Here is a 71,397-nt window from a genome sequence, read left to right on the forward strand (position 1 = left end):
ACTCACCATATTCAGACAGTTACTATACTGTTTAATGTTCTAATAATTTAGCATAATTTAGGGCTTTTCAATTGAGCAATGTACTTAACAAGATTGTTACTTTCATTGAATTTCAAATTAAAATATTCACAAGATCCACAAAAGTATCTCAGCCGTGATGTTATAAAACCTACTGTAAAGGGGAATAGTCTATATATATCCCGTATTAAAACCCTCAGCATGCCAGGAAGATTTCCCGGATAAGGCCACAGAGCAGAATGTCTCCGGGTTACTTTAGTCATGCTGGCAAAGAAAAAACTATTGTGAGAGTTGCACAGAGTCACTTTTGGAGAACGGCAGCAGTAAATTATACAAATTAGGCTTAAACTCTTCAGATGTTCCTCATCAGACCCTGAACAGAGTTCAGCTAAACACAGTGACTGTTAGTGAGTAGCCTGCTGCTGTATATAGAAATACAAGTGTGCTCATGGAATACAAAGTCTTACAAGTTGTAAGGCTTCACTGTTGGGATCTGAATTGAGGCAGAGCGCTGCAGTTGTTGTGAACTCTTCATGAAGTCTCGGCATGTTGGGACTGCGGTTATAAGCTTCAAACCTTTTTAAGGTAACGCTCAGCCCAGACAGCTCATATAAGAAGAGTGTAAAGTTGGCTAAGCTTTCATCCCAAAGGATAGTGAGACGCAACCACGGTCTGTCAGGAAACTCGACTTGAGTTGTCAGGGTTCCCGCTATTATGGCAAGGGTCAGTTCAAGCAGCAGCACATCAAAAACATGTCTGCCCACCTGTGTTGTGTCTGCACAGAGCCTAATAAAGCCACGCTGGGTAAGCCAGGAAAATGAGGCTATTTTCATCCTGTATATTGCTTCTTTTTTTTTTTTTTCCCCCCAACTAAAACAAGGCAAAACATCTGTGGTTCAGAAAGACTGTTCAGTCAGGCCCTGTTTTGGTGCTAATTAGCCCAATTAGCCTTCCCCATCTCACACAGTTTTAAACAAAGACGAGCAGCAGCTCTGCTCAGCTTAACTAGCCCTGCAGTTTGATGTGCGGTGTTGTGTTGGAAAGCCGCAGAAGCCTGTAGTTACAGACACGACACGGGCTACTTTAAACAGTTTCAGGGCATCCTTCCTTCAGAGGATAAGACTACACCATGGCACGCCTTTTGAAATATCCTGTGCATGTCCCTTCAGCAAAATCTCAGCCGAGAAACATGGATCTGTCCATTGAGTCGGGCGGGCTGCGGTGTGAAGGTGAAAATTCCCACAGCCATAATTTCATGATTAGCAATGCTGACGGGCACATTCCATATTGCTCGCCTGTACTGTGTGATAACAGATTTCATGAGGAGGTGCAAATGAACCAGTTAGATACAGCTGAACAGTGAACTACAAGCAAATTAGTTATTCTAAACATAAGAGGAATAATTAATCATTCCTCAACAACAGACTCCTTACTGAAGCAGTTTATGCTCGCGGATCAACTCACATCTTTCTCAAGCCTTCTCTTCAATATTACAAATTATACAAATAGCCATTTACAAATGTTAGAATTATCGGGTAAGATAGTGTTATCTGCCAGTTGTCGCACCATTATTACTACTTTCTAATGGTGGCGGGGAATAACAAGCAACCACAACATTTGAATTTTTCAAATATTTCTTCCTGAGGGCAGAGCAGCAGTAATAATTCAACAGTTTTTGCAACAGAAAACAAGATTTCTGTAGTGGTTCCACTTAATCCCCATGTTTTGTGCCCCATGAGGAAATGATACATTCTGATGTTTTGATTTTCTTCCTATGGACTTGTAGAAGCAGTCTGAGACAAAACCAGAAATCTAAAAATGTATTTACAAATCTCTACACCAGCTGCAGAGATCAAGGAGGAACATAAAATCCAGAAACGAATAAGATGTAGTTTCTTTTTTGATCCATTTACTAGAAAATGTACTGCTTAATAGTTCAGGGTTGTTAAACATGCAGCCTGCGGGCCCTTCTGTATCTAGTTTGCATGTTATCTCTGTGCTTACAAGGCTTTTCTGCTGGTACACGTTTCATTTTGTATGAAGAAAAAGGTTATTTTGCAACTAGTCAAGACTAATAGAAATTAAGCGGGTGTGTATGCGCCAACTGAGCTATAACGAGTTTGACATACCTGGTGTGAACATTTAGAAAATATGTTTGCTTATTAAAAGGTCAAATCAATAAAATATGCATTTCAAAGTTGTGCTTTCAGCTCCCTGGTTCATTCTTGGATATTGCATACAAAGTGCACGAGTAAGAGTCTTTCTTGACCTTATAGGAAATCAATTTCTTTAAAAGAAATATCTTCCTAAGAACCAATTAAAAATGTCAATCATTTGTAAATTCCTCATACTGAACATACGGTATCTTTTAAATTTCTTGTGTGTATTTTAAGCACTGTATTATAATTAGTTCCGCCTATATTTGCATTTTTCAAATACTTTGTAGAATTGTATACAGAGACCAAATATTATACCTTGATAATGACTTGTATTTGTACAGTATGAAAAATTCAAGTAATGTCACCTTTATACTCTGGTTGGCAGTAGTGAGTCTCTGCTCCTCAGAGTCTCACCTGTTTGTGGTGAACTTCAGCGCTGAACAAAGCTGCTGCTTCTGCTCCTGTTTAGTAGGCAAGAAGAGTGACAAAGGGGCTGCCTCAGCAAGACGCACATTTGCAGAAAAAACGATGATGTTATCGCCAAACCTCTCGACATGATAACTCCGTGACGTCACTCAGCAACAACAATTGCAGGCCACATGCTCCAGGTTGAGCTGCAAAAGCCACCGATTGCTGGTCGGTTTAATAAAGCGTTGGACTTCTTGAATATGAGGATGAGCAGGAGAATTTTCTGTGTCGTCGTCTTCTACGGGTTTGTCCTCTCTGTGTCTTCGTCTCGGTTTTTGGTGTATTTCTGTGGCAGAGTTACAGCACCATCTAAAAGCCTGGCATATGTACTACATTGCTTTGAGCCGTGTTCATAGTGACGTGTGGACAAAAAATTTTTTTAAGAACGATCGGAAGAAACGTAAGGACAGAGCCTGAGAGTTTGACAAAAAATTTGCATTAGCGACTGAAAGAGTGACGTCCTTCTCTGGAACATTTACTTGTTCGATAATGGTGGTGAAATGTTCTGTCAAACACATCCATCGCCTATACCACTTCATACTGTTCAGGTAACACACACTAAAAAGGTCGGCAATTCACCACAGGGAGACAAACCCACCCACCCGCAGTCACTTCTATTGACAAATTAAGATCAACAAATATTTTGGAGTACCACACATACACTGGGAGAATGCGCAAACACCACACCTGATTCACCCATATTTAAACCCATGACCTTCTCGCTAGGAGGGGAGAGCACGAACCACTGCTTCATCTGTCACACATTGCCTTGCATTATTGTCCTAAAAGAGACCACTCCCATCAGGATAAGAGTGATTCTGAAAAAGTGGACTGCCAATAAAATGACATCCTACAGTTTAACAAAGCTGCTGGATAGCTCTCGAGGTCAGGATTTGAATTGGTCACTACTTTATATTTTAAATTGTGTGAAGTGATTGCATTCTGAGGCTGTGAAGAGCAGAATTGTAATAACCTTGAAACACAGAGCTTGATTGTTGCTATTGAAAAACAGAATAGAACATAGATCCCAATACCATCCTAAGTTCTTCTTCATTCAACCCCATATTTTTGTAGTTAAAAAAAAACCCAGTTGTCTCGTCTTGGATTTCATGTCCATCCATCAGATACTTACTATATGTAAGTCTTGAGCAAACAAGCTCAGTTCTTCAGTGAATCTATCAGGCAAAAATCCTTACGTTTGCTGCTTGTGTGTTTTAACATACATTTTCTCTAGGATTTTGTGCAGCGAGTCAGCTTGATGACTGATGGAAATTTCACCTAGAGATTGATCAACTGTACCAATCTGCTATGACATTACCAAAACATATTGGCGCTGATCCTGTGGGCGCTCCGGTGCTCGAACACCCACTGCATAGGTTGAGCACCCACTGGGGGGATAGCCAAACAAAAAAAGAGAAGAAAAAAAAAAACAGCATTTTTAAAATGGACTTAACATATTTTAATTAATTTTGAAAGAGCTGTTACATTGGCCGGGAATCAAACCATAGGAATTATACCACTGGACCATCAGTACGTACATACACTATGTGACCTGGAGCTGGCTTTTGTGACCGCATAGGCTATATATAATGGATAATTAGAAAACAAAGAAAATCAGATGTTCACAAGCAGTGAGCGACCCGATATAGTCCGAATTATGTGATTTTGATATGATGGTAGGCTTTTCATATTATTTGGGCACCCACGGGCCAAAATATAAATCAGCGCCTATGCCAAAACCTGCTCAATACTGTGCCAGTCCATCTTTTGTTCCCCTCTTCTGGCACTTTCTTTTTTTTTTTTTATCAGAACTAGGATCAACTTCTGCAGTAGTTTCAGATAAAGTAGCTCATCTGTTTGATCGGCCCACACAGACCAGTCTTTACCCCCTCGGGAGTCGGACACACAAGGCCCTGTCATTGGTTCACTGCCTTTCCTTTTTTGGACCACTTTTGATAGAAACTGACCACTGCAGACCACACACTCCTCACAAGAGCTGCAGTTTTGAACAAAAGGTATGACTAGACAGAACAATCTGATCCTTTCCAAACTTGCTCGAATAGTTTCTCTTGACAATTGTTCTGTTCACCCACTAACAGGTTCCATTAAAGAGTTTGTAATGTTATGACTGAATTGTTGTCCAATCAGAAATAGTTCAGAGCTGAGATAGTTGTTAAAATGTTAACGGGGGAAGGAAAAACAGGATAACGACGTCTTAGAATGTAAAAGAAAGTATTCAGACTACAAGACAGAGGAAATGAATCTGTTCATAAAGACAACAGATCTATGTGTATCAAGTGATGACACATCCTCTTCTCAGCACTCACACACACCACGACAGTGTCCGTCAGCCAATTCTTTTTCCAGCATGCGCCTTCGGTGGTTCGGTTCAATTTAACTGTTCTCAGCAGCCATGTTTTTGGCCGCAGCGTCCAGCGGTGGACGCTGCAGCTGCTTTCAGACAAAAAGAAACAATGAAATCCAGCAGCACACTACCTGCCCAGCATCAAACAGGCATTGTGATTACCTTGTGCACACTGCACAGCATTCAGTCGCCAAAGAGCATGTGGATATTGGCCAGGTGGTTAGAAACACTTTTTAAGTACAGACAAAGTGCCAGATGTGTGCACTCTGAAACTGCTGCACTTCACCAGGTGGACAGGAAAAAGAGTTTGCCGGATGTATTAACGGGGAACTTCAGTCATAATATCAAAAAGTGAAAAAGGTGTGCTGTTATTTCTGCTGCCTCTGGGTGGAATACATTTTAATGACTGCAGATTTCAATGAATACTTCATGATACCTACAGGACGATGTCATCCACTTTAAAATTACCCAAAACTCTATTTTCTGTTTCAACATTTCAGACTTTGTCTTTACATTTAAACCTCAGCAGAAGAAGCTTATATATGTGAGGTGATATGAATGGCATTTAAATAGTTTGATAAGATATGATCAGCGGGATAAAGCGATCTACAAGATGGATGACCTCATATATTTGTATTCTTCATTCATAACAGTAAGAGTTGCTGACACTGAGGAAAGCCATGGTGTACATTGGAGAGGTCATTCATCCATTAATCACAGAGGCAACTAAGAGAGACATCATCCCCAACAAGCACATTCAAAACATGTGCGCGATGCACAGCACTGGGGAATGAAGGAAGAGAATGGACCTGGAGAGAATCCAACCGGGCCAGGGAGAACATGCAAACTCAAGCAAACAATGGTCATTCCACCATGAGTCAAAAGTTCAAACTGCTCTACCAAATTAGAGTATAATCCTGCTTAATGCAACAAAAAATGTGATTCATATTTTTTCAAGGTTCTGATGTTCACCATGTTTTGTTTTGTTTTTTTACAAAATCTGAGCACGTTTCCTGTTACATGTAAATCACTGATGCTGTGGACGAGCAGCCATTTGTTGTTTCATGTTCCTGCAGACCTTGAATGACTCTCACATGAACATAAAACAGATTACGTGATGGCGTTTACACGCCATGTATTGGTTGATGTGGTTCCAAGCACCTTTATTACTATTAACTGCCACCAATCTGACACGGAAACTCAAGTAGTTGCTGTGAAATTAATGTCCTCATGCCGTCTCTCACATGGCTTAGAAATGCAGAGCAAATCTCTCAGAGGAATGGTACAGAAATCGAACCATGGCGACCCTCTGCCAGTGATCAAAGCAGACCCAACTCCACCCCAACCTCGACCCAAGAGACAAAACCAGCAAGCAAGGAAAAGAGAGGCAGAGACGGAAGGAGAGAGAGAATCCACAGAAACCATATCACGTCTCGGCAAGAGCTACCTGCTTTACATATGAAACACACCTTTCTCCATTTAATTCCCATGAAATCGCAAAGGAAGCGGTTATTCCAAAGGAGAGACGCGGGGGAAGTGAGGTGGAACGGCTAGAGGGGCCATTACAGAGAATCCCTCATTACAACCTGGTCACAGATTCAGAGTATTACCCCTGTGAAAACACACTCTCACCCCTGGGTGGATGAGTCAAAGAGAGCAGATTGTCTCATCTTATTTCTTCTTTGTGCCTTGTCCCTCAACAGCTACGGTAGGGTTAAACGTATCAACATGCGAAGCTTTTGCTTGTTTTACAATGAACAGACAGGCTGGTTTAGATCTCACGGGCTGTAGGAGTGTTTAAGGAATTGCCTGTTGTATGTTCTTCCCTCTCTTTGATGGGAATATAGAGATGGATCCTCAGAGCAATCACCGGCCTGTGATCAGTCATTCAATTAATCAACTCACCTGCTTTCAGAGCTAGCTCTTGTGTAGCAACAGCGCCTTGACCACTAAAGAGTACTGTGTAGATATTAGGTCTGATGAAGAAAAGGGAAAGGCAATCTGAAGGTGTCTTTTAGCATCAGAGAGCAGATTTGGCAAGACATCAGAGGGGAGAAATATCCTGACTCATCCATCAGATTTGTGTGGATCCATTAGTTTCTCCATTCATTAGGCGATGCAGTTTGAAGAAGAGGCTGTTTTGCAAGAATATAGATATGCAAAAATAATAGATTACACAGAATATACTGGCATCACAACAAGCACGGAAAGAGCACACTCGGTAGTGGCATATTTAACTGTTTAGCAGCCGTACAGCATGACTCTGTTGATGATTTTCATATAAATTCTGTATCGACGTCATAGTCGCTTTTCCGCAAGCACAAAGACGGACTTCTGTGAAATATCTTCACTATCGGTGGGATTGTACTTGAATTGTCGAAAAAAAAGTGCGCTAACGATAAAATGTAATGACTTTGGGGAGTCTGCTTAGTGCCAGCATGAGACATTTATGGCTTCGAGTACAATTTCTCTGCAGATATTGGATGGATTTCCAAGGGGTTTCTTAATCCTACCGATTCACCTCAGAGTAATCTGTAATAGGAATTACTTGGGTGATTGATGAGTCATACATGACAAACAAACAAAAAAAACAACAACATTTGATTGGTTTCAGATTTACTTTGGTGCACCTTGCATAATAACAGCCTAATATAGCGAGCTGTCATGAAGCACTCTCTCGTAGTACAAACCAAATTAGGAGTCCCTAGAAGTAATGTCATAATCCCCACAGTCCCGATCTCACTATCATGGAGTCTGTTTGGGAGGGCACAAAGAGACAGAATGACCTGAGGTAGCCCACATCCACCGAACCCCTGTGTTTAGCTTTAAACGGTGTTTTATATAACCTCCCAACAAGATTCCTTCAGAAAGTTTACAGGGAAGATGTGATGGTGCTTTGAGTGAAACAGGTTGTCACACTAAATATGCATTTTCTCTTCTGTAAATTCACTTTGCGTCGTCTTGGTTGATGGAAATTACCGATTCGCACCTGTATTTTTTGAAAGCATTCATCCTCTCCTGCGTGGGTTTCGTGTCGATACTCTGATTCCTCCCACAGTGCAAACGCATGCATTTGAAGTTAATTGGTGACAAAACGCTGAAAAGGAAGAAAGCGCGTTAACAGTATCTCAATTAGCAAATGAATAAAGTGAATAAACAAAGGGATATTTGCTGTGTCCACCTTTTTCCTCCAGAGCACAACCAACACTTTTTGTTGGACTAATTCACCATTTTTCAAACTTCTCACAAATCCAACCTGGTAGATCCTTTTTATCACACCACATTATCTTAAACAAGGATAATATTTAAATCAGAGCTGTGTGGGGTCTACATCTTTTTAAAAATGCACTTGATTGGCTGAATGTTTCTGATTGTGGTCCTCTGCTGCAAAATATTTCAAAGGCCTCAAAGCCTCCCCTCTGATTTTATTGAATGATGACTAATACCCTTTTTTTTTTTTCTTTTATTTCATAAATGCTGAAAACGTTTTTCACAGTACTGTGCTGGCCAATTTCAAGAAATGAAGTGAAAATTCAAATCTTCAAAATGTGTGGATTCCTATATTTTAATCTAAGGCCAAAATGATCACTTTTAAAATTTCAAGTGTGAACTTTTAAGTTCATTTTATGAGTGTAGAAGTAACTTAACGAGAAAATTAACATTTCGATGATTTTATCAATTTTGGAGATATGCCTGTTAAATAATCTACAGGACCCTCGTCTTTCAAAGTGACACACACGTCTTACATGGAATCTGTTCGGTCTTTATTCCATTTTTGAAAGATTAAATCTTTACGTTATGTGTCACTTCAACAGGCCAACACGAGGCTACAGTAAAAACTGTTTAGAAAAAACACACAACCTAACTATACTCTAGAGTCCGTTAAAAATGTGTAAACTATGGCACCATGATCAAACCCCAAAGTCCCCGTGACAGATGAATTCCTAAACTTACTCATGCGGTCAGGCTGAAGTATTGATTGTATTTCAAATTGAAAGAATTTGCTTTGATTAATGTTGAATCAATATTTAATATTTAACTGTTACTGACACCTTATCAATCAGTACTAATTTAACCATCTACACGTGAATTATAGGCATATATTATAGTGACTTGGTTCAGAATGAATAATTGTGTCCAGGAAAAATTTGCAAAAAATGAAAAAAGGCCAAGCGGTTGTGGTCATTAATAGTTCTCTCACACATTACTGAGGCACCTGTTTAATTAATTAATACAAAGTGAAAATTAAACTCGAACCATCCATTACATACATACATACAGGAAACTAGAGCAGAATAAACTGTTTGACTGATAAAATTTTGTAGATTTAAAGTGTCACTGCTGATCGTTCAGGCTTTTCAAGGATGTGAGGTTTACTGGCAAAAAGCAGCGTTACAACATGAAAAATAACACTAAACAAAAACCGCTTTACTTTTTAGTAGAGTATTTAGTTCGATTCATGTCTGCAAAAGCCAAGAAATAACAAGCCCAACAACTGACCATGGAGGAGTCCAAGTTGCTTTGGAGGTGAAACAGTTTGTCTCCGTGTCTCTGGAGCCACGTTCTCACACCTTTGGACAAATGTCAGTGGGACAACTTTCAGTCGAACTTAAGTTAAGAAGATAAATATATGTTTATTTATGGAACAAAGGTTGATTAGTTTTAGCTATAACAGACATGAATCCATCATTATGTCCCCCACAACTTCCTCCAGCTCTTCTGGGGGGCTTGAAGTTCATATTCATTTTTGCCTAGCTGGTGCTTCTCCTTCATGCACATTAGAAACATAATCAGTTATGAGATGAATGCTGTGTAAAAAGAGCTTGCATTGTGTTTGACTGAGGAGCTGCAGGTTTCCTTGTCAGACCAGTTGAAGCTCCAGGCCAGAGTCAAAGCCCTTACAATCTGTCTATTCAGTAAGTTCAAACAATCCAAACAAGATGAGAAATGCTTGTCATGATGTGTAAGAAATACCCTGATATATATATATGTAAGTTAAAAAAGATGATGATGATATGAATTAACCATTCCACTCCCCACCCCCAAGCTACTTTCACCATAAAAACCATTTATATGCATATTGCAATTCACTGGAGAAGTCTAGTGCTATAATCTGGTACTCTACGGAGCTTGATTTAATTTTCCAACACAAGCAGCTCCGTTTTGCGTATTTATCTTGTATGTTGAGGTTATTAGGAACGTAATTGACAACAAAGTGAAGCGCACTCCCCAGAACTGGATCCTGCTCTGTCTGCTCAAGCAGAAAATAACTATATTTACATTTGAACTGAGTTTGGACGACCTAAGAACAAGCAGAGAAACAAACAAAGAGATTTGGTTCTTCACAACTGGTGAGTGAAATCTAACAGAAGCTCCTTGTTGTGAGGCTTTCAGCCGATGGTAAGACATGAGAAGTAGGAAAAGATCATTACAGCTAAATCAATGTGGCCTCCTACAAAAACAAACCAAGGTAACTGGAGTAGCTATGCACAGGGAGAACATGCACACTCCACAAAGAACAGCCCAGCCAGTATTTGAACCCGTGACCTTCTCAGTGTGAGGCCAGAGCACCACTCACCGTGCAAGCCCCAAATCGATCTGAAGAGCCCTTTAAAATATATCAGATGAACTAAGAAGCACCATAATTCATGAAACTTTCCTGCAGAATGAGTTAAAAGCTCCAACTTTAACGTTTAAAGGACATTCCAGCTGCATAATAACAATACCTTTCTATCTCACTCTTTACTTTTTAAAAAGCTTATTTTAAATAAACAATGCAATGAGAACTTTTTCGGAAAAAATCTCCACTCAATTTTTGACAACTTAAATTAGAACTATAATTTTATTGGACCAGAACATTTGAAAATAAAATAGCAATGCAAATCTGCATAATTTCCTGTAAATGTAATTTAAGTCTTGGACTTGGGACAGCAAAACAAAAGGCAAATAATTTTAAAAGCTAACTCCATCCACTGCCTCACACCTTCTTTATTTCTGTCTTTAAGACTTTAAATGACTTTTTTTTTTTTTTTTAAACACTGTTAAACAAGACGTTAAATAGTTTCAGAGTCCAAACAGGACACCACCGTTAAAAACAAATTTGACTCAATTCTACAGACTCCAATAAACCCAAACACAGCAGTTAGTGTTTACAAAAATAAACGAACGAAACTCATAACTTACTCAAACAAGAGCAAAACAAAACGGCTGATTCTTCTTTTCCTGTCGCCACTGACGTGGATTGTACCATCAGTTTGAAACGGGGACGGCTGGACTGTTCCATTCCATGTTTTCTGTATCCAAACGCTTCCAAAGTTTTGAAGAGATTTCTTCTACTCTTTTTCATCCTCTAAAGGTCCCAACAGCCGTGAACAATATATTTTATTGTCACAATGAAGAAACTTCGTTCATAATCTCATGTATAAAATGTAATTTTGAAGGGGACACATTCCTCTGCATCACACCACTTCATTTAGCACAGACTGGGACAATCTGTGACCCACCTGGACTCAGAAACCCCTCATGTCAAAAGGTTGCATACACAGTACATAGCAATCAGAATGGGATGCAGAATAAATATATAAATATATGTGTGTTTGCTACAAAACCTTTGCATCTTCAATATCTTTGCATCTCTAGAGTCCAGGTGGAGGGATAATAGTTTATTCTGTGTGTGGAGCATCAACTGTGTATATTTGGGTAACTGTTACTAGAATCAAAAACCGGTGCGTTTAATTATTCAGCTCCTGGTTTCAATACTGTTTCATCATGGAGATTAACTATCAAACCATCCGGGTGTTAATACTGTTTCATGGGTATTTGAGAAGCATATGTGTAAACATCTTTATTTGTTTTACTGCATGCATTAATACCTGATAAGACGTGTTTATTATGAAAAATGTAATCAATCAAAAACTTTTGAATCATTTTGTTAATCCATTCACTGTGACGTATCACAAATGAAACAAAGAGAGAGCACATGGGAAATCTATTAAGACTTTAATTTATTTAAATTTTTTTTATGCTTTTCATAACATTTTCGACAGGGGTTGGTGTCTCTGTCGTGAATAAGTTATACAATAAATAAAAGCAAACACAATATTATTTCTTTGCATAGTTTTCAAAATGTATAGCAGCAAGTAGCCGACTGCATCAGAGTCCCATAAAACACACCTGATGTTTCACCTGATGTTTCAAACGCCGTTTGAGAGAGAAACTCTTAAACTTGGTTTAATCAAATCCGTGGAACTGTCTCCAGGGTGTCTCGGGAAACTCTGAACCCGTGTTCGGAAATCAAATAAAAAACAAGGAAAACACCGGTGTCAGCCCTAAAGCAGTGGAAGTCACAGGAGGTAGCATCTTACTCTCCTGCCTATCAATTTCCTCTTTTTTTTTTCTCTTGCAGCAGGCAATGTTTATTGATCGCCATGATTATCATAGCCATCCATCCACATTTAGCTGCATTTTTTATGGTCTCTGTAGCGAAAGCTGTTCAAGAATTGCCTCAACACCAGGCTGTGGTATTGTGCTGAAGGCTTGCCGATGCACAGGTAATCTCATTCCAATAATTCACCGAGGCCATTGTCGATTCATAATCAGAACAAGTACCAGGCAGGCATCGAGGCGACAACGTCTGCATGGAAACAACACAACATGAACATAATATGACCTCAGAACTGAGAAGTTTCTGTGCCCTTCACACAATCTTATTGCACTTTTGCTTTCACTTTGATTTTCATACAATAGTGAGAGGAGACAAATGTTTGAATGGAGTTATAATACAGAAAGAAAAGAAAAAAAAAAAACATCAAAAATTAATGAGCCAATCCCAGCTCTCCAAAATAACTGATGGGATATGTGGCCAATTAAGGGCAAAGTGTAATTTTATGTAGATGGTTTATTCTAACTGGATTACATTTATCTGGTCCAGCAGAGAAGAACAGCAGCTAACTCCTGTCATTTCTTTTTTCTTATATCATACCGTTATTATATTAAGTGAGTTTAAGAAACTGAGACATAATTCACTAGAAATAAATAATGTACCCATTTCTAGTAAACATATAAATACGATAACTGTCACCATCACACACTGTTAAAGGTACCGCGTGTGATCAGTTTGCCAGGTGAACATGTTTCATGCTTCACATATGTATTTTTGAGTTCTTCTGCAGGGCACTTTCAGCACTTTCAGCACTTTCAGCACACTGCCAAAACGTGTGGAATAAAATGTACAATAATTGAACAGGTGTGGCCTTAGCATGGTGTTGACTTATAAATTGTGCTAAATCTGGCTTTGCGAGGAGCTTGTAAGCACGGAGCGGCGGGCCAGACACCGTTGGGGGTTAATCAGGGAACAAAATGACCACCTGTTTTCGCAAAGCAATGAGGAAACTCTCACTCAGCTGATTGGTGCATTTGTGCCGTACTATTTTTGGGGTGGTTGCCTGATTGCTCTCTTGGAGAATGGTGACTTGAACAAGGTAATGTGGTTGTTCTGATGATTACACTGGATAACTACAGCAGAGTTGCTGTCCGTTGGCAGGGAGACTGAAATTAAAAACCGTGGACACAGGAATCCAACGGCTTTTTTCCTCCGTCTTTGCATTTGTATCCTCTCACAGATCACTTATACAACACAAAACACACACACACATACCCATACGAGGCAAACACTTAATTTTAAGCGAACAAAGAACAAGTGCATTAAGCATTATTGCTGGTAAATATACATGGAAGCATTTGTATGTTGACACACACAAACAAAAGCAGCCCTGTGTGTGCAGTCACACATGGTGAAAACACTCCTCCTTAACAGACATTCTCCCAGAACCGTACATTCACACAAGAGGACACACACACACACTTCTTGTGTGTTGGCTTCTGCCAGCTTTCACTGGAGCCACACACAAGCTGTGCGCTGTCTGGCTTTTACACACTCTGAATGAGCTTTATGAATGGCTAGGGCTCAATGGCTGAGTCAACACCAGGGGCCACACTCAACCCAACGACGACGACGGGTTTCTGGAGATAAGTCAGAAACAACATTCTCCCAGCGCAGCCAGGGAGCATGTTTAAATTAATACGCCAACAGGTTTTCTTTTGTTTTGCACTGCAAACATTGTGCTGCGAAGTGTGTCAGTCCACCGTTGTGTTGTTTTGTGTGCCGTTTCTGGCTCGGCCCAAGTGCTTTTAAACAAGACTCTGCACTGTATCTGTGTGTATAGAGTGCACGTGTGTGTGCATGTGTTCATGCTCACATTGTCCCGTCAAAGCTATGTTTGATGTGATTGCTGCAATGAATCCAGCTCTCGACATTGCGTGGAGCCGGGGACTCTGACAGCCTGTCAGTGACAGATGGATGGACGGAGGATGCACTACCTTGTGTCCTCTCTGGGATGCAGACAGTTTGCCCCATTCATGAACATCAACGAAAATGTACCTACTGTACATACAAACAGGTTACAATAAGAAGCACGCTCGCTCCTTACAAGTCTTCACCACTGCTCAATCATTAGATCCAGCACTCGATTGACATTCAGATCTGAATCCAGACTGAAGTCGGACTCAACAAAGGGAGCCGTCGGTGGGGTGAGAGGGCGAAGGCCAGAGGTCAGTGTTTCAAGCCAGTCGGCAGCATCGAACGGTGTCGGAGCCCGTCGTTTCCGTGACTTCCTAGCGGATGGCAGGGGAGATGTGCAAATAGACGGAGGTGGCGGAGGAGCAGGAACCATCTGATTGGGGTTTGTGACGGCAGGGGATGGAGGGAGCTCCAGCAAAAGAGAGGAGCATAGGGGTGAGGGTAAGAAGTTGTCGTCTTTGTTGTGCTGTATGGAAGCTTGGGGCGGATCAATTTGAAGGGGTGGGGAAGGAGGAGAAGAGGGGTCAGAGGTTGAGTGGGCCGGGGATTTATGATCAGAGGCGTTGGCGGAGCCTGGAAGAGAAGCAGTAAAGGGATTAGCCTCTGGATGAAATATGAATGCCTTTTAAGTTTTCATTAATTGTGAGAGACTGACCGGCACAAGTGAGGGGCTCATCTAGGATATCGTCAATGGACTGCCGGGGATCCATCTGTGGCCCAAGAAGGGTACAAATTGAGCTTTTTTCACTGTGCAGAAAATATTAGCTGAACAGTTTTCTTCTCGACAGTCTCTAACCTGGGCTTTCTGGATGGCCTCCTGCAGTTCTTCCTCCAAGCTGCGAACGCCAGGTAAGGCCTGACCAGGACTTGCTGTAATCTGCACTGGAAGCTCAAAGTCTTGGCCGATCACATCACATGGCTGACAGCAAAACACCTGATTACAAAAGATTCAGTTTATTGTTTACCTCTGGGGGAAAAAAATTATTTGTATACATTCATCCAAGACGTGTTCATTTATTTGTATGTTCACCTGCGTAAACAACACCTCTGTCTGTGTCTCTGTTTCCGGCTTCCCTTTAGAGCATCCCGGATCCTGTTGCAGGAATGGATGAAGGGATCCTCCACAAGACTGGTGATGGATAGTTTCATAAAAGAACTTTAACTAATCTACTTCCAAAAACCTTGAAATTCAGATATCAAGCACTCTCGGACCAAAGATTCCAGTCTGTCTGTCTGTAGTTACCTCATTGCCAGTGTGTGTGGCGCGGTCCCTGGGTCTGCTCCTTATTCTTTCCCTCATCTCCAGCTCCACGCTCAGCTCTTGCTGCTGTTGATGCTGCTGCTCACTCTCAGATCTCCAAGGAGTCCCACACTGCAGGGGCGAGGAGGATGACATGGGTAGACCGGGACTTGGAGTTCCTGAGGCGGTGCTGGGAGGAGCCAAGAAGATGGCGTTCGTAAGACTACACTGTTCACCTGCCAGGCTGACTGGTGCGGTGAAACTGCTTGGGACAGCGTTCAGAAGTCTACTTGGAGCGTCACTGAGAATCCCATTAGGAATCCCTTCGTCTTGGATGTAAAGTTGCTGGTTTGGGCTGCTGCTCGGCGAGTCTAGTCCAGAGGTGGAGCTTGAGCTTGGGCTCTGGGTAGATGGCAGCTGCAGACAGGGGGCGAGGGGCTCCAGGCCAGTAGCCAGCTGACAGAGGGGGGCAGGGGTGATGCAGGCCTGAGGAATCTGAAAAGGACGAAGACGCTGCAACAGTGCCGGTTTGGTGCCAGAGACGGGGAGGCCTCGCTTGCGCAGCTGTTGCCGCAACTCTGACACCTGGGAAAAGGAAGAGATATCGTAGTAAGTTTCACACCATTTTTTAGCCAGTTCTGCAATATAAGAACCCTCTTTCCTCTGACAGATAAGGTTCACTTACTGTTAAGTCAACAAGATTTGCAGGGAGAGGCTCAGACTTGGCTGCAGAGTTTGGATCTATTGGAGTGTGGTCTGTTGTGGCAGGAACAGGTTGTAAATTGAGTGGCATGGCTCCAGGCAACTTTACAAGATCACTGTGATCCCCGCTGAAGAATGGACAGAAGCACGACTCAGACACATCATACGAGGTCTAATTTCCACACTGTATTGATACTGCATCTGTTTACTTCACTGGAGGAACAAACGAAAGCTGGCCTGGGGGCCTGGCAGACTACAGCCCTCCCAACATTCTCATATCCCTGAATCTAGCCATGTGTTAAGGAATTCTATGTCAAGCAAAATTCATTTTAGGCAATAGCAGCAATTTATTCATAAATTTGCAGGTTGAAAATTGAACTGTGATTGTGAAGCTGCACAACTTACTTGTGCAGTTTAATGTGTTGTACATCAGTGGCTCAAGTTAGAACCAAATAGGACAATGACTAGTTATAGAAGTTCTTTAATGAAGCAAGGGCCCATCCCCACCAGGTCCCCAGGAACCCCAGACCTGGGCCGAGTACACCCCACCAGCTCTGTAACAGTGCCAAAGGGCTTTGTTAGTCTACCTGGGCACAACAGTAAGCTGTTGCTGTGGTTGTAGCCGTTGCTGTTGTTGCTGCTGTTGTTGCTGCTGTTGTTGCTGTTGGCTCTGGAGAATTTGAAGCTGTAGGATGACCTGCTGCTGTTTCAGGAGTTGGGAATAGGCTGGATCTGCAGGCTGGGTTGAGGTTGGGCTCTTCTGTTTGGCTCCTCCCCCTCAAAATTGAGGAATGAATATAAAGTCAAGTACCATTCAATGAAATTATTTGAACAAAAGTAGAAAAATGTATCTTGATGGCGGTACCTTCATTTCCAGACCCTGTTCTCTGGTCTGGAGGAATGTATTGATGATACTTGAGTTTCCTCATTTTGGGTTTGGTGTCCCTCGGTTTCCGTGGGCGGGGAGAGGGGGTAGTGTTGAGGGAGGGGGGCAGAGGTGAGGAGCCGACTGGAATAGGAGGCAGAGCTGTCTGTAAAGACACACATGGCGCCCACACTTGTTGTTCCCGTGTCGTGGTTCAAGAGAGCGATTTTAAGAACAGTATGCAGAGGAAATGTCAAATCTTTTCACATTGCCCGACAGAATTTTCCACATGTCAAGGTCAAACTATTACACAAAACATATAAATGCCTGACAAATCTTCAGATGACAGCCTGTGCTGGTTCTGACATATGACCACGTTGCCAGTGCAGGAATGCGTTAACCTACAGGGCAATTTCCACACTCCCCCACAAGAGCAAATTGACAGTAATGAATGCGTAGCAGCTTAGAGCCAAACATTGTTTTTGAAAAACAGAGGAGTGGCCATCCTGTTAGGTTAAAGACCTCTACATTGCTCTTTTATCTCTTATGCTCCACTGCATACCTGCTCCAAATACAGCCACATCAGGCAAATAGACATGCTGATGCTCTGGAGGAAAATGTGATACTACCTCATTTATTTCCTGACATATTTAAATAATGCATATAGTAGGAAAATATAAAAGAACCTCATGAAATTTAAAGAAGCAAAAAAAAAAAGAAAAGCCACCCTGAAGGAAGATTTTGCATTAGCCCTAGTTTACCTTTGGCAGCTGGGTTGTGGTCTGAGGAGCCACATACATCCCATTTGCTCTCCCAGGTGTCACCACTGAGTTTGATTCACCCACTGTTACACTCATTGGTTGTCTGATGCCCTCAGTTGCTGGGAGCAAAACCAAACCAGACTGGAAGAACAAATATAAGATTATCAGAAATGACATATGTAGCTACAACTCATCCAATGATTAATCTTTAATATGTTTATGAGCAGTTTTAAGATAGCAATTATTTGTGATGTTTTCCATAACTTTAACCATTTGAATTTAAAATCAAAACTTCATTGTCCGTGCCATTTTCTCACCTGAGCATGACTTGGACTGTGGTTCAGAGGTGGGCCCATAGCAGAACAGTCACTCAGTAATTTGTCCCCTGAGAGCCCAGGCAATGAGGGAAAGGGGGGCAATTGGTAAGCACCACACTGCTCAGTGGGTGACGATGAGGAGGAGGAAGAGGGGATGTCATCTTCGAAGACATCAGCAGGCAAAGGGAAGGAGACAGGACCTGAGGAAATGAAAAGTGAAAGGAGTTAAGGTCAAGTGATGACCAAAGAAGACCGTGCCAGAAGATTAAAAACAAACAAAAAAAAACAAACAGTGTGACTGCATCTGTGTGTGCTGATGCATGCAGATCCGTGTTGACTCACGGTTCTCCAGGGGCAACGTGTGCTTGTGCGTTTGCTCCGAAGGTCCAGGCGGACGCTGGATCCTCTCGGCGAGGTCCGGCGCCTGGTGGGCCCTCTTCTGCCTCTGCGCCCCGCTCGCAGTCCTCTCTATGGGTGAGAGACGGAGCAAGAGGACGGTTCAGATGAAGTGAAAGACGAGGGGACAGATGGGAGTACGACACAGAGAGAGAGGGAGAGAGAGAGGAGTGGAGAAAGAGAAGCAACAGGATTTCAGAACATATGTGATGTGAGTGTGAACAACAGTTTTGCCGCAGGCGATCAATCCCAATTCAAACCAGCAGAGGCATCAAAAACCAGTACACAGTCCTGCCCATGGGGAGTTGTATTCCCATTAATATAAACACACACAATCACACAACACTTCTGAAATGGCAGGAAAGGGCCATTAAGGAAATCAGACATTTTAATAAGCGTGACTGTACAATAATAGCACTTCCAAATTAAGGAAATGGCTAAAAGGTGTAGAAAGTCGTAGGGGGATGGGGAGAGAGAGAGAGAGAGAGAGAGAGAGAGAGAGAGAGAGAGAGAGAGAGAGAGAGAGAGAGAGAGAGAGAGAGAGAGAGAGAGAGAGAGAGAGAGAGAGAGAGAGAGAGAGAGAGAGAGAGAGAGAGAGAGAGAGAGAGAGAGAGAGAGAGAGAGAGATGACTCTGATCTCTGGATTAGTAGGTTTATCATGTGCTGTCAATCACTGATATGTTTGCCGGCTGTCTATGATGCAGTGTTATAGTGTGTAACAAGGTCACATTTCTGTTTAACTGGCAGCTGGTGAAACACAGAGCCTTTTGCAAAATGTACACTCTTCATTTCCTCACACAGCCGCACTACAACAGGGAGCAGAGAGCAGCTTAGTTATGATAAGAGAGAGAGAGAGAGAGAGAGAGAGAGAGAGAGAGAGAGTGAAGGGGAAATATGTTACTATGCACTATGATGGGATCATACAGGGTGAAAGCAAGAAGGAGACAGCAACATTATTGTCAGCATGCTATCACCTTGTGCAGTTTCAGTGTTCAGACCACCAGGGGGCAACTTCTGAGTGGCACCATCCTTAGTTAAACGCTGCATCAGGAAACAGCAGGTCAAACCAACACCCACAGTCCAAAGATAACAATACAGTACATCCAGTGAGACAGAGAGGGAGAAAACTCATGTGTCAATGTAGCTCAATGAAATACAGCCTGAGTCCTTTTCAAAATTTTAAGCTGATTTAATGTAAATCTTATGACCTTGGAAACACATCTTTGTAAAAAGAAATTGCAAAAATTGTGCTTTCCATTTAATTACAAATTTCAATATACTGCATTGAGCAAAATAATTTATTCAAAATACTAAATTGGACTCATCCAGGTGAAAATGTGCATCAAAATCAATGTTATGTGTAAACACACACACACACACACACAAACACACACACACACACATACAATTACCCAGTTGTTATTACCTCTAAGTGACATCAGTTGTGTAAAACTGCAGCCCATCATTGCCCGGTGAAAAGAAACTCTACGTACACCTGACAGTAATTTGATCAAGAACTCGAGCACTAGATTTATTACAGCCTTTTGTTTCCCTTTTGAGGATGTTTCTATATGGTGTCACTATCATACTGAAATATTTTGTGACAACTGAACTTGTCAAAATAGTGTCGTAATTGTTTTGTACCACTGAAGCTGCTCAGTAAATTACCTCAATAACTACACTGGAGAATCAGCTGACGAAGAGAACAATGTAAAGGACGGGACATGAGGATGTCATATGTACCCTGACAAAAGGAACTAACTTATCTAAAACAAAAAAAACACAATCGGAACAATTTGAATTTGTAGTCCCACTTAGTGGTTTCAATATTAAAGTCAGACATCAGTGGCAACCTTCATTTTTATTACATTTGGGTGCCCATATAGTTTAACTCTTGAGCTCACTGGATCGATGATGTTGTGATGTTTCACTCACCTGAGTTTCACTCTGGTCTTTCTCTGCTTTTTGAGGGGAGCAGGTGGATTTCAACCCTGTGGATCAGACAAAATGATCATGCATCATGTAGAAAATGGAGGAAAAAAAAGTTTGTTGTTAGTGGGATTCAGGGACTCATGGCCCAGTAGACAGTAAAGTCTGGAGAATGGGTGCATCAGCAGAGCACTCTCTGCTTTCACCTCATCCTTTCCCGTTAGAGTCGAGCATCTATTGAGTTGGCAGGCATCAAAATGTGCTCTGCCTCTTGTGAAACCGACTTCAGTGTCAGTCAACCAGGAGAAAAGTGAGGCGGAGGTGCACCGCCTGTTTGACTGCAGCATAGGCTCCTTAGATATCGCAAGGTAAAGGAACATCTAAAAAACTGTTGTAAAGATGATTCTTTTTTATAGTGACAGTTAAATCCAATCTCCTTTGTTGCAACATCAATCAATCACACACACACACACACACACACACACACACACACACACACACACACACACACACACACACACACACACACACACACACACACACACACACACACACACACCTTCATGTTGCCTTCATGTAAGCGTTATTGAGCCGATGGTGGTAAATTATGTTCAAATAAGCAATAATACAAAACCGTCTGTAGGTCAACTTATTCAATATCTTTGAGTTAATAACACATGACATCACATATACACCTACAGTCCAGATAACTGCTGAATGTGCAGCGATGTGCTGACTGATTAGATTAATGCAGAGCCTATTTATTTACCAATGCAATCCTCTTGGGATATAACTTTGTTAGCATTGAAATTATTCTATGAAATGCATAATACGATATGACAGTATTACCCTACAACCACAGTCAACAGGTTTGGAGCAAATGTGTTGATAATCAAATGCGACATTCCACTATTTTTACAGAAGTGAACTTAAAGAAAATGCTGGTCAATCGTGTAAAAACTGCACAAAGAAGAAGCAATCGATGGGCCATCATCGTTTAGTGAAGTGAGGTGACTTCGACATCATTAATTTGAAAAGCAACCTGCAGTCGTGGCGTCGACGGAATAGATCACAGTGTTAACGATACACGTGGACTAACCTGAATCTGCATTGATTTCACTCAGCCTTCTGTTCTGAATCCTCAACTGCAGGACTGAAAGACACAGACAGAGGTTGAGCCACGTTAATGAATAAATGATGAAATATTACACTGACGTAACCGCAAATTAGTTTGATCTCACCAAAGTGAAATTAATGTGTGACGGCAGGAATCGGGCCGACGTAGTGAGGTAAGAGTTAAGCAATGCCACACAGCTCGTTCCCTGTTAAACGATACGGCCTTGAAGCTTATATTACCCCATGACTTTGCAGTGCTGGTAGATTGTGTGTCTCCTTGAATGTCTCCAAACATCTACACACCAAGCGTATGCACATACACACTTGAGTTCAGTATACACAGAAACAGGTGAAGCAGGGCAGGGCCATGCACACCTAGTGTTTCCTCCCATGATACATTTCGGCGTGCACTGAGACCTGAGAGACCTGACAGGGGGGAGGGAGGGAGGGAGGAGGGAGCTGGATGCGGAGTTGAGGGCAGTAACTATTTATCTCTCAGTATGTCTATTTCTGTTTGCCCCTTCCCCCTCTTCAGCTGTCCCGCTCTCTCCACAAGCCTCTCATATCCCCTCCTCCTCACGTCATATTCATTTGTGCTGCTAACTATATTCTTCCTGCATCACTGACCCTCTCTCAACTCAAAACAAAAGTTTAACATCATGGAATTGAGGATTAAAAGCAGGTTTACAAGTTGTGTTCTGTGGCTCTCCAGAAAGTAGAGCCGTATTTGTCACACCAACATTTAGTTTTGTCATCCAATAAACATATTGTGAGGCTTCAAGCAAAGCCCCTGGAGTTGCTGTTCAGTCAGAATTCAAAAGCTTTCACCTAAAACATGCTGTCTTTTTATTTAGTATATCAAACATATACAATTTCTTTAAACCTGCACGTAAAAGATCCAATCAGTTTTCAGAGATCACAAACCTAAAAGACACTTTTATGTTGATATTTTCATGAGCATAATTATGTTTCCCTCAACGGTTTTGTAAAGTGGAGAATTCAAGTGGGAAGTGAAGTCAAATGTAATACCTGAAACGTGTCACTCGTGAAACCATGTGAAACAATTCAAAACACATCATCTGCGGCAGACAAAAAGCCCCACAGTTTGATGGACTGGCAGACAGAAATATTCCTTTGGCTCAGCAATGCACATACATGATTTGAAACAGAGCAGCTGCCTGAACAATCACGTTTTCCAGCAGGTGGGCCTACACCTAGGGGACTGTCTCTGTGTCATTTTCTCGCCTTTCTATTTAGCCAGCCGTTTACGACAGCTGCCTGGGAACTCACCAGCAGCCGCTACAACTTGTAGGGAAACCAAGCAGTGACACGCAGCCATGAGAAGGCTGTTTCATGCTGTCACACAGTGCTGGGCGCCTCCTGAGAGCTGAATTCACACCATTAACTTGCATTAATACAACACGGTGCCATATAACCAGAGATGGAAGTTTAAAAAAAAACAAATCACAAATATGCACATTATTCGATTAAAGTTGTATTTTTGTGTACTTATTTTGTACATGTACATACTCATTAAGTATGTACATGTATGTTACTCATGCTTCAAAACCATTTACGTTTGAGATCATCACAAGTCGTGACTGAGAACGCCTACAGCTTTAATAAATATCAAAACCTTCTGATTTGCATTTTCACAGCCAATAAGTTGATTGTTTTATAAAATGAAATTTGTTCTTCATATTTGTGTGTGTTCACAAACTAAACTGTCATGCAGTGATTCTATTATATTTTATTGTCCCTCAGAGCAAGGCATTTTTAACCTACATATTGTATACTGGTGAGTTGAGTGAAATACCTATTGATGGTGCAACTAAACACATTTTAAACGTTTGATTAAACCTACACGCTTATGTACTTATACAAAATTTAAGTGGTGTTATAGTTGTATTTAAGTAGAACATTTCAATGTTCTCTCCACCCCTGCATATAACCACTCTGATTAAACTGATGACTGCAACGGTGATATTTGTGTTTTACCGTGATTCTAATTTTAATTGGTCTGGCAGCTTCCTTCATATGACTCCTAATAATCTGTTATTTATCTATGATGCTTTTCAGCCATTAACCATAATGTGAAACTATATTATCTCTAATTAAATTTTGATAAATGTCCATTTTTCTGTGAAAGGAGGTCTTCAGCTCTCTGTCAAACCCTGGGATTTGCACAAAAAAAAAGTTTATGTCCAACACTTCGTCTTTACAAATTCACCGACATTATTACATCTTCATCAAACTCTAAGGACAATTGTTCTTGTCTGTTTTAACAGGCTCCAGACAGTCAACCCTAAAAAAGCAGTGCAACTCTTCTTTGTAAAATATTGTAAATCCAAAAAAAAAGAAGGCGTAATAGCTCTGGGCCATTTAAGTTATAACTCATTTAAACATGAATATTTAATACTTTAGAGATATGAAACCATCTTTTTTAATAAAGAGATCTTTCCCGGGAAGCTCCTCTGTTTGACTAACAAAGTCATGCCTTGGTGAAAGTGTGACACAGTGACGTGCTGGGATCTTTATCTTCAGGGTTAGCTGTCTTCACACCTGTATCTGTGGATAGCAATCACTAAATCCATGCTTCGTGATCAATACCTTCACTCGATCACACGTTGGACAATGTGACTGACCAGCCAATAACATTGCCCGAACACTTCACCTCAACATATCAATGGTAATATTGCCAATTGTGTCGGAGATGTAAAGCCACCATTGTGGGGGGAAATCAGTCCTTTTCTCCTTTAATTGGCGCGAGTCGATGCCTCCGGCATCCTCACCTGAGCGGAACTTGTTCCGGATGAGAAGCGACCTCTCAGAGGCCAGCAGTGTCATGGTGGGGTGAGGATGTTCGCGGGGCGTGCAGGAAGCGGAGCAGAGAGAAAGAGGAAATTCCTGGTGTCAGTCCACCAGGAGGAATGGACCTCTCTCTGTCTGTCCCTCACCGCTGGGACTGCAGAAGGAGCAAAGGAGGGGGGGGGGGGGGGGGGGGGGGGGGGGGGGGGAGATATAGACGCTTGTTAATCAACTGATAGACACAAACCAATATTGATAGAGGCACCCAAAGCACAGAGGAGATAGATTGAGGGGAAATAGATGTGGCTACTCAGACCCACAGCCAGACTCGACCGAAATGCCAGCAGCTCTGGCAACAACAGGCCTCCCTACAGACCGGCTGTCATAATCACACAGCAAGTCACAGAGGCCCACCCACAGAGACAGAGCTAACGACACAAAGAATTAAACAGACCAGGAGGCTTTTACAGAGTCGGAGCAAGGAGCCAGAAGAAGGGAAAGAGATTCGGGGCCTGTCAGTGACTGACGGCGGCAGAAACCCCTCCAGATACTCGAGACGCCAACACTAGAGGACACTGATTGTGACGGACAAACATGAACTTCCAACACCTACGGCACTGCAGCGCACATTTGTAAAGTGACAGCCACATCAAAAATGTGTCAGGCAGTAAAAGAAGACAAGTTGACTCCCAAACAGAGGGAGCTGCAAATCTACATAAGCTTCATTAGTGCACACACACAACCTATTAACAGTATTGATTTGAACTGACCAGCCACAGGAAGACCCACTGGGAGCCTGTTTGAAGGGAATGAAGAAACACACACAAACAAAATCACATACACACACACACGCATTGGAAAAGCTGACGTTATGCATATTAAATCACCTCTGTGTTCCCTTTATTCCCAATGTGATAAATACACACACTTTACTTATTTACAACGGAAGGAGTCCAAAATAAGGCCACTCACTCATTAATGCAATCAAACAGACAGCAACTGATTGAGACTTCACGTCTAGCACAGACAGAGTTCCACAGTAGGGCACTGAGGCACAAGGAGGCACTGAAAACACAGAGAGAATAGGAGCGAGAGAATGAAAGAGAATACTTACAGGAAGAGAGAGATTGGAGTCCCTCGGGGGAAATTGGAGTGGATTTAAGATTAAATTGAGAGAGGTGCGAGATGGAGGAAGAGAGGGAAAAAGAGAACTTCGTAGTGCGTTTAATGACGATTTCTTTCTTTTATGTTCTTTTCATATCCTTTTTTTTCCCCCTTTTTGCACACTTCTCAGATTCTCAGCTTGTTCCTAAAGGTGAAACGCAAGGAGGAAGTGGATCAGTAGTTCCTTCGTCCCCTTGCAATAGAAACTCACCCTCTCTACCTCTGCCTCACTCTCTCTGCCCCTCTCCCCGTTAGACCCAAAGCATCCTGGACGCTTGGTGCCAACTGTGAGCGACTGTCAAACCCCACCCCTCCCCCATCGCGGCCTACCCCTCCACCTCCCCTCCCTTATAGCCATTCACCCCTCCCGATATCTGCCAACTGATCGATTGAGGCGCAGATTCCAGCACAATAAGTACTTTTGGCATTTGTTTGCGCACGACTGTACGTGAAGCCGGTGCGGTTCCTTAATGGTAGGAGCTGAACTGTCACGTAACGTGATGGATAGAAAAGAGAACGCTGGATAACGAGATGGTTTATTACAAGGCAGTAAGAAAAGCCTGGGAGTGTTTTGGACTCACATCAAATCATGTACTGCAGCAGGACTGCAGGCTCATATGCTCCTGTCAAGACACCTTTGGGTCACCCTCTTAAAGTGATTTAGTAGTAGTGTGTGTGTGTGTGTGTGTGTGTGTGTGTGTGTGTGTGTGTGTGTGTGTGTGTGTGTGTGTGTGTGTGTGTGTGTGTGTGTGTGTGTGTGTGTGTGTGTGTGTGTGTGTATAAGAGGCACCGCAGAGAGTCACAGGTCAGTAAGTCAGTGTCCGTCAGCATATACTTTACAGTGTGTATCAGCACGGGTGCCAAGCAAAATCACCTGAGATTCCCCTCACTGTTCATGCTCTGAAACAAACCGGGCGGACATGTTGAGGACTGTTTGTCCCACACATGTACACGACATGTATGTATGTGTGTGTATACGTAGCCCCGGGCCACAGAGGAGGGGTAAAAGTAGGGGGAAGTGAGGTTGTTGCTGGAGCACCTGTTCTGCGAATTTGACGGACAGGACGCGTGTGCTGGTTCAGCAGGTCATGAAGAGGAAGGGAGTCAAAGGGTGGGAGGGAGGGAGGGAGGGAGGAAGGGAGGAAGGGAGGAAGGGTGAGGCAGAGAAGACAGCAAAAAAAAATTGGTGAGGAGGAGAGAGTGGAGCTAAACTTGAGGGGGGAGGGTGGGAGGGTGGGCCCATCGATGAAGACGGGAAAAGAGCTGATAGGAAACAGAGGGAAAAGGAGATTGCTGCCATTTTATCAGATGTTGAAGGGAAAAGACTGTGACGTGGAGATCCACTAATCAGAGAACAGCGAGCGGAGATAGAACTGCATGGGCCAATTACTGATACCATGGAATAAAATGGAGCAACTAATGGAGCACAAAATGAATGGGAACCTTAATTTAATAGTTGGGTTACAGACGGGCCCGCTCTTTCAGGTGCCATTTGCACACTATGTCTGTGTTTGCCGCCATTATAAAATCTCACCTTTGACAGCTTTCCCTCACATAACCCGTAAATGCATTTCAGACACAGCTTCACACACACATATAAACACTGACCACACTGACAGCACGGCACATTATTGTAGGAAAGGTGATGTAATTGCCTTTTCCTCTTGTACCCCGCCATAGCTGAACCCTGGCTCTGCAGCCGGGACTCCCTTTCTGATTAACACCTGTTACCCTCCTTCTTCTACCCTCACACAAACACACACACACACACACACACACACACACACACACACACACACACACACACACACACACACACACACACACACCCTATAGTGTTAATCCTGCACTGTGTCTGGTGAGTGGGGAGGGTTGCACGCTGTTAACCTTTCCCTTCTGAATATCATATTTCTCAGTGTACGTCAGGGCTTACTCATCTTGTCATATTGCAAATGTGCTAAATGGACACTTTGTCCATCATTCGGCTTGAAAACATAAATATATCTAGAACCCCTTTTTGCATGGGTGGTTTCATGTTCATGTCAAAAATGGCCCCCCATATGAAGAACTCAATGTCAATTCACCACTCATAAGACTCACAATCTGATATAAGTATCCCTCCACCATTTGAGTGGAGAGCTGAGAGACAGCTGGGAAAATGATCCCAATGCATGCATAGTAAGTGTAAGTGTGCCCTCACATGGCCAAACTGTGCAACGACAGCTTCATGAAATAAAGCAAATTCACGGTTAGTACAGCTTTCCATCATTCTGCCTCCTCTCAGCGGCAGTAATGGGACGTCTGTGATGTAACAGAGCAGATATACAACAAACATATCAAAGTGCTAAATGTATCAAAGAGAATAAAAAGCTGAAACATAGCAGTCTAGCACACTTCATTACGTCTGCTGCCTCTCCCTGGTCGTTCATCACTGGATCTATTCTCATCCCCGGCTCCTCTCCTCCTCTACCTTTATCACTTCAATCACTTGGCGATGTGCCTTGTGCCACTCAGAAGGCCCGCTGCCCGTTCCACTCCATGCCACACAAACACAGCCACACACACACACTCTCTCTCTCTCTCTCTCTCTCTCTCTCTCTCTCTCTCTCTCTCTCTCTCTCTCTCTCTCTCTCTCTCTCTCACACACACACACACACACCCACACACACAAGCAAATATTAAACACACACCCCACAGATCTGTCCTCTCTCTCTGTCTGTCATCCGTCTGTCTGTCAGTCTCTGCACTTTGAAGCTCTGTGCAGCCTGGAGAGTCTCACACACCCATAGTACTATACACACACACATACATACCCGGCTCCAGCTGGACTGCTGATCATACACACTTGGCCGATTGAATATTCATCATCATCATCATGCATTGAGGACCTTGAAGGCTCAGTGATACGGCAGCCCAGTGGTGTCAATTACAGCCAGAATCTGTTTTGTGGCAGTTTGTTCTTCTTCCTTGTGACAGAAAAGCACAGATTTAATGATGGAGTCCTCGGAATGACCTCAACAATGTATGCATGTGATTCTGCAACAAGTAATGTGATCAAGAGGTCATCTAACTCATAATCTTACACTGTGTGCCAGAACACGATGCAGCATTGGTGTTGAAAGTTGAAAGGCCTTGTAATGCGATGGATGAAATCTTCAGTGGCATTTTATAACTTCATAGAACTGTACAGTATATGTGAATGGATCTTGTTACTTCCATGTGTGGCCTTGTATTTCTCTCTTTCTGAGGCCTCTGCACCGGACAACTCTACACTTGAGAGGCCTGACCTACCTTGAGGCGTTGGAAACGCAACCCCACAGTAGTTTGGGTGTTTTTAAAGGTGAGCATGTGCTTTTACAGCTCAAGTTACATTCGGATTAAGTTTGTCATTTTGTCAATGGAAAGACCGTACAGCTGAAAGCTGATCAAAGTCTTTGTGCACGTGCGTGCGTGTAGAACATAGTAATCTCACAGCACTTCAAACTTCAGGCTGGAATCATCTAACAGATAATATTAAGAAGAACATAATGTACAGTGACCAAAAACTAAAAACCAGAGCTCAAAGTAAACCTCTGGGACCAGGACTGGACAAAGCTGGCTTAATCCATTTTTTTAAATGAAAAATCATTGTTTGCAACATTTTAAATTTTAAAGTAATTGAGAAGTATTATTGAACACCATATATTTTATGACTTGTTTGGTTTAGTTCTTTATCCTTTGACCTTCATAACTCGAAAGTTAAAGAAAAGTAGTACTTGATCACTTGTGTCTAAAAAGTAGGGGAGTTAGTTACTATTTACAGAAAATACAAGGTAACCTGTTATTTGGAAAACTACCCTGTGCAGTACTTTTTAGTTTCTTCTCAGTGCAAATGGCTGTGTGAATGCCGGAGGTGGCTGCAGTTCGCTTGGTAGAGTGGTCTGTCATGTCTCAAGTGGAAGGTTGCAGGTTTGATTCAAAAAGGCTGAAGGGTGGAAAAACTGGAGAGGTACTCGTGGCCTTAAATAAATGTTATTTTAACCCGTTAGGAGTTGCCTGCTGCAGTCTGCATGTACATATTTTATTCCAGATGCTCCTTCTAGTTGTTAATAGTTCAGAACCTCAGCTTTGAAAAAAGTCATTCATGAAAGTATGATGACGGGAGAAAGCAGCAACCAGTTGAGATGAACAAAGAATATCAATACGCTCTTGTAACTTTTATTTTTGGCCTTGAATCACAGGTACTGTAGATGAAGGCTAATGCGGCGTGTTCCATGTTCAGGGTTAACAAAAGCTCCTCCTTCGGTAAACACGAGTTCAACGAACTACCTTCAGTTAAGGCCAAAGATTTGGCTCAACGGTCAGCGCAGAGTTAAAGACAGAGAGAAGTCGCAGCTCTCCAAATGGTTTCACGTAAATCAGAAGTAACAAGTAACAGAAACGTCAGTAATTGAAACTATTTCATAGAAGTAATCAGTTACAAGCAGGTTATACTCATACATCATTCTTAACAGTGATTAAAGGTAGAATTCAGTTTGTAAAATAAGCACTGAACATCCATTTTTTCTTGCAGTTTTACTGCAGCATATAGTCCCCGGGTCTCAATGAACAGACCGAACAGCTCTTTTTCCATTTTCAGAGAATCTCCCTGGTTAACCTTTGCTCCTCGAAGCACGTTCCCTCCCACTGACCCTCACTAAAGGGAGTTTGCCAAACTAACAGACGATGGACCGCAGCGCAGGACTCTCGGCAGACCTCAGCTTCTCCAGCTGCACAGCAGCCGGCAAAGAAATAAGGAATGTGACGGCAAAGAGCACCTCAGTCAGGTCATTTGAGCGTTCCAGTATTTAATAACTTATCTGGAGCTTAGCTCTGTTAGGCTCCATGGCTTAAATGGAGCAGAAAATTGAGCGAGTGCAAAAAAACTGAGGAGTGCCTTACTAACTCAATTACTCTCTGGAGGCCGTCCAAGTGGTCAGCTTGAACACTCAAGATGACACGTATATTCTTTTTTTCCTTAAATACAACACATCCAGGTTATTTAAAGTTAATTGTGTTTGATTATAAACAATCAAGAAGAAATTCTAACAGTTGGATTAGTTAGAACTTATCATTTAAAAAGTGAAAATATTGAGATACAATGAAAAAGATCACATTCTTCATAATTTAATTCAAATAGTGAAACTGTCATACGTTTTACACCTGCTACATATAAATTGAAACATTTTAAGCCAAAACTTATTACAAAAAAGGCAATATCTCAAAATATATGCCATGAGATCAGATTTAACCAAAAGTCATAATGGCCACAATTAAGACGCAAAAGTATGACTGCAGAAATAACTTTTTTTTTAAAAAAGACTTAACTTTTCAATGATATTCTCAATCCGCACTAATGTAGTGTAACAAAACAACCGAGACAATGTCAGACAGTGTATAGTTGTGAAAATTTATTTGCAATAATTTAACATAATTCACATAAAAAAATCTGAATATAGTGTTCATGTAAGAATAACACAAAAACATTTGGTCAAAGTCTGACAGGATCTGGACTCGGTACAATAAAAATCAACAGCTGCAACAAAAATGAAAAGTGAGTATTCTTATTCACAATGTAAAAAAAAAGTGAAATCTGAGTGAAAATAAAATAAGTGCAAATGACTCACAGTGTCTCTGACAGTAAGAAAGATTATATCTTTCATATTAGATAGTGCAGAAGTGCAGCTTTTACAAATAGTACTCTTCATATATACAGCTAGAGCAGAGCTTGTTTGTTTTTTGACTAAATAAGCTGTTATACCTTTTGAGCACTTTAGGGTTTTATCAAAGGATTGCATGGGAACGCAACTTCATGGGCAATGTCCTCGCAATAAATAATATTTTGAACTCACATTAAAAAAAGATCATTTTCAAGCATGAGGCTTCCCTTCAATGTAAGCATTTGCTTCACACCGGAAAGCGAATTCAAAATCAGGTCTGCCATACACGCTGTACTTTTGGCCCATTAAATGGAATAGAAATAAAACACATTTATTTAAATAAATTACTATATAAACACTTAAATAAATATTGCAAGTGCTCCCTTCTTCGAGTGTTAATCAATGCGGAGGAAAGTTTATCCAGAGTTAGATACCGTACGATCAGCCAGCCCGACTAATTCCTTCTCACTGTCTTCACTCTGGGGTGTTACGTTTCCGCTTCAGACTCAGAGTTATCCAGAGTAGACACAGTGGAGCTGTACCATTCGGCACTTTCCTCCTCCGGCACGCTCGATCCCCCTCCTACGTCGCCCCGGCCGCCTCCCGTGTCTCTCCTCTCGTTCAACATCTCCATGGCTGCTTGGTGGTACGGGTGTTTGCGTTTGGTGTGCCGGCGAAGGGTGTTGCGCTCGGCAAAGCGTGTGTGGCAGAGTTGGCACTGGTAGGGCTTCTCTCCGGTGTGCACCCTCTGATGGCGCTGGAGCTCGCCCGCCTCCCTGAATCGCTTGGCGCAGATGGGGCACACAAAGTTCCTCTGGCCTGTGTGGATGTGCTTGTGTCTCTGTTGGAAGAAGTGATAGGTGTTTTTTTTTTTTTGTTTTTTTTTAAAGCTATATTTTTACATGGTTTCTTATAAGTGTTAAAATGGGTTGAGCATAGTGATGAGTACAAAATGAACTGAACTCCAGGGAGCATCAATTCAGTTCATTGTCGCCGGTTATAATCCACAGTCATTCATAAAGTCTTATTAAGTCCCTCTCAGATTTAAGTCCAAATGATCTGAATAACCCAAATCACCTCATTAAACCTCAGGACAGTGTTTACTTAATTTGTTGAACTTTGTGCAAAACCTCTACCTTCCCCTGCCCTTTGGCATATGTGGACTCTCACAATGTTATTCTGGATGAAGAGGAAGTAGATAATGAATTGGAGGAAAAACTGTACACAAGTGTGTCAGTGATTACTCTTTAAATTAATGTGAAATTCTGCTTTCGCCCAAGTGAAAATACCAAATATTTACAGATTCCTGCATCTCAGGAATAAACTCATCTGGAAAATCCTGCACTTTCTAAACTGATTAAACACGAAATATGCATGTATTTTCAGATGAATTGCATTTGCATCTCCAGGTTAAAGCATTTTATTTTCCTGTTTCATGTTTCAATTCAGCCAAAAAATAATCCTCTCTGGTCGGTGTAAAGCTAATCTGTAACATCTCTGTAAATGATTAGTTATTACTAATCTGTCCCATAAAGGGATGAATATAATTAACGTGTGCTGACCTGCAGATGGCTCGAACGTTTGAAGGCTTTGCCGCACTGCTGGCACACATGAGGCTTCTTCTGCGAGTGAGTGATGGCGTGGCGCTCAAGGTCGGAAAGGTAAAAGAAGACCCGAGGGCACAGCTGGCAGTACAAGACCCTGCGGGAGCCTAAAGTGTTGGGTGACGCTGCCGGAGAGAGGGGGTCGAGGGGGTCGAGGGGGTCGAGGGGGTCAAGGGGGTCGAGGGGGTCGAGGGGGTCGAGGGGGTCGAGGGGGTCGAGTTTATCGGAGAGGAGGGGTCCGATGGGAGGTGAAGGGGGAGCAGCTGTGTTGGAGAAGTAAAGATGGTCATCGAGAGGTAAATGTTCTGAGTGCGTGTCAGGGGGGTTGTATTTGGAGTCTGAGGCTGGTGACTGGGCCTCTGCTTCTGAGCTGAGCTGACCTAAGGGGTCACAGTTCACGGCAGCGGACTGCGTTTGCGGAGAGGATGCTGTTAAAGTTGATGGCTTGTTGTTTTCTTTTGAGACTTCTTCAGCGGGTATGGCTTCACTTCCGGGGTTTGACTCGGAGTAGCTGATCTGAGTTTGAGAGAAGGGCGCTGTGCCGTTCTGGCCGTCCTGCACAGAGAGATTGGGCGAAGGAACAACAAGGGACGTGAGAACAGAGCCAGAGTTTAAGGTACTCAGGCTGGACAGGATGACCGGGGCATTGTTGGGGCTCAGTCTGATGACTGGGTGGGACAGTGTGGGTAGAGATGTGCCGACCTGACCAGAGGACAAAGGAAGGGAGACCGGGGCTGAGGCCGCAGTTATCTGCGACAATTGACCCGTGGAAGGGTCGAGGACAGCAATGGGAGTGGAGGTAGACGTGGACTCGCCAGAGGAGGAAGGTATGGAGGAGAGGAGAAGGAACATGGGAGTGGAAGCGCCGGGTGAAGTCTGAGTTACTGAGAGGGGAAGCGAGAGACTGACCGGAGTTGGAGGAAGCTGAGAAGAGGATGAGGACGATGACAGGAGGAAGATCGGAGCATTGATTGAAGGGTTTGTGAGGATTTGAATGGGTTGGGTGGGCGCTGATACCCCCAAGGGAGGATTCAGGACAGTCTTAGCCTCCTGGTCAACAGCAACGCTCGGCTCCGCAGCCACTGAAGGATCTGGGTTCGATATCGTCCCCTCTGATGTGTTTGTCTGATCGACATCTAGCGGCGGTGAGTCTCTGGGAGAGGCTGGCGAGGTGTGAAAGTCACCAGAAGGTGCATTTAGTGCATTTGCTAAGCTTTGGCTGAGGTTAGTACCCGCTAACGTGGCCACATGTGATGACTCCACCCCTTCTATCTCTTTTGAAGTCGTCTGATCTGACTGAGGGTTCTGCGAAGTGGAAGGATTGACTTGTGGCACTTTGAGTCCATCTGGACTGAGAGTATACGGGATTCCCTGGTCGTCAATGAGAAGAAGGTTTTCAGTGTCGCAGTCTATTGAGGACAGAGAGGTAAGGACCGAGGTAGAAAAGAAAGAGGGTGACAATAGAGAGTCTTCAAACATGCTGTCCAGTCGGAACACAGAGGTGTCCTCATCCTCCTCTACGATATCTCTGTCCCCTTCTCCCTCGTACTCGTCTACTTCCATGATCAGCGAGCTCTCGCAGCCGGAATCATCCAGAAAACGTCCACACCTCCTCTCCCGACTCTCTCTTCTCTTGGGCAAACTCAAATCCAGCGGTTCTGTCTGCTCCTCCATTCCCATCTCCATAAATTGCTTGCATGAATTAAAGTCCACATTTTGCAAAATAATATTCTTTTTCCCAACTTCTCTTTCTGTAGTTTCTCCTTTAATCATCTGTTGGCCTAATATTTTAGCTGCATTAGATCTAGAAATAAAAGGAGTTTCTGAGTCATCGATGTGGACAATTTTGACGTCCAAAACATCCCTCTCTTTGCACACTGAATCCCCGCTCTGCCCCTCTGTCTCGTGGAATGATTCTGCTTTTGTCTTCTCCTCAGTCTTTTGATAAGTAACCTCCATGATCTTCTCTTCATTTTGAACAGCTGAAATGTGGATTTTACTTCCTTCTTTTTCTGTGATCACCGGTCCAGCTGAGAGCAAAAGGGGACCCCGAAACTGGGAGTGAGCAAAGTCTTTGGTCAGACTGATGGCAGCGTTTGTGATTGGCCCCTTGCACCGTGGGGGAACAACAATTTTGATTCTTATTGGTTGGCTGCGCAGAACAGGCACTCCAGTCTTGACTGTAATTGGCTGCCTGAGCCCACCAATCCCACATGTTTCCTGAGAGGCTGGCCTTGAACTCCCGCCCACCTCTGGCTTTTTCCCATTGATTGATAGAGCATCTTGCCCGATGGTCAGTGCTGCTTTGACAGGACATGGCTGGAGGTTACCTGGTACAGTACAGGGTGAGCTTTTGTCCTCTGGGTCCAAATAAACCTCTGTCTCTGGCCCTGATCCCTCTCCACACTGGCTGCCATTTTGGACATCCAGGCTGCCACTGGTCAGGACTGAAGCCAACTGAGAATCCATTTTGGGGCATACCTATTTATATATCTGTAAAATAAAGACAAAATTAAAAATTAAAAAATCAATCAATCAGAGTAGTAAATTTAGAAGGAAAGACAAAAAAATGTCAAGTGTATTTTACTCATCATAGCACATGAAGGGAGTGAGATAAATATCATGGGGTGACAGAAACAAAGTCTGGAGGATACTGGCATCAAGTTTTGTTCCAAAAAAAACAAAAACAAACACAACGAGTGATTTTGTGATTATAAAGAGCCCACATAGTGAGCAGACTGTTTCTTCAGGCCGGAATGTAAAGCGACTCATTCACCCTCTTCCTCAACAGCTGATCGTCCAGCCCACGCTGCTGGCTACATCTAGTATATAGCTCACGGATCATTATTATTTTTTTATTAATCGAGGGGTCGACACACACACACACACACACACACACACACACACAAACGCACCGGAGAGGCGTCCGGATGCTGCAAGCGGAATAACACATCCCATCACCTCCTTCTTCCCCTCCACATGCAACACACATGATCATAATAATAATAAAACGTCTCGATATTATTTCGCATCTGTTATTAATACCCCGTCGCTGATGTGCACGGACCAGCTTGTTGTTAAATGTTTATCAGGATAAAGCGAGCAGAAGTGCCCGTGGAGAGGACGCCATTACGCACAGTCCGAGGTCCGAAACGCCAATATCTGTAGTTGCGCGTGTGCGCATTGACAGCTCGGACCTGGGACCCCGCAGCGTCCCGACGCGTCCGCCACACGAGACAAACGTGGATATTTACACACACAGGCGCGGTGTGAAGCGGATCCTTCCCGTCGCACCGGAGCTTCCTCGGACCTACAGCCAGCCATTTTAAGAACCGAGGGTCCGAGACACCGAGAGCGCAGCCTTTAGGACTAAACTTTCCCCCCCGGCGCACGGCCAATGTCCGCAGCCCCGCTGCCAGAGCCGGCGGGAGACGCACCGGACGCGCTTTCGATACGTTTTAAAACTGTATTTGAAACTGTACTCCACCCATAGCCTCGCTGCATAGGGACTGGCTTACCCGAGCTGTGGATATTTCCGGAGGACCAAATATGACTGTGCAGTGTAAAGGGTGATGCTGCGAATGCTGAGGGAGGGAGGGGTCAAGGGGAGTTGCTATGGTGTCGCAGCCTACCGGGTCCGACCAGTGGCCATGTTCAGCCTATGAGTACTGTTGAACCTGCAGCCTGCAGTGGAAGGCTCCCTGCGCGCCTCCCGGCCCGTGGGGGGCGGGGGCGGTGGGGGGGGGGGGGGGGGGGTGGCAGGAGCAGGGCTGCAGAGGAGTCACACATGAGCCAGAGAGCAAACCAGTTTCCACATGATTTTATTTCAAATCACTCACATCATTTAAAACTTACAAGCCGTGAGACTTGATGCGTCAGGTTTAACAGAGGGCAGATCACACAGTGAGATATCACAGGGTCGTTATGAATTAGATTATTACATTTAATATAAGTGGTATAGCATGTGCTGATGCATTATACATGCATCCTCGCGGTGGCCTATGGTTTGCATCTACAGTTTCAAGCTGGGGGAGGATCAAAGTAATAAGTTGGAGGGGTTTTGCAACATTATGCCTGCAGTTTGGTTGCATGCAGGACAGAGACAAAAAAGCCATGTGGTGGGTTCAAACACACAAGGTCACAAGCAAAGACCAACAGCCCAGATGTTTCATCCACAAGAGCTGAAAGCATATATATATATATTTATGTCCGCGTGTAACAGATCATAATCACAGATGGTTAAAGTGAAGCTGCTGGGTGATGTAGGAAGCTGGAGTGTCTCAGGAAGTGTTCATGTTGTGGCGCTGTGTCACGAGTGTTGGGAGATCATCACTCCAAATCACCAGGCTCACATCCTTCGATTTCTGAGACCAGTCGGTGAGGGAAGAGTTTGTACTGCAGCCATGTGGGCTCTGAAAAGCAAGGAGATGGAGCATGAATATCACAACCGTCAGAGCCAGTCACTCAGTGCCAGATAGGAGTCATTACAGGGGTGCTAAACATACGGCCTGCAAGCCAAAATCAGCCTGCCAGAGAGTCGATTCCGGCCTGCGGGAAGTGAACATTTACACAGAAAACATCACCTTTGATTTCTCAGACAAAGACTGGGGAATTTAACTGTTTTAATAATAGTGGCAGATATAACACTATAACCTGAGACCGGAGTCAAGAGATCAGGAGGGAAAGTCCTTTACTTCTAGTTCGGTAGCATTAACAACACAGCTGTGAGGAGGAATTTGTAAAAACATGCAGGTGGCTGCAAAAATGGCATTTCTTGAGAAACTTCTAGTTTCTGCCAGCTTTGGCTTGAAGAGAATTACTGTGTCAGATATGATTTCAGATCTGTTGACAGATTAGCCAAATGAAGCACATGTGAAGTGATAAGAATTGTCTATTCTGGCTCTTTTACAAGTGTGTCCCGAGGAGCTGGGGGGGGCAGAGGGTCTTGCACAAGGACCCCCAGTGCATGTTTTTATATAGACTTAGATGGCGATGACCCTCCCCTGGGCTAGAGAGAGAGATGGCCCCAGTGGGTTGTGGTGTTTTACCAAGGTAGCATGCCGGCGGCTGCAGCTTTCCGTCGAAGCAGGCCTGGGTTGCAGTGAAGCTGCACTGCTTCCGAGCGTGTTTGCAGAAGAACGTCACATTTTCTCCGTGGAGAACCATCGCATCAGTAACATCAAATGGCCAGCGCTTCACTCCGCCAATCACCACGCGGCTTCGCTCGGCAGGGATGAGGCAGCGAGCTGCGAGAATGATCCACAAGGCATGAAAGTATGGTACACAGCAAACACACAATGCCGGGTTGATTCCTGCACATGTTTAAAATGATGTCACGCTTTTCTTGAGGAGGACGCTAAATATAAAATGACAAAAGTTATTGTATTCTCTCATGCATCATGTTTAAAGTTTTTAAAACGGCTGTTTTCAAAGTGTGACAGGACGGGTCAACAAGTTCTAACCTCATTGCGTCTCCCGATTGTCTCGTAGGTCTAAGTTTTAGATGATGTGTTCACATTGTGAAATCTCTCAGTCGATAGCCTTTAGGCTCAATAGGTTTTAAAAAAGCATCAATCTTTCTACATTAGTCTTTTGCTTTTCAGTTGAGATTGTAACTATTTTAATTTACTCCAAGGAGTCCAAGGAAACTTCTGTGGCTCAGGGCCTTGCTCAAGGGACCCACAGTGGTGACCCGACAAACTCAAGCTCGCTACTTCAACCAGTAGGCCACCACTGTCCTTTACACTTATGATACTGCACTAAAGCTGATTTTTTTTTTATCATTATTATTTATTCTGATTAAAATGAAACCACCCTGAAGATGTGCATCCTAATAAAACAAAAGAAGAAATATACTTATTTGTTTTTATCAGGATTACTTTTAAAACAAATTGAAGCTGCTCTGTGCCCCACTCTTGGAAAACCACTGTCTTCAAGTTATTTGTACATTTTGCTTCTGTTGGGACATTTGAATAGTAGGGCACCTCGACAGTGTGGTGACGGGGCGCTCCAGCTGCCGTTGGACAGGCAGGAGATCTTTTGCGCTCCGTCCAACAGGAAACTCTTCTTGCACAGATAGTGGATATCAAAACCAACTTCATATTCAGTCTTCTGGACGGCCACCACATAGCCCTGCTCCACTTCCTCGGGAGGCTGGCAGAACACCTCTGAGAGAGTAAAACAAGCAGATTATTCATATCATCAGTTCATTTTACTGAACGGGAGCTTTGATGATATTCAAAACGAGCAGGTAGATTGAGGTAGGATGTAGACGAGGTTAGGAAAGACAGAATGTAACCAGGAGTTTGGTTCTTCACATCATCAAGGCCTTTCGGTTGAAAGGATCCGGCAAATTAAAAATGCAAATCACATGATCAACTTTGGCTACCCCGGTAGGGTGAAGTCAGAACACAGACTTTCTCTTTCTTTTCAGTAGAGTTTTAACCATAAGCTCCTGATGAAATGTAGTTCTCTTCCTACTTTTATTAGTTTCTCTTCTCTCAGCACTTCACCAGCTCTTTATCATGGTTTTATACCTTGACATTGCAGCAGCAGCTCAGTATGTTTTGGAGTGACTCTAATCTTATCTTTAATGTGTTTCTTTTTTTATACAAAGCCAGGCTTAGTCATATTTCCCCCCCAGCATGGTGTAAGAATTCCAGGCCATGAAATTACAAGGTTAACCACAAGATGGCAGAAAAGCTCTGTGAGACAGGGGCAACAGCTCAGAAGCTGTTTGCCTGAAGCACAGTGAGCGTTTCTCTCTTCTCCTTTGATTCACTATGTCTTAAATATCTGCTCACACATTATTACATGTGCATTACAACATATGAAAAACAATTTCCAGGCCGCTGAAGAGCAGTTATTTGCCCTCTCTGTATATCTATCACTGGTTCATTTTTTCCAAACATCCTTCAGAAATGTAGAAAGTCGCATGGAAAGATAAGAGAGGATAACAGAAAAAAAGGCACGTTGACGTGCATGAAGGCCGGAGGAGACACTTCTGCAGACTTACTTTCACAGGTGGGGTGAGGATACTGCCAGGTCTGATTGTCCTGACAGAAATTCTCAGTGCTCCCCACTATTTGAGCCCTGCAAGAGAGAAAACATTAGAAAGAGTGAAGGAGGCAGATGGTAGTGTGACATGTACAGTACTGGCTGTTGAGGAGCTTCATCTCAATAAAAGTGCTGAAAAAAAGGTGTCAATGATTCCCTTTTTTTTCTTCTTCTTTTTTTTTTTTTACTGTCTCACTTTGAGAGTGTCTAAATGTTGTGCGCACAGTTCTGGCTGACACATCCACTCAGCCTCATCCTGTGAGATGAGTCAGTGTGTAAAGGGGAGTCAATACAAGATTAGACAGTAATGACCTGGTTAGCTCAATGGAGAAATCGTCAGCTGGGGGATCAAAATGAATTCCCTGCCATTCACACCTCTCCTGTATTCAAGCGTTCCCTTCACTCCCTCCCGCTTCTTCACACTCCATCTCCGTCCTCTCACTTCCTCCATCTCTTCCGCTGTACCATTTCAGTTTTTCAGCTCGGAGAATTAACCCCACACTCACCCGGACAGGCAGCTGTAGTGGATGGAGGTTCCTGCTGCAGCGTCGCCCTGGATGCTGAAGGTGGAGGTGACTTCTTCAGGCAGAGGGCAGGTCAGGGCAGCAGCAGGTCCAGCCGACTGAGCCTCTGTCATCAACAGAGGGAGGGAAGCAGTGAGTGCAAGGTAAGAGCTCAGTCACCTATCACAGAGATAATTAAAGTAAAAGCAGGAACACACGCTTTAAAACTGAGTGAATGCCGAGGAATAAACAGTCTTTTTGATCTGTGGAGTCTTTAAATAGCATGTGATGAAAGATCCCAGCTAATTTACTGACTCTTCAAAGAGAAAAATGCAATGAAGGTATTACTTCGCTTCTTGACTTTTTACCCAATCGGCATCAGGACATCTTTATCTTGCTTGTTTGCAAGCTGATCAAAATAAATGATGTCGCCTCGTTAGATGAGATGAAATGTAAAACACGTTGGCCATATTGTAACACAGTACCAGACAGTAAAAGCTTATTTATACTTAGCACTTTAAAAAACCAAGGGCCCTTGAGGAGGAGTGATGAAAAAGGTCTGTAACAAACCACACAAAACAACCTGATAATCGTGCAAAAACATATAGAGATACAAAACCTCAGCTACAACAATATCTATGCCTTTTTCATTTACTCCACATCTAATTCCAACACAAATAAATTAAATGCAAAGCACCAAAAACCTTGTAGTATCATCTCATCAACCAACTTGTGACATTTTGTCATTTCATGCTACAGACAGGCCCAATTTCAAATGGTTAAAATAGACCAGGTAAGTAGCACTTGTTTACTCAAAAGCCCCATGAAATAATGTCTAGATTATGTGTAATTTTCATACAAAAAAATGTTTAAACTTTTGTGACCCAGATCTGATTGATAATTTCAGCCCAGTCAATGGTGCTGAATGAGCGTTGAAGAGATCCAAGGCCAGCCCTGCTGATGGTGCAGATCAGACTTATATTATGCATTCCTGTTGAAGGCAGAATGGGCCAACATCTTCAGTGCAGGATGAGTCACTGAGCATTTGACACTGTTTTTCAGGAAAAGAAAATTCTAAGGGAATTTAAGATTAAAGTGATATTTATTTTTGACAATTATTTTTAACAGATGAAGAGATAAATAAGTAGTCCAGATATTAAAATTTTTATTTTTCATTAATTTGGAGATAATAAATAAAAAAAACAACCTGTATGTGCAGTGAAATATTTTTCATTTTTTGCCACTTCGACCTGCTCTTTGTCTCCATGTTCCTTCAATTACACTCCAAAAGGTTTTTGATTCTACTCTTCCCCACTGTTACTTTTACTTTTAATTGATACTGCAGAAGTTACAATTAAAAAAAAAAACTGTGACAATGTAACATGTGACACTATTGTGGTCTGTTATTCTTATCTGCTTATTTAAGTGCTTTTTTTTTTTCTTTTTTTTTGGATACTTAAAGGTACAGTCTGTAACTTTTAAGTAATGCCACTTGTTTGCTCTGGGTGGCCATAGCGTGTCACTGTTCCTCTGAGTTTCAACAGTTTTGTCATTTCTTTCCAAGAGCTACGGCACATATTTTTCTACTCCTCTGCCAATCTGCTACCACTTCTACTTCACTTCTTGGACTTCGTAGGAAGAGAGACAGAGGGACTCAATACACCATCTCGGGATTCGATGTGGTGGTACAAGACTGCTCACTCAGTGGTTAGCTTGTTAACTTTGGTTAATTCTTCTGCAGCATCATAATGATCTTTAGTTTGTTTACTGGGAGCAAAATGATATATACTATACTTATAATGAACTAATGTCGGCATTTTGAATTAAAACCATCTGCTTGTTGTGGAAGACGTCTGCTACTGACTCAAGCATATAAACGCATCCTGAACAATGCCCCTGTTGTGATACAAATGTGTGAAGTTTGTGAAGCACCGTAAAGGAAATGCAGCAAATTCAACCAAAGTTGAATTAACATGTTGTGTAATTCAGAAGTTATACCAGCTCAGCATATATCAACAGTGATTGAGCACATAGTTGATGAATGCAAGTGTGGTGAGAAAGGTGAACACAACAATCAATTAGATAAGAAAGTAAGTATCAGAAATTAAACAAAAAAACTAAAAACAGGAAAGAACCACCACATTGCTAAGCCATGTTACCTCACTTGACTTGTATTAACCAAGGTTTCTATTCAGTTTGCCCCCCTCAGAGGCGTTTCACCCAATGTGTTAGTCTATTTAAGTTGAAATAACCCTTCTTAGGTAATAATTCAGAGTTCGGTAAGCAGGTGAAACGACGCCCTACACCTCTCCAAGCTCATAGTTCCAACTGTGATTGTATAACACCTGGCACCGTGCATTCCTGGAAGTTTGAGAGCATCACGCTTGTGGAAATATAAATATCAAGAGTGGAGCTCAGAGAGAGGCTGAAGTGACCTGAGCTGCATCAAGCACAGGGTTTGGAAGCTGAACACAGCTTTGAAAGCCAGAGACAGCTCTTGCCTGAGGGCTATGTTAGGTATCTGAAACTAAGAAACGTTAATATAAAAATGTAAAGGGGCCTATGGGAGACGAAGAGTTGCAAGTCTGTTTGGCTGCGGATGAGAGCCCGAAGCCGAGTTCTGTTTTCACATACCGCCCTTCTCCTGCCTCGTACTGCTGCCGCCCACACAAGCTGCGGCACCACACTGCTACGAAGCAGGTATATCAAACTCATCTTTTTAAAACTGTGAAACGCAGATTTTGAATGAGATACATCAGGAAATAAAAAACAAATCTGCGCGAGACCAAACACGTAGAGGTCCAGCCCGGCTCCATGTAAGCCCTTTTCTGTTTTTTGCTCTGGTTTGTCACACACAGAATTACAGAGAGAGATATCCACACTCCACAAACCAAACAGCCTGGAGCTGCACGCTTGTCCTTGGCTCCCATGCATTGTAGAGAAAGACCTTATCAGAGGTCTCAGATGGAAGAGGATGAGAGGAGAAAGAGATGAGAGGAAAAGAGGATGAGAAGAGAGAGAGAGCAGAGGAGAAGAGAACGGGGAACAGAAAGGCCTGGAGCAGCGTGAGCAAGAGCTCTCTGACTCTCCTGACTGTGATCTGTCGCCCACACACACACACACACACGCACACACACACACACACACACACACACACACACACACACACACACACACTCACTCACTCACTCACACACACACACACACACACACACACACACACACACACACACACACACACACACACACACACACACACACACACACACACACATGTGCAATCCACTCCCCCATACACATCTAATGTATACAGAAACAAAATCTATCGCTATGTTTCTTGGTAAACACACACACACACACACACACACACACACACACATACAGAGCAGACTCACATTCACACTCTCTCACACTGTGTGCATGCAGCACCGTGCCACTTTGACAGTGATCTGCCACCCACTGCCTCTCAACAGGCATGAAGGAGCTCCACTCACACTCTCACACACATGCAGAGGACACACAATACAAACACTCTCACACATTCAAAAACCCACCTACCTTCTGCCTGTCTCTCAGAAGGAGGATACTCTACAACAGAGCAGAGAATTGTATCCTTATTTCACATCTTTGAATAGATAAGAAATCTCCAGGGTGAGACAGGGCCCCAGCTGGGTGGAGGATTTCTAAGAAAGCATTTATTAGAGTAGCTGCAGGTGTGTGATTAACGCGGCGGGCCTGGGAGCTTTAAAGCTGAATTACATTGTTATCACCAGGGTTGACAGGCTGACTTCAGCAGAACATATTAGCAGGTGCAGCACATTGATGAGAAGTGTCCCGAAAATAAGAAGCATTGATGGCTTCATCTCAGGTTGTGCTGTGCAGCCTCACAGCCAGCAGCAGTGGCAGAAAGGACGCACTGTGGCAGAATAAATGCTTTTGGATGAACCTACTCAAATTCCACACTTGCATTTTGATATTTAAAGGCACAAACAATGATGGATGATGCAGTTATTTGAATTCTGGTACAGTGGAACAGTGCGGTTCAAGCTGTGTATGTGTGTTCATATATATATGTGTGTGTGTGTTGCATTTTGCACAAAAAATTTCTTTGGTTTTGTTTTTTCAAAGTAAGTTTTACTCTCCATTTGTTTATTCCTTCTAAAAGTAATGGGGGGGGGGGGGGGGGTCTTTGACCCTCGGACTTGTTCTGTTGCGCCCCCTGAAGACCTCTGGCAGGCTTGCTCCATACTTTGAAAACTACTTCTGCATCCCCTGTGTATTTACTTGACAGAAGTTTATATTTTTTATAAGTATTACAATACTTTGAGACGATTAAGTCTTCTCTGACCTGAGATCATAGCTGCGGTCGGAAATAATGTATAATATATTTCTTGGTTTATTATGTTTTTATCTTTATTGCAGTGGATTGTATGTCTAAGTTGAAGAAACAAAAAAGTACAAATGCTCTACATTTGAAGTCTTTCCTCAGGTAACTCAAAGCAGCACAAATACTTTTATTCCAAACGTCACAAACAAATGACAAACACGGTGACCAAAAATAATTTGAAGAAAGCTGGAGAATGTGCACACATATCATCTACATGCACACACATCCAGCTTCCATCCCCTCTTTCAACTTGTCAATAGTTCAGCAGTAAAATCTTCAGACAGCCACTCCGAACAAGTGAAGCTCTGGTTGCCATGGCGACATTGAAAATAGGTCCCAGTTGTGCAATGTCTAAGTCGACACAGTCACAGAGGGGTTTCATTCCTGAATCTCTCTCTCTCTCTCTCTCTCTCTCTCTCTCTCTCAGACTAACACACAAAGAGCTGTACTTCCTCCTCGGCCATCACAAACCTACATATTTTCATTCAATAGGAGGAGGTATAAATATCTCAGCATCACCTCAGATGGTCAAGGCCTATGGTCTGAACTCCTCGTCATAAAGGAGCTTTGACAGAAAGGAACATGAAACCTTTTGTACTCGAACACACCTGTGCAGATGGGTTCATCTCCACTCCACTGTCGGTCACCCTGACAACGGCGAATGGTGACATCCAGCCCACTGGGCAACTTGAATCCCGGCTTGCAGCGCACTTCCAGCAGGGCCGAAAAGGAGTGAGTGGGAGAGAGGAGGCGAGCTTCTGAGTTTTCACTGGGGGGTAGAGGCCAGGGACAAGTGCGACCTGGGGAGAAAAGAGAGAAAAAACAAAAGTCAGGGAACAAAACAAGTTTATAGCTGGAGCTGGATTGTTGCAGCATAAGACAAATGAACTAGTGAACACTTCAAAGAGGCACTAATGAGGTTGTATAACCTAACTGGATCCATGCAACTAGCACATTTTTTAGAGCGCACAAACATAATAAAGAGCTGGCATTGGGTGCTTTTCGAGATTTTCTTTGCATGATCAAGGCTTTTTGTTGTTTTTTTTTCTCCAGGAAAACACACACAGATGTGTATTGGCACAGCTGCACACACACACACACACACACACACGCAAATACTTTTAATGGCTGAGCTCACGGTGCTGTTCACAGTGACAACCAAGAGTACACATGCATATAAATAGTTACCTGGAGCCACACAGCTGAGGCCACACTGGCCGTCACAGAGACACTGGCGTTTGCTGCCACAGTCTTTGTCGGTTTTGCAGGGCCGAGGACACGTCCTCCTCCTCTCCTCTCCCAGAAGTCTCTCCGGACAGGACCCTGTTGTGATACCCACACACCGTCACACCAGTTCAGTCATTGTGCCTTTGTTTACTTTGATTCCATTAATGGTCCCTCGTAAAAAAAACAAAAAAAAAAACCTTCTACAGGATTTTGTTTGCCAATTCTTTTTTCTTTCAGGTTGAAGGGGAGTAAATGTAGTGTGGGTGGCCCAAGAAACATTTGCCACCCACGTTGCCCGATTATTTACTATTTAAATGATGGGCTTTGTAACTTTTTGCCATTCGGCTATCAATCTGGTTTTCTATTGGAGAGTGATCACGTTTACTTTGGACTTACTCAAGAGACAAACTTTATCTCAAATCTTGGTCGTGTTTGACCAGAAAAGGTCCACATGATCCCTCCAATACCCAGAGCTTATACGCTTCATTTCCTCGACCGCTCCCACACAGCATTAAATGAAATCATTCACTTACTGTTGGTTGCACACTACACTAAGACACCACCAACATCCAGAACATTTCACTGGGAGAGGGGAGAAAAAGAGGGGAGACCGTCCGGACTCCCCATTTTTCAATCATCAGAATGAAAACATGTGTGCTACTGTATTCACTCGGCCCGCAACACGTGCAACCACAAACATGCATGTGCTGCACTTATGCAAACATGATCATTCCAGGACAGTTTGGAGACATGGTGTACAGTACATATTGCACAACAAGTACTTATTTTATTAAATAATTCACAATTATCATGAAATATGGACCAGCATATTGGAAGATCTTAAATCACTCAGGGTCAATGATCGTCCAATACAGGTAGCAAACTAATAGTTTGTAGCAGCTGGCGAAATACATGCACAACATTTGAACTATTTACACAAAACCAGATCCAACTGTGGCGATACAAGAAGATCAATTACTTCATATGCAGTAATACATTAAATAAGTAGGATACTAGCAATCCAGAGTACAGTTTCAAATCCAACGTGAACATTATTGCTTCTTCGTGAGTGTTTAAAAAGAGTGCATAAGAAATCTCATGCAAGATTCTCACAACACAGCACATCCTCAACCTCGTCTCTATGTATTCAAATGATTATGTGGAACATGTTTCTATTATGTGATCATGAATAACGCATGTCTCTCCATGTACATTAATAGCACACCCACAAACTATGTCTGCATAAGCAACTGTACTGTAATCCAAAAGAAAGACAAAGTATGATGACAGAAGGGGACGTCTATCAATATTTGACCATGCACACTGAAATGGGTGCTGTCCCAGGTGCGAGTGATGGAGGTCTTACCTGTGTCCTGCAGGGTCACCGTTCCAGCCAGAGCCCACAGGGAGAAGAGCAGCAGCAGTGCACAGTCCATGTTCAAGCTAGGCCTCAGATGATATGAGCGAGGGACATGCACCGAGGCAGCATTTTTAAGGAAGGGGGGAACAAAGGGTGGGAGAGGTGGAGCGGGTAGAGTGGAGGAAGGGGAGGGGGGGGGGGGATTCAGAGAGGGGTGGGTGCGAGGGGGGTTCAACAGAAAGGGGGTACAGCCAAGGAGCAAACATCTGGTTTGTGTTGACGAGGAGAGAGAGAGAAAAGTGAGCAAAATTCCAGCCTGAAGGACCTTTCACCCATTTCTGTTGAGACAGCAGATAAACGAGATGACATCTACAGGACTGCTGCCCACACACATAATATACAAAGAGAAGTGAACGAGCGGTGTTGCATTTAGCCAACTGTGGGCTTTTGCTTGAAATGTACAACAAAATAGACTTGTATTTTAACAAAACACCTGAAGTGCTTTGAAGAATGAATAATTTTTCTGGGCATTTTCATTAAAGAAATACCTAAATATTCCTCGAATGTCAAAAGGAAGCGCCACTAGTTTTGCCCGACAAGTACACTTATCTGAACTCTTTGCCTATTAAAGGAATGTACAAAATGTGAGCAAACAGGGAGGATATCAAAACAAACAGCCAGGGAACATTTCACCATCGGGCCTTGAGTAGATAATAAAGTCTAGCTGAAAATGGAATCTTCATTGCCTGGTTCCCCCCCCTCCAAACTGAGTTTTAACTCAAGGTGAAGCTTGTGAAATGCATGTGAAAGAAGAGGAAACAGGAAGAACAAACAGCTGAGCAGAACAGACGTAGTGAATGAGAACAATCATTTATTGGTGTATTTGGGAAATTTCAACTACATCCAAATCACCAGCCCCGACGGGCGGGCTGGGCACCGTGGACACTACTGATGCAGCAGGGCAGTTGATCAGTTACGAGTCACTAGAAGATTTATCAACCACATCTGTGAAGATATAAGAGACTAAATCCTGTTGGGAGAGCAAACGATCACTGAATGAGGTGACAAAGGCAGAAATAAACCAACAAGGAGATCAGTAGTGTGCATAGTCCGTACACGGCTTGGAAACGGAGGAGGTCATCATGATAGGTAAAAATAAGTCTGCATGAACAACACGCTCACGTTTTGTAGCCACACTTTGTAAAATCCATGGTCAAAAGAACCAACGGTGGCGACAAGTGTCCGTAGCAGAAGTGAGTAATGTTGATCGGCTGGAGATGTGAAAGGAGACGTAGCAGAGACTGAGGGTTTGCTCCATTTGAATAGTCTTTCTGAGGAACACTGGAGATCAAAGATGTTTCAAGGTGCAACAGATCTTGTTCATCCAAAGAAAGAAAAACATTCAATAATATAGAAGAACAACAATAAGAGGGATAATCATCATAATCATAACAATAATAATAGTTGTAATGATAACTATTCATCATGGTCATTAAGGGGATTAAAAGCACACTCTATTACTAGTCATCCCTTCCCCAGGAACAGAACGTCTACCATGCCCCTGTGTAGGTGCTGTGGGTACACAGAGAAACTCATAGATACAGTCAAAAGTAAGGAGCAATACCAGGAGTAAACAGTAAGGAAGGAACCGTATTGAAAAAAAAAAAAAAAAAAAGCACTAAATAGAAACAAGCTCTGAGGATCGACGTAGGAAATTTTGGCTTTTAGTTCTCCCAGAAATCTGAGAAATTAACAAAATTCCACTCAATGGGGGCACTCAGCCCATCTCCTGGAATACATAAAACACACAAAATAGCATAGGCTTTTTTTTCCAATATACATAACAGTTTCCCCCCCACCCCCGTGTTAATGCTGATTAAAGTGAGTTCATAAAGTACAGCAAAGTAACCATGTGCGTTTTACTGGGTAGACTGATTACTAGTTTAGAATACGTTACAACACTGCGATTCAACGTACCGCTGGAGGTACGAGAGTGTCGCGAGGACAAACTATTATAGGAAGAGTTTGTACGGAACTGTGAGGAGACCTGCTCTAAGTGGGGGCAGACAGAAATAGAGACACTGGATGTAGAAACACAGGAAAGATCGAAAGAGGAGCAGAGGAACCCGGCGCATCACAACAGCCTTCGACATGACCGGGTGAAAACACCCAACGCCAGAGGAGACTGGGAGCACTCCACTGGGAGATATAAAGCATTGGGCTACAGACCACTTTCCCATAATTTAACTGAACTACAAAGAGCTAATATTGTTGTGGGACTGAGGAGAATAAAAGAGGATGAATTTGTTCTGTTCAATAGGAACACACGAGGCTGGTGAAAACGAGTGTGGAGGAGAAATGGTGGCTTGTATACACGTGTTTCCTCATGTCTCTCATTCTGTCTCTCTTGGAGCGTGCCCATTCCCAGTGAGTAAAACATGACAGGAAAAGAAAAGGAGAAAAGAAAAAGAAGTGCTTGAGTAAAATCCACAAAATATCAAACTATACCATTTTAAGATAATTTGCTCTCTATATTACAAATGTTACATGTGTCCTCAACCCTGCTGCTGCATTCTGACTATAATAATCCAGAGAAGAAAAATACCCATCGATGGCTGACAACCTGTTAAAACATCTCCTGACTCGTCTAGAATATAAAGTTATTAACTGTAGCTTTCCCGTCTCTATTTCCCAGACATGTAGAAAATATACAAAATTATTCTTCAAATTTGCTCCCCCTCTAATTTTTTTTCTGAAGTATTATAAAAATATACAATTCTCCGATAACAAAACTCTTAAAAGTCACATCTGTCCTCTGTTAAATTATTCTCTCCGTCCATCAACTTTTAAGAGCTGAAACCTCAACAAAAGACACCTGAGCATCGATACACAAACCTTCTCCTTGTCTTATACATTCATCATCATAATCATCATCATCATCATTATCATCTGACTCATCATCATCATCATCATCATCATCATCGTCGTCGTCTTCTTCACCCCTTTCTGTCCAGCAAAGCCGACCCTGAAATTCAGTCTTTAATTGAATCCAGCTTAAATTCCATTTTCCTGATTTGTCAGCGAGGGTTCATCACTGGTCGGCCAAGCGGTTCTCGTATTTACTAAGGATGTTGCGACACCGGCCCAGTTCCTTCCTCATCTCAGCCACTTCTTGTCGCAGGGCGGCGTTCTCTCGCTCCAGGTAGGCGGCGCGCACAGTTATCTGGTTTTCCTTGAGACGGCGTGCGTCTCGGGAACGCTTTGCGGCTTCATTGTTTTTATACCTCCTGGTCCAATACTTCTCGTCCTGGAAGGGAGCAAAGACAGGGCAGGGGTTAACAGGTGATCTCTGGGTCTGCGCCATGATTTTCATTAGCTGTCATTATCCTCGCCATCATATGAAAAACACTTGAAGAGAAAGACTCAATGAATCCTCAGACACTTTTCTTAAGAAGTGAGCACAGCTATTATCAGGCCAAACTCCTTGCCTAGTACTGGTCAGTGTGGGTGTTCAGCCATGAATGAGCGTGGGACATGTTTTGGGTTGTTTTTTTTTTCCTCGGTTTGGTCAGAGAACCGACTAAATGTCTGACAGCAAATATATTACGGAAGCAACCTGCATGTGTCACAGCCCACAGTGGATAAAAACACAAGTTCAACTGATGTTCTTCTATTTATTTAGACACTTCTATACTTCACTCACCTTACATGAGTAAAGCTAAATATGATTTACTTTTAGGTTTCTCATTTAATGGAGTACTATTTAGTTTTTTGTGCGCTGAGAGAGGTTACCAGTTGGTGTCACATTATACATCCAAGTATCACAGCCAAAATCGATCAACAGGAAATATTATGACAAACTCTGACTGTTTTTGCACCTTTAAGCTTCCCCAAATGTTTTGTTACTCTTAGTTTTCTTTGTCATTTAGTGTTATAACTATTCCTTTTTTTCAGCGTTTGGCTAGATGTTATTCTGAAAACAGTCATTTATTATATGTTCATTGTACTCTTGATAGGTGTCTGCAAACTACCTGAACATTTCTCACAGTATTTTCCCCTGATCCTCAGCATCCAAACACACCGGCCACATTTCAACCTCCCTGGTGTTGCAGTGGGAGACTCACCTTCATGTTGTCAGGCACCAGGACCTTCCGGGCCTTCTTGATCATTGGCTGTGGTTTGAGCTCCTCCTCGCTGAAGGAATGCCTCCGGGGGTCGAAGTTCGGCTGGTTTTCGGGGTTGGACATTTCCGGCGAATCCATGTCGAACATCCCCATCCCGTCCGACCCGCTGCCCGTGGGCGTCAGCAGAGGCGGACAGGAGGACGAAGAGGACGAGGAAGGCGATTCACAGGAGTCGTTCATACTTGTTTGACTCCCTGGAACGAAAGAGAGGAGAAACCTGCATGAGAGGGAGCACTTCGGCCTGAACGGTTATGGACGTCAGATTCATGCAGAGGACATGAGGCCATCAGGAGACCAAAACAAACACATGCAGCATGATGAAATGACCACCAGATGGAAGCAGAGAGCTGCTGTCTTAGCGTTGTAAACAACAAACAACACCACTCTGCCATTAACTGATTCACAAGACTTCATTTTCTGAGGTAGCTGCAATGCAAAATGAAATGTTTTTATGGTCAGGGTGGAGGTTAAACCATACTATAGGAAATAAATATATGAAAAATACAATTGTCTGGGAGAACCCACACATGATAAATGTTTACCATTCACTTTTAGAGGTACTACAGAGTAACACTGAGTGTCAAAAGAATAGAAATTAAATACTGTAAAATAGTGATAACAAATGGAAAATATGATGTATAATTAACTGAACAGTCATATATAGATATACATTGTCACTAGTCACAGCATGATAATAAAATATTTCCATTAAATCTTCAACTCTGCTCGAGAATTAAACTTCATAAAAGTCTTATTGTAAGTGGGGGCTGGGAGTCCCCTAAAAAGGCCTACAGTGTAAACCAGTCCTCTGACAAACCAAACCACAGCTAAAACCTTTCACTTCATTCAATACACCACATTGTTCACTTTTCAAAGATAAAACTGAGATATTGTTTGAAGGCCAAAGCCAAAATCCATAATCAGTGCCAACAGCAAATTCTAAAAGTGGAAATGTTATGTACCCTTATTTCCCCCCCTGTAAACCAGTTTCTTTAAGTGGGGCCAGTATAGGGCTATACCTCTCCCTACCCCCTTCAGGGCCCAATGCACCTTACTCAAATGACTGTTCTTCCCTATAGGAGCACACAGGCTTCTCTTCAGTTTCTATATCTCCACACAAAACAGCTGTCAATGATCCTCCCTGTCTGTCATAAATATGGCCAGATCACTGGAGCAACAAATATGGAGACATCCGCACGAAGGTGAGTTAAGTTATTAGTAAAGAGACCATATCAACATCAGACATAACAGATGGCTCCAGAACAAAAGAGCTGCTTAACGGAGCACTCGTGGGTGACAGACGACACAAACTGAGCAAAGAAGTAGTTCTTAAAGTTCACTGAGCTGGGAATTATTGTAAAATAGAGTACATTAAAACACTACAACCCAATTAAATAATGTCACTAAAACACAATCACAAGGGTGCGAGAAAAACACAATCCACCCTCTCTGATATATGCTGCCACTTGCAATAGTTTTATCTGTGGATCTTTATCACATATACAAAGTCATGCCATGAGCTATGATTACGTTCTAACCAGGTAACAGGAGGGCAGAGTTTCACACTGTGTTCACTCATGGTGTTCCCATGTCTTGTGCAGGTAATGCCCCCATGACACAGTAAAACAAACGATGAGTGGGTTGTTGTTGTTTTTCTCGCTGACAACTGGATGAAATTAGCTTTCCCCACATGGCACATATGTCAGTGAGCGTTTGTTACGGATCCTGCAATCCACAAGCTGCCAGACTGCTTTAATCCGACGGCAAGAACGCAGAGTTGCAAAGGAGATTTGGTGGGTTTTTGTTCATGCGTTTCCAAACTGAAATACCGGGAAGCTTTCGTTTTTTGGAAGTAATGGTGTAATATGTGACCAAACTCTTTTCAGCACAATAAGAGAGCCCGAAGCGGCTGCTGAATCGTATTGAGGGGCTCTGATTTAAATATGTATGACAAAGCCTTTTGAATAACTTTATGATTCTGCAGATTGAAGCGGAGCGTCTCTGTAGAATCAGCCTTGGTGAGAATAAAAACAACCTTTTGTTGTCAAGCATTATCTTTTTGTTCTCATATTTCTTAAAACAACTTTATATCAGAAGATGTAGTCTTTACCATGGACTCTAAACATAAAATCAGTTTGTGGACAAACACTAACCAACTAAAATGAAGGCAAGGCTTCAATCAATATTTAGTACATGTGGAATTCTCTGGATATCAATGCCGTTGCTGTCATTCCCTGGCAATCAACCGTAGAGTTTGAAGTCCAGCAGCCCAGGGGAAACTCTTCCTGTTGCTGTGCGTGTCCCTCCCCTTGTGGACTCCTCCCACACGTCGGCTGGCCCTGCCTCTAGTTCTCTCACTCCAGTACTCCCTGCCTCTGCACGTGTCGGGGCGCGTGCACATGGCTGTGGCGTGTGAAGCAGGGAGAGATTTAAAGACACGCAACCACAAACACTCCACAGGCCTCTCTCTCTCTCTCTCTCTCTCTCTCTCTCTCCCTCTCTCCCAGCACTGTTCTGACCCTGCTGCACATTAATTATTGGCCAGCAGTGAATGCTGATTGAGTTGTACACTGCAGCATGTAGTCCACATGCCGGACTACACTAAAAAAGCCTTGTCAGTGCCATATAGTTGACTCATCATACTCCACGGGACTCCTTTATTTACTGTGCTCCTCACTGTTAAACTCACCCACCACTCTGAGCCTTTTCTTTCCACTTCCACCCGTTCCCTCATTCACCTTTTAACTTGCCACAAGATACACAGCACATTTTGTGGTTAAGCCACAAGGACTGAACCCTGTGTTTTCTCTTTCAAGTTGACTTTGTACTTGGAGCCATGTGACTCTATCCCATGCCTTCAGTTTGACCCCACAGGAGGGAAAAATGCTTGGTCACCATAGTATTTGTTATAAACTCCCAAGGAGAGTCGAAGCGCTGAATCATGAGCCGGTGGGAACATTGTAGACACACCACTTATCCCCGCCTGCATCTCCACCATCACTAAACTGTGGGTTCCACTGATGTTACATTGGTGGCAGAGGACACTTTGTCTGTTTCATCTTGTCAGCCTTGCAGAGCACTCCTCTGTGGCTGCTGCTTGTGAGGCAATATGGACAAACTCAGAATAATGGCCTGGCACAGTTCATTTTCAGTCTCTACTCCCTCAGCAACACAACAGCCAATGTTGATTAACTCACCATGTAGACAGTCGTTTCCTCCGGTGAGATTCTGAGGCTGAGCCACCTCCAAACCAATGAGAGACGGAGAGGAAGAGGAGGAGGAGGGAGACGATGATGCCGACGATCCAGGTGGGGATGAGGGTGGTAGGCACTGGGAACTCTGGTTGGGCACAGCTGACTGGGGGCTCTGTGAGGGGATCTGGGCTGAACTGGAGCTGTTATTGTTATGCATGCTGCCCATTCCATTTTCGGTCAGAAACTCCTCCAAGTCCATGTACTGAAGCTGGAAGAGGCCCCCGTCTGCAGGCAGGGTGCGATCCCACAGGAGAGGTCCTAGGAACTGGTTGAAATTTCCACTTCCATTGCCGCCACCGCCACCGCCACCTCCTCCACAGCCATTATTGCTATTACTGCTTGCTATTCCACTGCCATTCCTCATGGGGCAGACTCCCAAAGAGTCTTCATCAAGGTCCAGTCTGTCTTTGTCTCCTGGGGTGAAAAGAGCAGGATTATTAAAACCAGATGGTGATGATGAACAATAACTCCGGTGTGCCATTGACGAGTTTTGCCACACGGCAGATGTCAACATCTGCTTGAGCCGCAGGATATGGAGTGGCAGGTGTATCAATAAAACCAAGGATCTCCATTCCTTACTGTGCTTCTTGCACTCACACAAAAACTCATAAGCACAGATGGACCAGATGGTAGCTGAGAACTGCAGCCTTAAAGAGCCCAAATCAATTTGTTGTCATTGCATAGACATAAGCCCCTGAACAAATCTCACAATAGCTGGGGATGGGTTTGACAGAGAAAGCAGGCGGGACGCATGCTTTCATTGGTTTAGCAGGGAGGCTAAACCAAAACAAGTCATCACCCAGTGTAATCTGGGTCCTAATTTAAAGTCGCAGCAGAGATTATAATCCAGGTGAGTCCTCACCAGGGTCATGGAAAAGCCATGTGCACCGAGCGTGACAGTGCACGAGACATTGGTGTGAAATGTGGCAAGTCACAATGTAGTGAACGCAATGCTTTTCATGCAAATTCAACTCACTGCTACAGTAGCAGTGAGTTGAACAATGTGATATGAATTAGTAATCCTTGACTAGGCTCAAGACACAAAGTCTACAGAGCAGAAAATTCACTTCCACCAACATTTCAAGTTACCACTGATTCGCCGAATGAGAAAGTTCCTTACCTTTCACTTCACATGTGTTTTTTAAACGCTGGTCTCCCTTCATGGGGTGCTGCAGGAGGGACTTCAGACCTGCCATGGAGTTGTGGTGTCCTCCTGTTAGGGAGCCTGCGGGCTGATTGCAACTTCCAAACTGTGGGCTAGCCCCAGCTGGGAGGTCAGGGGTTGGAAGCTGGGAGAGCTGCCTGGACATCCTGGACCAGACGGGGTCTCAGAAAAACACCTGGAGCACTTGAAGGGGCGAGGCGAGCTGGCCGGAGTACCTACCAATGGGACAAGTACTGGATGACTGTTTGTGCAGGAGGGGTGGGGGTGAGGAGCAGAAAGAGAAAGCGAGTTAAAATAACAAGTATCCATGCGGAATACAGAATGTCATGTATTCAGATTATAGTGTAACTACAGTAGCAATGACGCAGTTATTCAACTTTTAAACTTTAACAAATACAAGATGAATGCAAACTTTGTTTTTACCTTGGACTTGTAGTTTTTTTTTCTGCAGAGTTCCTTATTTCCCGACAAAAATATTCTCATCGAAGTATTCCATTGCAATTGAGTTTCTAATGTTCAGTGGATCGAGCTGTTATTCTCCACGGAGCAGTGTGGGAGGGACAGTCAGACCATCCGAGGAGGAACACTTTCCATACCAGAAAAAAAAAGAAGGAAAAAAAACCAGAAACACGCAAAGGCGAGAAACTGACAATAGAAAAGCGCTTACAGCAAGCGGAATGTCTCAATTAAAACTTGCAGAATAATATCCCGACTTGGTGGCGCAGAGATCCCCGAAGAAACACCTCCTGTCAAAACAAAGCCACCGTAGGGAAAAACAAACTGTGTGAATAAAAACACACACGCAAACACGCAGAGCAGAGCGCAGTGGCTGTGTTGGTCAGATGACAAGTTGTATTGCTGTTCTCTCCTGTGCTGTCGCGCTCTGCTGTCCGTCAGGAGGAGGAGGAGGAGGAGGAGAAGGAGGAGGAGGAGGCGGGGGGCGCTTCCTCTGTCTGTACTTTTTTTGTATCCGGTGGATGCGAGTCACGGGCACGGGTCTGTTTGGGCCGCGTCCTCCAGTCCTCTCTCGCTCGCGCCCTCAGCTGGAACGGACACGGGCAGTTCACGTGACGTCACACCCCGCGGAACAAACGAGCAGCAGTGCGAGGGGTGGCTGTGCATGTGTGTGTGCGGCGGCGGAGGAGCTTGGGGGTGGGGCCAGCCTTAAGCAGATCTTCCTATTCTTGGTTATTATTTATGAGACACACCTACCCTCGTGCCACACCTCGAGGGGAGCAGGCTGTTTGTGTGTGACAGGTACATCCAGTTATTTTTTTTTTTTCAAACTGTCTTCACCCTGCTGCAGTTTGTACACACTCCATTTTAGTGCCACTATTCAGTTTGATGGCAGAACATACAATTTGTCTTGTTTTATTTTTTTTGTGTGGGGGACTTTGTAACTAATTGTCTCCACTCCTGGCTCTAAACCTTTGACAATACTTCAGGAGTATAGTTTTGTCTCGGTTTAATAAGCAGACAGAGCTGCAGGACTTTGCCAGTTTCCTTGTAATCCACAGAAAACGTGAGTGTGTCGGGTGTTTTTTTTTCCAGGCGAGAGCAGTGCTTCCGCACGTTGCCTGCCGGCGTACAATAGCTGTTCCAGCGCACGTGTAGCAGGCACGCGGAGGAGAGGACCGTCCACACGCGGCTCCGCCTCCGATTGGCTGCGGGGACCCTCAAGGCTCCACCCACGACGGGCGCTCATTGGTCAGAAATAGGTCGAAGAAGCCCGCCTGCTCGGATTCCCCTCGTGCATGCCACTGCCGCGTGAGACCAGATGGAAATACAAAAACGCGCGAGAAGGGTTGTCTGGTCTACTGTACAAGTTGCAGAGCACATGCACATCAAAGCACGCCGCAGGAATTCACCTCCTGTTATTTTCCCCCCAGTTTGATATGCGAGATTGACGAAAATACATTGTTGTCCAGCCTTCATATAAAGGTTTCAACATAATGATTAGGCAATGTGTGTAAATATATAAAGCCATTTAATATGGAGTTGTCCCTTTTTTGATAAAAGTAAAGCCAATAAGCAGAAGCATAGGGGGTAGGAATCCTGGACATTTGAAAAAGAGACCCCCCCCTCCCCAATCCTTTCCCCCCTATATACTATCTACCCACCCTCCCAAAACACTCTATAGAAACTCAACTCAGTTTGGCCAGATATGTCTTAGTAGTAGTGAGCACTCCTATATCAGAGAGCTATGGGTTTGAGTCCCTGTCAGGCTTTTCATTGTGGGGTTTGCATGTTCTCCCCACATGTGGATTTCCTCCCAGTCTAAAAACATGCATGTATTAGAGGATAATTGGTGACGCTATATTCCTTTTAGAGTATGTGCAAGTATCTTGTCTTTGCCCTGTGATCTCCTGCATGCAGCCCCTGCCTTGACCCAATTGTTTACTTAGATTGTTCCAGTGCTAAATTAGTGTAGAAAATAGATTGGATGGACATTCTTATCAAAGATATCAATAATATTAATCGTATCACTTTTCTACAAAACTTAGTCACTCTTATTAGCCTCTTACTTGATCTGTTTGTATTGAATGAACTCTCAGATAAAGATAAATGTTTTGTACACTACATGAAAGTATATATTACCACATTAGTAATATTTATATTCTCAAATGTCCCAATATCAAAATCACCACGACTCTTGAACGAGGCTTAAACATTAGTGCTGCGTTAATCTTGTAGTAAACAGCAGACAAACAATTCACAGTCATCCAACACTCAGCCTTTGGTCCACCCCCCTATCACTGTAAAATCCATGTGACTGCCACACACATCCTCACCAGGCCAAGTGTACACTGTTAATGAGTTGCGTGCTGCCACCTAGTGGAGCTTGAAGTGAAAGGTTACCACAGCCATTTATTACAAGCGTAGTTAAAATATATAGTGTAAATTTTGATAATTGAAAACCATTCATTACCCTGGAGAAACCTGGCCAATAACATTAGTAAGCCTAAGCACTTTAATTAAATTTATTGGTATAGCAACTACATCCTGATATCCATTTAACCCACACAGTGATAGTAATAACACTCAAATCCAAATAGAATTGTAAAACTTGTATACTGACTTTGGTAACAGTTTGTACTTACTCGTGTTAACTGATTAGCATTTTGTACCATTTCATGGATATTGCAGTCGGTGACTTTAGTGACAGAAACAAAAGAAAAGCAAAATTATTGTTACACTTAAGGTTTATTCATTGCTGAAATATAATCAACTACTGACTTATCAGTAAATAATGTGATAAAAATCTACTAAAACTATAATTTTCTTTAGAAGAAAGAAAACAAGGCTTTGACAAGGGATGGACATTTCCTAAGTGAATAAAGTGACAAGATGTTCTTAAAACTCATCTTTCTTTAGAAGAAAACAATGCTTGACAGTAAGAGTATGATTGCAACTCGGCATAAAGTAAAAAGATAGAAGGGGTGAGTATAAGGTTGGCATAAAGACTGATTGGGTTACACATAAATACATGGAATATTACATTTGTTTCTATGATAGGTCCTTGTTTTAACACACCGTGAAGTACTGTAGAAATAATCACCGCTAAAAAGAGCATACAAATAACATGAGATAAACATGTGTTACAGTCCACTTGTTTAACCTGTTTTCAATCTCTTGGTATAAAAGCTATGAATATCTTTAAATAAATGAACTAAAGTGAACATCATAAGCAAGGCTTCTTGTAAGTTTCTTCATTTTGGCAGGAGAGGGATCTGTGTAGTACTAATTACCAGCAACTTTGACATGTCATCTATATGTGATTAAATCACAAGGGAATAGAGAGCAACTTTCAAATCAAATTTACACTACAAACTTCAGGTGATATATTGAATAAACCATCACATACTGGAGGAGTGATTTCTCAACCTCAGCAAAAAACTTGACCAGAGAACAAACATGCACTGACAAACTATCAACAAAGGTTGTTGTCCTCATGTCCCTACTCCTAATAAATGCACTTTACATTTTTTTAAAAATCCTCAGAGCTTCTAAGTGAACAACAACAAGACAAATTACACAGCAGACGTTTATCATACAGCAAGAAGTGTAGCAGGAATTCTAGTTAAGGGAAGAAAGATACATTAGCAGGTCATTTCACCTAAACTTGTCTAGTAACTGCACAGTGTCAGCCAAGCATAGTGTCAATGCACTTAAGGGGTTAATTAATGATCCTATGAAAACAGTCACATCTTTGAAAACACCTTCCAATATAATCTGGAAGAATATCTGGTGATATTTTATAGGACACTCTACAGTAGTTGTTAACACACTCATTCTAATAGTCAGCAGAGTCGATGCACCAGAGACATGAGGCAAATTCTCCTGAAGGCCACGAGAGCCTTTTCCAAGTCCCTTTTTTCCTTTCACTTTCCCATTTTAGAACTGAAATGTTCCTCTTGGATGCCACTCTTTTCAGATGCCAGGAGTCTTAGTATCGGTATTGTCCCTGTAGGAATGACATCTCCTCGTGACCCTCACTGGTTTGTCTTTCTCCTGGTCTTTTTGCAAGCTTCAGCCTCTTGGCGTCTCCTCTCTGCAGTCCCTTGGCCCTGCGGCGGCAGGACACCTTGTGCCTGTGAAGGAGTGTAGCATTCCAAAAGCGAGCGGCGCAGCGTCGGCATGAAAAAGACCCTCTGGCACGATGGGAGGCTCGGTGAATGAATGCTGCCAATGGCCGGTGAGACTGCTTCCCACATACACTGCACCTTAGACGCTGCTGAGTGCTCAAGGCTTTTTGTGGGTGTTTTACTGCCATGTGAACCAGCAGTCCCGCTTTCCGGGAAAACACAGCATTGGGGCAAATGGGACAGCCATAGCGTTTCACAGGGACTTTGAGAGATGACAGGATCTGAACCTTTGTTCCACCAGAGTTGACAAGCTTATACCCACCACCACTTGATTCTCCTCCTCGCCTAATTGTCAAACAAAGAGAGCCTTGTTTTTTATTCGATTGGCCTCTTACTGTGAAACTGATTTTTTTCTTTTTTTTGATCCCATCAAACCTGACTAAATCTTGGGATTCCCATTTATTGTCCCTCCACTCTTTCCTGTCGGACTTTTTTTTTTTTTTCTTGTGTCGTCTTATTTCATCGTTTGACAACTGGCTGCTGCAGTCAAGGTGTTGGTGGGACTGGGTACCTGACTGATGATGAAGATGATGGTGGGAGTGATGATGATGGTGATGCAGATGATGATGTTCGGTGGAGGGCAGTTCCGTGAGGGGCTGGAACGGAGCTGTGGTATGAAGTGTACGGCTACGGGATCCAGCTGGATATATGTGCTCTCCTTTCACCCCGGCCGGGGAATGTGGATGCTGCGGGGGCATGACAGTAGAATTAGGGGGTAGGGGCTGAGAGTAAGATGGGGCATTCGAGGCAGAGGGTTGGGCTGCCACATTATCATAAAATAGGGGTGAATAACCAGCTGATGGTTGCGGGTTTGCTTGTTGGTGGCTATGAGTTACAACACTAAGATTCGGCCCTCCATGACCTTCAGTAGAAGGAGCCATCTGTAACAGGGCATTAGTGGCAGCCTCACTCTCAGATGCTGACTGATTCACATCACTCCCACTTCTGTTGTCCCCAGACCCACCACTGCCTTCTTGCTGGTTAGACGTTTCAGACCGGGTTATCCCATGCTGGGACTGCCTGTGCCGAGTAAGGCTATTGGAGTAAGCAAATGCTTTACCACATACCTCACAGCAGAAGAGCTTTTCACCTCCCCCTTCATGAACCGTCTGGTGATGGGCAGTCAGATGGAAGTGATGACGGAACGATTTCCAACATATAGCACAGGTATAAAGTCGAGGAGGTGGTGGAGGCTGTGGTTCAGGTGGAGGTTGCGGCTGTGGGTTGGTGTCTTGAGGCTTGACGTCTTGAGGGTAAGAGTAATAAGAGGAGGTGCTTGGTGCTTGGTTCTGGCTCCTGTCTTGGGCCACGCTACATTGAGGATTTGGATTAAAGCTGTTCAGGTTTTCTGGAGCAGGTGTTGTGGGCACCTCTTCCAGCTCCCCTTTCTGATGAAGTTTACTGTGCCTTCTGAGACTCTGGGAGTAACCAAACTCCTTTCCACAAATGCTGCATTTGTAATTCTTTGCCCCAGAGTGGACCGTTTGATGCTTGCTAAGGTGAAAAGCCTCTCTGAAATACTTTCCACAAACAGTGCAGTGATGGGGTTTTTCTCCCGTATGGATCCGATCATGTCTGCGAAGGGTCTCGCGCCGTGCAAATCCCTTTCCACAGACACTGCAGAGGTGAGTGCGTGGAAGCCCACTAGTACCCATTCTTGGGGTGTACTGCCTACGTTTGGGGGGCTGTCCGCCAGCAGCAGGATCTTTCTTAGCTCTTGGTTTGCGGGGGCGTTTTGGTTTGGCAGAAAGATTCTGTGTGTTGCTGCTCATTGCCTCCTGGCTCCCACCAGCTCTGTAATTCTTATCCATGCCAGATGTAGACGAAGGCGAGCCCAGAGGTCCTAAACCAAGACCACCTAGCAGACCTCCTATGATGTCTCCCCTATCATCCCCTCTATTTCCACTGCTACTAGCAGCTGTTATAGCAGAGATTGCATTATTGACAGAACTAGTGACATCATCCTCTGAGTCATCCAGAAGAGAAGAAAGGGGCAGATGGGGTTGTTGCTGCGGATGATGGTGCTGGCTGTGGCTCTGTGAGTGTGGATGCAGTGTTGGGGCCAAGGGTGCCTTTCTCAGTGCTGGGCCCGCCATCCCACTTCCACAGGGGGAGGCACCAGAGTAGCATGGAGATGGATTACCTTGAGAACGGTGGTCATCATGGTAGCCTGTGTAACGATTCCGAGAGTAGTCAGTGGGGTATTTACCATCTGTTCTGTCCCTGTCATTTGAATTCCCTCCCCTTCCAGACTGAAACAGACCATCACATCCTAAACTTGATTTTGGTTCTCCTTCCCCCACAATGATTACACCATCCTCGTCCTCAGTTTTCCCATAAATAACCCCTCTATTGCTTTGATAAGTTCCCCCTCCTCCATTACCTCCTCCACCCCCTCCCCCAACTCTGTCCTCACCATCAGTTCCTGTCTTGCTGCCTCGTTGCTTGGGTCCCCTACCTGGCTTGCCGCAGGTGCCTGAGGCAGCATGGTTGAGTAGAGAGGTGCTTTCACGGAAGGCACGACCACAGGCAGGACATCGGAATGGTTTTTCCTCATGTATCTTCTCATGGCGTGTCAGTGACTCTCTACGATTAAAAGCCCGAGAGCAGGTGGAGCAGCCATATGGGCGGGCAGACGAGTGTATAACACCATGTTGCAGGAGGTGCCCTTTTTTCTTAAAGCTTTTGCCACAATCAGGGCAATTAAATACTTTGTCTGGGCTATGACAAGTATTGGAGGAGGGTTGGGGAGTTTCTTGGGTTGAGTGGGGAAGGCTTGGGTCAGGCTGTGGTTTAATATGAATAGGATTAGGGCCAGTAGTGGCAGTATTGCTAGTACCTGCAGATGTTGGCTCATGCATGCGCAAATGCCTACGAAGACTTGAAAGGTGAGGGAAGCTTTTTCTACACTCTCCACAACTATAAACAGGCTCTGAATCAGACTCTGTAGCATTAGCTTGTATTGAGCTCTGGTTATCAGATTTAGAAAGGTGAGAATTGTTAGTAACTAGTACTGAGGCAGCAGTGGAAGAGGGAGCAGAGGAGGAGGAGGAAGAAACTACTGATGAGGATGAAGATGATGAGGCAAGTAGGGATGATGGGTCTCCACCCATATTTGACAGGCCAACTCCACTCCCAATTAAAGCCGGAGGCTGACCATGACTAAGCCCTCCATTACTACTAGTGCTAGGATTACCGCTGTGCCCATGGTTGCTACTGCTATTACTACTACTACTACCATCAGATTTTCTTTGTGGCAAATAGCCAGCCATAGCCTTCTTCCGCCGACTGCTATTGGTGCTACCACTTCCACTGCTTTCCCCTTTGCCATCATCCTTTGATAAAGATAAATGAAGTGGCAAAGGGAGGGGCAAGCCCGCCTCCTGCTGCATCAGAGAAGCTATCTGATTTGATGAGAGTACAGGAATGCCCTGGAAGTCAAAGCTACCCAGTGATGATGGCTGGGAGCCTGGGTGGAGAGGATGATGTGGATGGGAATGAGAGTGAGGATGAGAGAGGGTGTGATGTGGAAGCTGTTGCTGCTGGGGAGGTTGCTGTGGTGTTTGCTGTGATTGAGGAGTGGAGTGGGCATGTGAGTGAGAAGAATGCAAAGCAGGAGGTGGGGCAAGGCTAGCACTAGGCTCTCCACCTGTTTGACTTAAACCAATCCCCAAGTGGTTATGGGTTCCCTGTTGGACAAGAAACTGCTCTAAACTAGCATTAGCAGGCACGCCAGAAAGAAAATATTGATTAGCAGCTAACATGCAACTAAACTGTTGGTGAAGGCTCCGTGCATCAGACTGGGCCCCAACTAACTGGTGTCCCAATGAGCTGACTGCACTGCTGCTAGAAGGGTTGTTAGAAGTGGCCACAGAGGTTGAAGGAGAGGGAGAGGAAGAGGAAGGGCCAGGTGATGCTTGGGGTACAGAAAGGCCAGGATGTAGAGGAGGAGGGGGTGGAGGTGCTGATGTTACTAATCCTCCTAATCCCCCAGCACTGCCACTACTGCTACTTCCCCCGGCAAAGTGCTCAAATCGACCTACACCTGGGTGTAACTGCTCCTGTGCTAGTGCTGCCTCAGACGGGTGGAAAGAGCGCAGGAACTGTGGGTAGCCTGAAGAATGACTTGAGCTGCTGCTCATCTTGCTTGACTTTGAACGAGAGCTCTGAGATGAGGAAGGCTGTTGTTGTAAAGGTGGGGGAGGAGGGGCACTCATCTTGGCAAAAATGGAGGCAGAATCAGAAAAGGCGTTACCTCTAGACCCCTGCAGGGGGCCCAAGCCAAGTCCAGACAGAAGAGCTCCAGAAGATTCAGCCTGCTGCTGCTGCTGCTGCTGAAGTTGATGCTGGTGAAGTTGCACTTGCTGCTGATGCTGCAGTTGTCGATCTAAACCAAGGCCTTTGAACTGGTGGGCCTGGTGCCCACTTAACATCTCTATAATGTCCAGATTGTATTTTCCAAATTGGAACATTTCCCACTCAATGGCACATATGGGTGCAGGTGCCAAACCTCCAGCACTAGGGGTGGCAACAATAATTCCACCACTGACTGGTGAAAGACAAACTTCCCCCTCAAAGTGAGGCTGTGCTACAATTATGTATCCAGAATTAATCAAACGAGAGCTTTGAGCTTAAGTTCATCTCTCAACATTGTTTACGTCTGCTGCTGCTACTTCCTGTTGATCATTTACTGCCCACAGTCTACTTCCAAAGTAAGTGGTGTAGCTGAGATGATAAGTTGATGATCAAAGGGTAAAAAGGGTAAAAAGTCTTTTGGGAAGGTAGTTAAGTTCCGGCAATAATAAAAAAAAAATTGCTTAATTTGTATTGAGAAGCAGTTCAAACGACTTCTTCATCCTTCCTCTGAGAATTACTGCGTTGATATTTTCCTTCACCTATGCAAGATTCCTCATCCGTGTTCAGCCAAGAAGCTCCTACAGCTGAAAACACAAAATTCAAAAAGTATGACAGTCACAGAGGGCTTACAACATAAACTTGTATAACAATTACAATCCCTCACTCGGAGTCCTTTAAATTTATTCAAGTGTCCAATCTATTAAAGTGAATACATAACAAAAACCTTATATTTATCATCCCAATATGTGCCACAATATTTATGTCAGAGGATTATGACAATCATAAATACAGGTACGTCTAAAGAAATCTGAATAAAATGGAGAAGTTCTTTTTTGCATGACTCGATTAAAACAATGAATCTTCCATATATTTTAGATTCACTGCTATAAACAGAAACATTTACATTTTTTGTTTGTTTTATTCTTTGTAGATTTACCTCACAGGTCAATATAGTATCTCCAAATATTGTTCTTTTGAACCAAAGGTCATAATTATATCAAAGAAATCCAAAATTGCTTGAAACATTTTTGTTTTTAGGTCATGGGTGTAAAAATTACTGGGAAAAAAACAACAGAATTTCTCATTGGCATTGGGATTTCTTGAGATGAATCTGTTCTTACTATATCAAATTTTAACTAATAAAATATTTCTGTATGTTGTGATTATACATATATAAGAGGCAGAAAAGATCAGCAGTAAAAAAGACCGCAAGTAGAGCACCCGGTATACTCGTGCAGATTCATAGAAAGTCATTCAAAATAAGATCTCCCTTTATAAACGTCCCACATACAAAAGCAACCACAAAGAGATTAGTCAATAGTTAACATTTTATATTTTGCAATAACTTACCATGTAGCAGATCTGATGGATTGCAGCCCAAGTGGAATAGCTGCATAAATGCCAATTCTTTTTATTGTTAGATTTAGCTTTACTATGGAAAACAAAGTTAGTCTCACCATTATTGTGTCTATTCATATATATAAGTACTTTGTGGGCGTCTGTGAGACAAGAGGCAGACTGTTTAACAAACCTACACTCTTACATGCTGTCCTACCTAACCCTGTAACATTTACAGGCTGCAGCAGCTGTATGAGGTGGATCACATTGTCTTTTACTGTATAAATACAATATGTGTGGGTACTCTGCCAGCACTAAATGTTACAAAAAACCTAGACAGAATAGAGAGGTCCTCTATGAAAAAAGCACAAAAGAGCATACTGTACGACTGAGGTTTGGGTGAATGCAGGAGTATTTATGTAACATGTTATTTAGAATTTAGCAACATAAGTAAAGACTGGTGAGTTTTGTTATTCAACATTAAGTTAAATAACTTTATTGATCCCCTTGGGTAGATGATTCCTTTGCATTTGGCACATTCTATTTATAGTTCACTTTAACTACACATAGTAGGATCAGTGGAACAGACAGGGTTTAGTGGCGATGGTGATACCGCAGCGATGAGCAGTGGCTTCCACTTCCCCCATCAAAACATATTTCCCTCCAGAGATCTGAACCAAAGACCTTCCAGCTTCTACAACCACTAATCCGCCATCTTTATTTTACATATTAAACACACAAATTGTTAGAAATAGTTAGTTTCATCATTACAATCGCTGTCTAAAACAATGGCAACTAATTTTGATTGATTAACTTTTAATTTCATTTGAAAATGTATTGGGAGTTGCTATTATGGTATTTAGCAACTGAAATCTGGATGAAAAATATAATTTAGACTGAAGAACCCTCTTCAAGTCATATTCCTGCATATGGCAGAACTTAGTGGAACAAAACATGTCATTGTCAGTTCTGAACGCTCAGCATGGAACTAATCACTAGCTCTTCCTGCTGAAACCAAAATTAGAAAGTAAAAATTAATGTCTTCAAAGACGGGTCACACTGCACCACCAAATGATAATTTTCATTCAATTTGTTTTAGAATTTTGATGAGGGTTTTTTAATCCCAGTTTAATGAAAAAAAAATATATACTTGATTATATGTGGTTGTGTTAATTACACGATAGTCCCATAACAATGTGTGTACATATGCAAGCCTGTCACAAACTGTCCCATGGAACTCTACTTGACCGTATCCCACGTACACGTAACTGATGTTGCTATGGGTTATTGTGCACGTCAGCAGTGACGCGGTACACTACTTTGCAATAATGCACACATTGTTTGGTTTGGTTTCTCTCCGTTAAGAGCACCTAGAAACTACTGTGTTGTATGTGGTGCTATAAAAAAATAAAGTTGAATTGGATAGTTTTACATTCAACTGACTTTTGGGGATTCTGCCCTTTGCCTTAGTTTTATAGTTTTTAAATCATTTCATAAACCACACTCAAAAAGTTAAGAACATTTCTGTTTGGTACATCCTTTTCTGTTCGAAGGCTTTTTGACAATAAATCTTGCACTATTGGAACGCTTGATTATTTCTCTTTTATATAGTGCCACTATAGTAAGAAACATGGATTGGTGGGTTGCATTCAAGAAAAAAAACTTGATAAACTTTCTCTGCCAATGCAAAGCGATTTTTGTTTGCTGTTGACACTTCCTTTGATGGATTGGATGGATGATTTAGCAATGCATTTGTTTAATGGAACAGGAGCCGCAGTAGAGAAAAAAAACATACACAGCCACAACAGCCTGGCATTCCCTGCTCCTGGTGCTGCTCACACACTGCTGTGTTGTGTTGGTCTCTCTGGCATGAGCAGCACGGCCAAGCTGCTCCCACAAGTGTTCAATGAGGTTGAGGTCAGAACTGCTGGCAGGCCGTTCCATCCTCAAATTCTAGCTGTCGTCTCTGTAATACTCTGCACTACTAGGAGTACTGCAGGCCTGACTAATCAGGCCTTGCAATAGTATACCATTTGTTGCCAAGAAGTGTTGCTATAATATTGGAACCGTTATCCACCAAACACAGGCTTCCTTATTTTTAGTTCATAGTTGTTTCATTTAAAACCCTCTGCTTTTTGGCATTCTTTGTATTTGGCAAAGGCGGAATCTGTATGTACAGATAAAATTGTTTCATTTCTGAGCACAATACATAGTTCTTAGATTTAATTATTTCTCCATGTCAGACCATATAAATAAAACAAAATCTGAATTTGAGTAATTTGGAGTGAATATCATCACCTACTTGTTCACCTTTATAGTTATAGTCCATCCCTTTACAGATTCTTCTCTGTATAGTCATTTAAATCATTTCTGCTACTTTTTGCATCACCAGCAATGCGTTTACATGAGCCAGTGCAGCACAAAATGAAACAAAATCACCATATCAAATTTTACAACAACTGGAAAAGGTTTTTTCAGTGTTATTAACATACATTTGCATAATGGAAATTTGAACAGTTCAAGTTGGATTGAGTTATAGCCTAAATGCAAGTTGTGGGCCTTTAAAATGTTCTATTGATTTACTTGTGAAGAAGGGTAAAAGTGGCAGCCCTCACTCTGAATGCGGCTTTGCTCACCTCGTTTTAATCTTACCGTTTCCTCAAGTTGAAGCGATGAATGCAGCGGGGATTTGAGCTCCTGTGGCAGTCGAGGAAGATAATCTAGCACACATTAGATTTTCATGTTAGAGTAAACCAGCGACCCTGTGAAGAAGGCAAAAAAAATAAAACAACAAAAAAAAAAGAGCTAAATGAAACAGCAGTCCTTCAGTCCGGCTGCACAATGTAAACATTAGCCGGGAGAGGAAGAAGCATCCTCAAACATTATTGGCCAACATTTGTAGGAAAAAAAGGGAACCATTGCTTGCGTTTGCACGCAAAACTTCCCAGTTCTCCCCAGCATCATAATGTACTCGGCGTGTTTTGGCTATTTGGAGCCGCACGCAGTCTGGAAGTCCCGAGAAGCGCCGCGGCTAACGTTAGCCAACATTTCCGAGCACAACGTTATCCGACCGTTAACATGACGACGCCTCCGTCAAAAGCACATAGAATCTGAGTAAAGCGACATTCAGAGGAATGTTTACCTAAGCACCCAGGCTCCGGAGCGACAGTGGCGGGTGGATGAGGCCTGGCACGCCTTCTTCGAAGCCGCCTGGCTAGCTATCGGCCGCTTCCATTTCTGCGTGCTGTTTTCCAGTCGTTAGCCAGAGCCATTTTCACTGATGCTGAGCGGGGAGAGAGCCCACAGCGATCCCCCTCCGAATCACCGGCGGCCCGCGCCGCAGCCACACAGCAGCTGCTTCATCACGACGGGTCGCGCCGGCACCGAGCTTTTAGCTGAATGTTTCGACGGCCGAGGGAAATTTAGATGGTCGGTGGTAATATTTTTTTTTTTTTTTGGGAGGTGGGGGGGGGGTGGGGGGGTGTAAAAGTGAGTGACGTGTGCTCCCTTAACATTGGTCCTTTCCGGCCCTTGTAATGTTTCCGGGTAGGGGTAGCGGGGCTCGCGCTCGGCTCTTTTTAGGGCTCGGAGCGGAGAACCGTCAAACCGGGGAGCCGCCACCGCACACCGTTCAACTTTAACTTTTTAGTTAAACATTACTATTGGTCTCTTTATAGTAACAAATATTCGTCCTGTTGATAATCTTCCCCATGCTTCAATATGTCTTTTGCCTTGAAAGCCTGCAAATATAAAAAATTTAAAAGAGATTAAACAAAGAAACTGAAGTTGAAGTAAGTAACTATTTTGTTACTACTGGCTCATATAGTCACTAAGCACAAGCCAAACAAAGTTTACTAAATTAAATCTATCACTGACAAGCTGTGGAAATAATTGCCTCATGAGAATACCCTTGGTCCAATTCCAGCTGCTAAACTTTCTATGTGTATTTTATCGCACTGTCCCAAAATATGTGTTTGCAGCTGATTCCATCCATCAATCCATCCTCTGTACCTGGGGTGTCAAACACATTTAAGTTCAGAGGCCACACATACAGCTCAATCCAATCTCGAATGAGCCGGACTGGTAAAATAGTGCCCTAATAACCTTAAAATGTCACTTTTCTTTGTTGTGACAGGGAGTATACGAGATGTAAATGTATATATTTTCAGTTCTCAGTGCTGTGTTGTGACTCCTACTCTTAAGAAATTTGTGTTAAAAAATCAAATGTTTTCTTTGAAATTTGTATAATATTCTTGGCGGTTTGGCTGATTTGTAGCCTCCTGCAAGCCAGTTTTGCCCCACGAACCTTTTGTGTGACACCCGTTTTATCCCGTGGCACTGGAGCCAATCCCAGGTTACTACAGTATATAGGCAGTGGCAGGATACACCATGGAAAGATCGCCAGGCTCACAGGAAAACTCAGAAACAAACAACCACACACACTCACATTCATTTAGGGTCACCGAGAATAAAGTGGAGTATCCAGAGAAAACCAACACACACACGGGGAGAACATGCAAACTCCACACCTTCTCGCTGTGAGGTGAGAACGCTGACCACTGCACCACCGCGCAACCCTGTTTGTTGCTGTTTGGCAATGCAAAATTGCCTGTATGTGTGAATGTCTGTGTGTCTCTCTGTTTGCTCTGTGATGGACTCGACAACCCTGAGTTGAATACAGCAGTACAGAAAATAGATAAGTACTCTGTAAACTGGTCTGCTTTGACAGACAAAATCAGGTAATATGCCTAATGTTTATCTAGCTATCATCTGGTAAATACTTCACACATGTGCCATTGCGAGAAGTGGAACGCTTACTCAGATAAGACAGATGTAACTTTGCTTAAATTGTATTAAATCACCATCAAGTAGTTGTTAAAAAAGAACACTCAGATCACTGCACTCCTCTAAAACCTCTCAAGGTTTTACTCTCATCACAGCGGGAGTAATACTTATGATGGTGAGAGTCTGGA

The 71,397-nt window shown here is 43.2% G+C and overlaps 4 protein-coding genes across 10 annotated transcripts; all 4 read right to left on the reverse strand.

Moving 5' to 3' along the window:
- Positions 1-12,406: 12,406 nt before the first annotated feature.
- LOC308115116 (myocardin) lies at positions 12,407-24,556 on the reverse strand. The gene is made up of 15 exons (XM_080472465.1): positions 24,487-24,556; positions 21,678-21,731; positions 20,585-20,640; positions 19,624-19,690; positions 18,596-18,721; positions 18,254-18,453; positions 17,937-18,077; positions 17,176-17,341; positions 16,898-17,087; positions 16,294-16,438; positions 15,612-16,193; positions 15,399-15,497; positions 15,165-15,302; positions 15,024-15,078; positions 12,407-14,941 (listed from the first exon to the last, which is right to left on the reverse strand). Exons 1-15 carry the CDS (start codon positions 24,539-24,541, stop codon positions 14,505-14,507), a joined length of 2,511 nt encoding a protein of 836 aa, XP_080328591.1. The 5' UTR covers positions 24,542-24,556; the 3' UTR covers positions 12,407-14,504.
- Positions 24,557-36,753: 12,197 nt separating this feature from the next.
- ntd5 (ntl-dependent gene 5) lies at positions 36,754-47,615 on the reverse strand. Of its 2 annotated transcripts, XM_080470875.1 has the most exons (9): positions 47,488-47,615; positions 46,083-46,217; positions 45,503-45,694; positions 44,066-44,095; positions 40,511-40,634; positions 39,964-40,040; positions 38,933-39,115; positions 37,997-38,194; positions 36,754-37,360 (listed from the first exon to the last, which is right to left on the reverse strand). In XM_080470875.1, the coding sequence occupies exons 1-9, from the start codon at positions 47,555-47,557 to the stop codon at positions 37,278-37,280; spliced, it is 1,092 nt and encodes a 363-aa protein (XP_080327001.1). In that variant the 5' UTR covers positions 47,558-47,615; the 3' UTR covers positions 36,754-37,277. The 2 variants fall into 2 exon arrangements, with proteins under 2 accessions (XP_080327001.1, XP_080327002.1); XM_080470876.1 differs by lacking the exon at positions 44,066-44,095.
- A 718-nt stretch (positions 47,616-48,333) lies between these two features.
- On the reverse strand, positions 48,334-57,131 carry dbpb (D site albumin promoter binding protein b). Its single transcript, XM_080471164.1, has 5 exons — positions 56,508-57,131; positions 56,040-56,325; positions 54,863-55,333; positions 51,606-51,859; positions 48,334-50,788 (listed from the first exon to the last, which is right to left on the reverse strand). The coding sequence occupies exons 2-5, from the start codon at positions 56,227-56,229 to the stop codon at positions 50,573-50,575; spliced, it is 1,131 nt and encodes a 376-aa protein (XP_080327290.1). The 5' UTR covers positions 56,230-56,325; positions 56,508-57,131; the 3' UTR covers positions 48,334-50,572.
- A 1,915-nt stretch (positions 57,132-59,046) lies between these two features.
- LOC308114824 (uncharacterized protein) lies at positions 59,047-69,888 on the reverse strand. 6 transcript variants are annotated; one of them, XM_080472022.1, is made up of 5 exons: positions 69,567-69,888; positions 69,077-69,144; positions 64,986-65,670; positions 61,798-62,900; positions 59,047-61,416 (listed from the first exon to the last, which is right to left on the reverse strand). In XM_080472022.1, the coding sequence occupies exons 3-5, from the start codon at positions 65,200-65,202 to the stop codon at positions 60,532-60,534; spliced, it is 2,205 nt and encodes a 734-aa protein (XP_080328148.1). In that variant the 5' UTR covers positions 65,203-65,670; positions 69,077-69,144; positions 69,567-69,888; the 3' UTR covers positions 59,047-60,531. The 6 variants fall into 6 exon arrangements, with proteins under 6 accessions (XP_080328148.1, XP_080328149.1, XP_080328146.1 ...); XM_080472023.1 differs by having other exon boundaries at positions 69,077-69,186; XM_080472020.1 differs by having other exon boundaries at positions 59,047-62,900.
- Between the last annotated feature and the right edge of the window lie 1,509 nt (positions 69,889-71,397).

This window comes from Lipophrys pholis (assembly GCF_963383615.2).
Source record: "Lipophrys pholis genome assembly, chromosome: 9".
Classification (NCBI taxonomy): Eukaryota; Metazoa; Chordata; class Actinopteri; order Blenniiformes; family Blenniidae; genus Lipophrys; species Lipophrys pholis.

Coding starts and splice junctions, on each gene's coding strand:
- LOC308115116 (XM_080472465.1), bottom strand. CDS start 24,541: ATGACACTGCTGGCCTCTGAGAGGTCGCTTCTCATCCGGAACAAGTTC. Junction 19,691..20,584: donor AAGACCAGAGTGAAACTCAG/GTGAGTGAAACA, acceptor TTCCTGATGCAG/CGTTTAACTAAGGATGGTGC. Junction 18,454..18,595: donor CACGTTGCCCCTGGAGAACC/GTGAGTCAACAC, acceptor TCATTTCCTCAG/GTCCTGTCTCCTTCCCTTTG.
- ntd5 (XM_080470875.1), bottom strand. CDS start 47,557: ATGGACTGTGCACTGCTGCTGCTCTTCTCCCTGTGGGCTCTGGCTGGA. Junction 38,195..38,932: donor CCCGTCACCACACTGTCGAG/GTGCCCTACTAT, acceptor TCATTCTCGCAG/CTCGCTGCCTCATCCCTGCC. Junction 37,361..37,996: donor GCCGCCGGCATGCTACCTTG/GTAAAACACCAC, acceptor CTTGCTTTTCAG/AGCCCACATGGCTGCAGTAC.
- dbpb (XM_080471164.1), bottom strand. CDS start 56,229: ATGTCCAGGCAGCTCTCCCAGCTTCCAACCCCTGACCTCCCAGCTGGG. Junction 55,334..56,039: donor AAACACATGTGAAGTGAAAG/GTAAGGAACTTT, acceptor TTTTCACCCCAG/GAGACAAAGACAGACTGGAC. Junction 50,789..51,605: donor TGGTGCCTGACAACATGAAG/GTGAGTCTCCCA, acceptor GCTCCCTTCCAG/GACGAGAAGTATTGGACCAG.
- LOC308114824 (XM_080472018.1), bottom strand. CDS start 65,202: ATGTTCCAATTTGGAAAATACAATCTGGACATTATAGAGATGTTAAGT.